The sequence below is a fragment of the Oncorhynchus mykiss genome, chromosome 21 (assembly GCF_013265735.2).
Source record: "Oncorhynchus mykiss isolate Arlee chromosome 21, USDA_OmykA_1.1, whole genome shotgun sequence".
In the NCBI taxonomy this organism is placed as follows: domain Eukaryota; kingdom Metazoa; phylum Chordata; class Actinopteri; order Salmoniformes; family Salmonidae; genus Oncorhynchus; species Oncorhynchus mykiss.
The window spans coordinates 26,390,139-26,461,266 of NC_048585.1; the positions used below are offsets into that span (position 1 = coordinate 26,390,139).

Below are 71,128 nucleotides of genomic sequence, written 5' to 3' on the forward strand. Positions count from 1 at the left end.
GATGTCTCAAGTTTCGAGCGAGCGTGCAATTGGCCTGCTGACTGCAGGAATGTCCACCAAAGTTGTTACCAGAGAATTGAACATTAATTTCTCGACCATAAGCTCCCGCCAACGTCGTTTCGGAGAATTTGGAAATAAGTCCAACCGGCCTGTGTGTGTGTCTCCCTACGCTCCCAGTAGGCCCAGCTATTCAGGAAAGCTTAACACGCCTCCTTTCAGATCAAAGCGGCTATTCCTCGACCTAAAGTTCAATATAGCCTAAATATTTGTCATTTTACTTTGAAAATGTACTACCTTTTGTGTGGCATAAACACAACTAGTCAAAATGTTTTCATCTGATTAGGCAACTTCAAAAGTCTTATGTAGGCTACTTGCTCACGCTCATCCACTCCACTCAAATATAATTCCATCATCCAAACTGCGCAACTGCCATTCGATTAATCTGTTACAAAACACCAACAAGTTTAATGACATTTTTTTATTTTTTTTTTATTTCACCTTTATTTAACCAGGTAGGCTAGTTGAGAACAAGTTCTCATTTGCAACTGCGACCTGGCCAAGATAAGGCATAGCAGTGTGAACAGACAACACAGAGTTACACATGGAGTAAACAATTAACAAGTCAATAACACAGTAGAAAAAAGGGGAGTCTATATATACATTGTGTGCAAAAGGCATGAGAAGGTAGGCAAATAATTACAATTATGCAGATTAACACTGGAGTGATAAATGATCAGATGGTTATGTACAGGTAGAGATTGGTGTGCAAAAGAGCAGAAAAATAAAAATAAATAAATAAAAACAGTATGGGGATGAGGTAGGTGAAAATGGGTGGGCTATTTACCAATAGACTATGTACAGCTGCAGCGATCGGTTAGCTGCTCGGATAGCAGATGTTTGAAGTTGGTGAGGGAGATAAAAGTCTCCAACTTCAGCGATTTTTGCAATTCGTTCCAGTCACAGGCAGCAGAGAACTGGAACGAAAGGCGGCCAAATGAGGTGTTGGCTTTAGGGATGATCAGTGAGATACACCTGCTGGAGCGCGTGCTACGGATGGGTGTTGCCATCGTAACCAGTGAACTGAGATAAGGCGGAGCTTTACCTAGCATGGACTTGTAGATGACCTGGAGCCAGTGGGTCTGGCGACGAATATGTAGCGAGGGCCAGCCGACTAGAGCATACAAGTCGCAGTGGTGGGTGGTATAAGGTGCTTTAGTGACAAAACGGATGGCACTGTGATAAACTGCATCCAGTTTGCTGAGTAGAGTGTTGGAAGCAATTTTGTAGATGACGTCGCCGAAGTCGAGGATCGGTAAGATAGTCAGTTTTACTAGGGTAAGTTTGGCGGCGTGAGTGAAGGAGGCTTTGTTGCGGAATAGAAAGCCGACTCTGAGACTGTCAAACCAAGCCTTTAATACGGAGTAGGGAGGGATGCATTTTCTGTTGGTCGAGAATGACATACAGTGGGGTTAAAAAGTATTGTCAGCCACCAATTGTGCAAGTTCTCCCACTTAAAAAGATGAGAGGGGCCTCTAATTTTCATCATAGGTACACTTCAACTATGACAGACAAAATGAGAAAAAAAAAAATCCAGAAAAATCACATTGTAGCATTTTTAATGAATATACAGGCCTCTCGTCTTTTTAAGTGGGGGAACTTGCACAATTGGTGGCTGACTAAATACTTTTTTGCCCCACTGTACTCAATTGTGGGATTGACATACTTGATTGTGATGTTGAAACCGCAAACCATAATGAAAGTTCAAAGTCGGTAATTGGTATGCATTGCTTATTGGTTGTGTGGTGCATTGGCACATAAACCTGCTGGAGGAAAATGTGTTGTATTTATTATATAAATATAGCCCATGGTTGTCTGCAGCTGGCTCTGATGTAATGTAATGATACAGGCAGGGAGAGAGAGAGTAAGCAAGTAAGTCCGTGGTGATCGGCGATCCCTCAACCTTCTGTTAGCCCTGTGTGGCATCAACAGTCTAAACATACTGAAATGGTAAAGTCGATATCCACAATTATAAACTCAGGGTTGCTACAATTGTTATTTATGGTGGTATTATGTTAATTCATATACTGAATGGGCCACAACACTCCTCACAAAGGCACTATAGACAAAATTGTAGTAACCTGCTCATGCTGCTTTGTGACAACAGCAGCAAAAACATCTTCCATTATTCAACACTCCCATCTAACAACTCCCCTGCAGAGAGTTACCCAACATCCCTCCTCCTGTTCAGTCTAAACTGATGAAAAAGTCAAAGGCAAAATGCTTGGCTGGAGTGATGTCAGTGTGCAGCGTTCCAAAGAGCATTCGGGAATGTCTTAGACACAGTTGATCCCTGGCCTGGAAGGTCCCCGTGGCTTTGTCTCAGCCAACCAGGAGAGGGATTTACGCTCAGGCCATGTGGTTCACAGCCTGTGATCCTCTCAGGGGGTCGTGATGGTGACAGCGGACAGGCTGAGAGGGGTCTCTGACCTTTTCCTCCAAAGCCACCACTCACCAACAGATAGCAGAGACTGTGAAAGAGAAGGACTGCCACGCAACTGGGTTGTAGTCATTAGATACCAAAAAACAAGTATTTATTATTAGACAAGTTCAGGGGAGGTAGTCCCTCCCACTTTCAGTCTGATGCCTAATAAATACAAAGGCAGAGGTAGATAGTCTTTCCTCTCCCCCTCTAGCCTTGCCCAGTGACTAGTGTTTTGTAAAAAGTCAGAGTACATCAAGTTTGATTGATTTGACTGCTGCCAAGTTGCAGTCACTGCACCCTACCTGTGCTAGCCAATGTTTCCCTTGAAAAATCCTGGAGAGCGCTTGTTGGGCATGCAGCCTTGACCTTGTTGAGGCATTTCACTTCTCTAAAAACCGAGTGCAGCGGTGCTCAACTATTGTTGCTGGCCATAAATGTCACTGATTCATTGTGATGTAATGTTACAACAATATGTTGTGAAAATAAGACTAGATAGTTACGTAATTCCATGGTCCACTTAATGGACATGAAAGAAGAAAAAAAATACTATCAGAGAATTTGTTTTCCACAGAGTGAATGACGCAACGTCATGTTTGTTGACTTTTCAGGGTCTGAGTCACTGAGTTTCCAGGAGTGTGTGTAGGCCTATGTGTTTTCGAAATCGGCTTATTCTAATCTTACAGTAACAAATCAGTGTCCTCGGTCCTCCAGCCTGGCGTCAATCACTATCAAGATCAACAGTTACGAGAACAATTCATAACACAGACCATCAAGCAGAAAGAGTTTCCCAAATGAACACTGGAAATCACATGTATTACAGAACGAGAAAACAGAAATATGCTCAGCATTGTGTTAATTACTCTTACCTGAATATTAACTTTATTCATCTTAAATTTCCCCATTTCAACACACACAAAACAGGGCCAGGCCAATGACGCATTGCGCTCAGGGTTTCCGTTAGCCGGTAATGGACGGCTTTTGGCCTATATTTTTTTGTTGATAAATAAAACATTAGCCCTGGCCAATTGTTCTGGAAAAGAAAAAAATCCCATTGCGAAATATTGCCTTTTAGCCTCTTCATTGATGGAAATACATTTGACTGGTCATATTTAGCATTCTATTAGGTTATTTTACATAATTTTGTTAAATTGGCAAATGTGTATGCTACAGTGTATTTGTTATGGATCTTATTTATCACACCCGTACAGCATAGAGCCTTTGAGCAGATAATCTGTCAAAGAATGAGAGCTGCTGTTGTGTCACACACCACTTTGCAATGAGCTGGAGGCAGTAGGCTATGCATTTCCTTTTAATACATGAGGCATGTTTTACCTTTCTGCAAAGTAGCCGATTAGATCTCTAAATTTCTAATGGACATTTTCATCTCCGTCGCATGAAACCTCTCAAGTGTGTGGTGCCCTTTTGACAACTGCGCTTTCCCGCTAATTGCATTATGGAAGGAACATTTGTGAGTAGCCTACTGCCTGCGCTTAGGTGAATAAATAGTTTATTAACATTTGAAACTAAACGTTCTGTTGCGTCAGACTCATTGCTTTTTAATGTTTTTATTTCATGTAGCCTAAGCCTACTGCATGTATGAATTTGGGCTCCATCGTCCCACGACTGTCCTAGAGTCGGTTTGGAATAGAATTTTTCAAGTTGACCAATAGAAGGGGTAAACTTTTGTACTATGGGGGAATAGTAGATTGACAGGCTAGTGATTCTGCTGTTAGTTACTTGTCTAGCTGGCTGAGGAAAAGTAAACTATAGACAGTTATTCTAGCTTTATCGTTGCATCCTCGACTTGCATTTTCTGTTACTATGAATTACCATAATCTGAATGTGATTTGTCATTCTGAGCACCGTGGGTGGACACTAATCAGGTTACGCACCCAATGCACATGGGATCGGCAGATTACACAAATGTCTGGTAAAAAAATGTTGCTGGTCACATTTTCCTAACGGAAACCCTGGTCTGGCTGAGCTAACGACTGTCATCCATTCAGCATGTCACCCACGATCCAGTGTCTGCTCCCCTCACTGGAACACCTCGTCCAGGGTAGAGGGGTGGACGTCAGTGGCCTGCAGGCTCTGGAGGAGCCTGTGGACTGTAGCACTCCTCCCCTGGCTCTGCCTCCACTGGATCAGCCCTGCTAGCACCTGTCCGTGCAAGCTCAGAGGGTGGTCGGCACGGCAACGGTACAGCGCCCCCGTGGAGAGGCCCAGGTCGAGGAGAACCGACTCCCACTCCGACCCGATACGGGATGCCAGCCGGGACAACTGTCTGTCGGACGGGACTGCTCGGAGCGTCACCTCTGGAATGTTCCACTCATCTTTGGAAGGGAAGGAGGGAAAGGTGGTGGGTATGCATGGAAAGAGGGAAACGAAGAGAAAAGAGATGGGAGGAAGAGAGGTGGAGTAAGGAAAAGGTGGAGAGAGAGAGAGAGAGAGTTTATCAATATCCATTTAAGAAAAACATGTTGCAGGTTCATTGTGATGTAATGCTACAACAATTTGTTGTGAAAATAAGACTAGATGTTACGTAAATCCGTGTCCATTTATTGGACATGAAAGGAGGAGGAAAAATACTTCCACAGAGAGTGAACGTCACAATGCCATCGTGTTTGTTTACTTTTCAGGGTCGAGAGAAACGGCGGTGACGGAGAAAAGGCGTGTTTAGGAGTGCGTGTAGGCCTGCATGTTTTCAAAATCAGCTTGTCTGATAATGACCTCCGTTTAGGAGAGAGGGAACGAGAGTGAGATAGGCCTAGAAAACAGAGCGATAGTGAGATCTTGTTATTTATCTGAACGTGTTGCATAACAGAGGTGGGCAGACCAGGAACACTGTTCCTGGAAACCACTTTTTTTTATAATAGTCAGACCAAAACCACATCAAATACCAGGTCACCGTCCCCTGGCTGAGAGGGGGTGGGGGGATGGAGAGCAGAGCAGGCAGGTTTTCAATTGTCCTCCAGTTCTGTAGACCTAGGCTACACACTTCCCCTCCCCCCCTTTTAAAATGTATTTCTCCCCCTTCTTTCAACACCAATCTTATCTCCACAAGATCACAAATTTCCATCCAACCTTTTTATGCGAGTAAAGTACATGTCGGGGAAAAAAATGCAACGACAGGTTTGATGAATACAGAAAATGTCGGTAAACTTCCCGAATGTCGACAAAACAAAATGTGCTAGACAAGGTGGGATCATTTTGTGCCTAAAATTAATTATGTGAGAAACGGGGGTGGAAACACAGGTGCATGCAAATATTGCTATATATAACCATCATATCGAAGTAAACTTGGAGTGACGTGGTATGTTCTGTGCTCCTCCCACTACAACTCAGGAAAGCCTACAGATGAAATAAGTGATGAACTTCACAGGGTGATGAAAGTGCACGGTGATGATCTTGACGGTCCTTTCCAATCAATATCTAGGTTCTTATTCTGGGGACATGAGTATCGATGATTGGCTGCCGTTTGACAAATACAAATAAATCTCATCGTGTAGGCTGGTCTGCCCACACTGAGCGATGTTGACTAGCACACTTGCCAAAACCAGAATGGTCACATTAGCTTATTGTGCCACATCTATTAGAGATGAAAACCCATTTAAACTTGTATTTATTTGTCATATGGGAATTTAACCGCATTTAAAAAAAATGTGCACTGGGCTATGTCATCACGCACAACCTTCTTTCTGCTGGAAACAAGTCAATCTGCTGGGAAAATGTGCATATTGGTTTTTATGCAGATTTTAGAATATTTGCATGAAACTGTCGTCAATTGGATGGAAACCAAGCTTGGAAAGAACGGTTTTGAATATCCATTACCAATCTCGCCCCCCCCTCTGGCTGAAGGGAATGGGATATCGTAGATGTGGCTTGAGTGCCGCAGTCGCCTCAAATTACAGTCAGTTGTTTGTCACCTATGGATGGTCTTCTTGCCCAGCCGGTAAGGGGCTGAGGGTAGTAGAGCAACTGTCCTTGGAGAGGGTATCAAAAAGGGTGCACACATGGAGGTGACAGGGTTTGCATGGTAAACAAACATGCTTTGGGGACAGCTGTATATCATGCATTGTATGTATAGAGCAGGTCAAGGTCCAGCCACGTTCAGTTCAGTAGGTATGGTGGAACCAAGGACACAGATGGATGTGAGGCTGTTATGAGACGGTATAAGGAGGTGTACGGTCAGTTCAGTAGGTATGGTGGAACCAAGGACACAGATGGATGTGAGGCTGTTATGAGACGGTATAAGGAGGTGTACGATCAGTGAGTTCGGGGGCAGTATGGTGAGTAAATGGCCTAACAGTGGTCTCTCCTCCGCACCCTATTCCTTTCCCCAGCTCTCCTCCCTGTTTAGGCCTATATCCCCAATTATCTCCCTCCCGCTAGTCCCTCTGCCTTGCTCTCTCCTTCCCTTCCACAATTCAATCTATCCTCCGTGCCTCCCGCTCTAGTTTAAGGTAATCTTTCACTCTCATCCCTCTCCCTCCACTCGGTGCTGATAGTGCCAGTTGCTCTCTTGAACCCTCAGACAAAAGAGATCACTGTGCCAGCCTGTTACTGCACTCCGAGCCCCCATACAAGACAAAGAGGATTTCATAACCCTGCCCAACTCACAGATTACGCATGTACACACACACGTAATAGGGATGTTCCAGATGAATAAAAGAAGTAACAAAGTAAATCAATGTGGTTTAATACAAGTTGCAACAGGGAGACACCGCCAGTACAGAAGCAGGCCCTTTATATTCTCGTCTCACTCCACCAATGTTCTGTAAAAACCCGCTGAGAGGCTTGTAGGAAGTCACAACATCAGCTGCTACAGAATCACACTGCCCCAGAATACAACAACAATCAGTGTCCTCGGTCCTTGTACCGCCAGTCTGGCGTCAATCACTATCAACAGACATGAACAATACATAACATTCAGTATCAAGTCCAGTGACCATCAACTACTACACAAATGAGTGTCAAATAAAACACTGGACATCATGTGTATTACACTAAAGGAAAACATAAATAAGCATTGTGTCAATTTTATTAATGAGAAAATTCCCCACACACACACACAGCCCAGCGCGTGTTTACACACACACACACACGTCTGGAGAGCTAATGGTTGGCATCCAATTAAGTGACCGTTTTGAACTCACTGAGGCGCGATGAGGGCAACACTCAAACTGCCCCCCCCCCCCGCCATCATCTGCTTTGGGAATCCAACATACTGAGAGAAAAACAACTGTTTGAGCTAATACTGAGAGACGTGAGGGGCGGGGGGAGTAATTGAGAGAGTCTAACTCCTATAAGCTGGAGGAGGGAGTTCTGGGTCCAAAAGGTCATGTGTCGAGTTCCCAAACGAGTCGCTGACAGAGAACTGCCAAACATGACACTGCCGTTCACTGATTCAAAGTTAATGAGAGTAGGCGCTCTAATGCTCCCGTGACATAGCTCATTAATTTATGAATGCATGGCACCTGATAGTGTGTGAGCCACTTTCTTTTTCAAAGAGCTTTCATTGGTCAACATTTCTTACTATTGAACAAGACCCATTATGGGATAGCTAGCAGCTGACACATTAGGCTAAGCAACACAAACCTGGGTAACAACTCCCAGAAACAGTGTCATAAATAAACCCCCCACAGAGGAGGCAGTAGGACTCTGAAGTACATCATGTTCCCTAATGCATGCCAAGAACGGTTCGGCCCAACCAAGCCAGGCCTTCATCTGTTCGCTAACAAAGGGGACACACACAGAAACTCAGAGGGAGGGCACACTGGGACAGAGTGACAGGGCTGTGTGAGAGTAAACAAATCCTTTTTCCTTGAAAAACCCATTTGCTGAAAAGGTGCATAGGCTAATCGTTAAGATTCTGGGAGCTTTTGACAAATAGGCCTTCACTGGAGAAAGGGTGGGTCGAGCGAAAGAGGGTGGGTCGAGCGAAAGAGGGTGGGTCGAGCGAAAGAGCGCGCGAGAGGGATAGTAACCAAATAAGGAGCTGTGGGAGACAAAATAAACTGAGGAAACTGAATACTTTCTTAGGAATTGCCTCTTTATGAGAAAAGCAGGCGTCAATCTAACCTTCTCTCACACTGATGAGGGGGGCAGGGCATGCTGACATGTCACTGAAATAAACCAGAGTATTTAGAAGTGTGAGGCCATTGGACAGTAGTCCCGGTAGGTAAAGGCTGTGTAGCGATGCCTAGTTTATTCTAAATAGCAAAACCCGAAAGAAGAAACCAACATCACCATGCTGCTTCCATATTTTAATAACCAACTCATTCAGATCCATTCATCTAAGTTCCAACAGTTCCATTAATTTCTGTTCAATTCCACTTCTCAGTTATTAGCGCTTACACTGCAATGTAATAACGAAGGGATGAACGATGACTAAAAGCCTGAACCCAAACCCTGAGTAGGCAAAGAAAACAATCCAAAAAGGTAGAGGACTCTCGCCAAACTACCTTGTTCATGGCTAAACAGACCGACAGAGACAAAGTGAATGGGAGTAATGTGTTAGTGTGTGTGTGTGTAACCCCTGTATGGAGGCCTAAAATAAATCATGATTTTTCTCCTCTTGCGCCGAGGGCTTTTTCCAGGAAAGTTTCCCGTGTCCTCATGGGACTCTGGTGTCTTGTCGGAACACAAACGTTTGTTTCTGACTTTGTAAAAATGTTTAACTCGAGTACTTAAAATGACTTCATGGAAGCCAGTTGGGCACAGTTGGCCATTTAAAACTAGCTCTGGCCGTACAAGCAGCTTCTTAAAACAATTCAGCACAATGTACTGTATGCTTGTACCAACTGCACTTAAACGTAGCCTCCACAATAATGTAAAAAAAAAAAAAAAATCACATTTTTAATAAAACATTTCAACTGGTCCTGGCTAGGGCTGTTGTGGTGACCGTATTACCGCCACACTGGCAGTCATGAGTCATCATGACCGCAGTGACATTTCCATAATTCATTGAGTGACATTACCTTCAGCTAAACAGAATCTCTCACCACCATGCATTTACATCTCCTCCTCTCTCCTTTATTCCTTTCTTGAGCACCGCAGTATGTTTCGCTGCGAAAACATCTTACTATTGATGTTCCCGAACAGATTTAAGAACTGGGTAGCAGCAGGAACAAAGTTGGAGAGCCCATGACGTACAGAGTTTGGGTGGAATTTCACCAGTTGGGCAGCGAGAGCATGCTCCTCAAACAGTGGTTGGTGCGTGGAGTGAAATAAATGTTTTATATTTATTTCTCAGCTGCTCACATTAAGCACATGCTCTGCTATAAAACTGAAGAAGCCTACAGAATGGTCCATCCGGAAAGAGCAGAGCCTCCATTTACTATTTGAGTGCATACAGATGACACCGTACAACTGGCAACCGTGTCAGCGTGCATGCGCCAGGCGCAACACAGGAGTCACTAGAGAGTGATGGGACAAAGACTGCCCGGCTGTCAAAACCCTCCCCTAACCCAGATGACGATGGGCCAACTGTGCGCCGCCAAATGGGTCTCCCAGTCACAGCCTGCTGCGACACAGCCCGGGATCGAACATGGGTCTGTAGTGGCGCCTCAAACACGGCAATGCTGCGCCACTCGGGAGGCCAAATGATCACTTTCACACTCAGGGGGATACCTAGTCAGTTGTACAACTGAATGCATTCAACTGAAATATGTCTTCTGCATTTAACCCAACCCCTCTGAATCAGAGAGGCGCAGGGGGCAGCCTTAAAATCAACATCATCGGCGCCCAGTGAACAGTGGAACGACAGATTTTTACCTCGTCAGCTCGTCAATTCGATCAAACAACCTTTCGGTTACTGGCCAAACGCTCCTACCCGCCCCACAGCCACTTCATATGCGCACTCGCTCTGTAATGGGAAAAAGATCATCCCTATTTAAGTCACCTCATTCTGTTCACCTGAAATACATCTTCATTACATCATTTCTCTTTAGACCCGACTAAAATAATGGATTTATTGTGACGGTGACTTGAAAAAAAAGTAGATGTACCAAAGGCAGCTTTTATGAGTGGAGGCCTGGCAACACTAAACCTGTTTATGTTAACTAACAGTCAATTAACCTCGAGACAGGAAGTCTTTTGCAGGACAATAACCGTCTGACAAAAATGTCATGACCGCCACAGCCCCAGTCCTGGCTGGCCGTGCGATTGGTCGCCTGGCTACCTGTGAGCAGAGCAGCCGGCCTCTGACTCGAATGCTTCACCGTTCGAACGGGAAGACTCCTCCTGCCAAGATTCCTGGAAAGCAGACGGCAGGCACTACCCTTGGCAGCGCACGGACAAGGAAAACAAGGCAGCAGCACACGGCACTCTCCCTCTCGGTCTGTCCCAGCATGAATTTACTGCTCTTTATCAGGACACAGCCGCACCGCTACTCCCAGTCAGGGAAGCCTCAGACTACGGCCTCAGGGTTAACTCACTATGCAATGCCTTACAAGTTTACAGCTTTAACTCACACTATCCCCTCCATGAGACAAATAAATACGCACCTAAGAACAAGCTGCAATGAAGAATACAGTTAAACTCACTTAATCATGCCCTGGCTAAACGTGCCAAATAACCTAGATACGGTCCTTTTAAGAACAAGCTACGACTTAGCAAGAACATATTTTTTACTCTCACTTTACAATGCTCTAAACATGCCAAATAGATAAGCTCCTTCTACGAACAGACTACAATCTGTTTGCTGGCCAGGGTTGTACCACTGTAGGTTGTCATCTTGATAAAATCGGTGTATGATATTAACATGTTTTCAACTGCACAGGAGATTTAACAATGGACCATCTAGATTAGATAATGTTCCTGACGGTCATATCTGATCACCATGGCAACAGATGACTTTGTAACCGTGTGAGAAGTTTTAGTCTTCAAATCTGCTCCCATTTCAGCTATAGCCTCCTGTACATGATAGGGTAGGCGGCAAGGTATCCGTTAGCCGGTAAATGCTGGATTTTGGCAGATAAAAATAAATAAATGAAAAGCCGATAATGTTGCCGGCCAAATTGTCCGGGACAAGACAAAATCCATAGCAAAATAATGCTTTTCATTCATTGTTGGAAATACCAGTCCATTTACCCCAACTTCAAAGGCAAGTAAACTAATAGGCTAATAATTCCTGAAGCTTCTTGGAAATTAGTGTCGTGAGTGTGTGCTTCTATTTTTACTCGGGCAAAAAAGACACAAGGTCCTCATTAGGGACTTCTGCTAAGTGTACCCTGACTGGATAACAATGTGAATGTGTTGATTACCCCTGTTTCCAGTATACCCGCCGAGGGGATTCTTTCTCCAAAAAAAAACAAAAAACAAATGTAAAGATTACCTCAAGAAGGCGCCTTCTGAGAACAAAGTAACGAGGCTGATGCACATCGCAAGCTGCTCCAAGGAGTTGGACAGTGTTGACTTACCAACTGCAGCAGCTCACTTTGAGCAGGACAAGGTTTGGCACAAATGCAAGTAAATTTGAGGCAAATTTTGTTTGGCCGGCCCTATCCTAGCAGTTCTGCTGCCGCCCTAGGCAAAATCATCAAATGCCGCCCGAGTGTCAAGTATAGTGTACAGATTTGGAATGTATTGAGACTAGAATAATGACGTGCGTCATGCGCAATTGGTGCACTCCAGTTGAGCTTATTCAGTAGCACTTGGTAACAAAACATTGTTGCCAACTATTCACGTCGGAGAGTTGCAATTACTAGGCAGCCGACATTAGGAAACAGATATCATTAAGCCACGTACACAGAGTATACCAAACACTAGGGACCAAGGTGTGAAAGGTGTTCCAAGGGGATGCTGGCCCATGTTGACTCCAATGCTCCCCACAGTTGTGTCAAGTTGGCTGGTGGTGGACCATTTTTGATACACATGGGAAACTGTTGAGCGTGAAATACCCAGCATGGGCCAACATACCTCATTCAAAAGCACATCAATCTTTTGTCTTGCCCATTCACCCTCTGAATGGCACACACAATCTATGTCTCAATTATCTTGAGACTTAAAAATCCTTCTTTAGCCAGTCTCCTCTTCATCTACAATGATTCAAAGTGGATTTAACAAGTGACATCAATAAGGGATCATAGCTTTCACTTGGATTCTCTTGGTCTGTCTATGTCATGGAAAGAGCATGTTTTGTATACTCGGTGAATATCACACATGACATGAGTATTTTACCACAATATTTAAAATTATAATAACATTACATTTATCATCATCCAGAAGCACTGTAAAAAGAGAATGAGCTTTAGAAACAAGTGCTTGCATAAATGCATGGCATGGGCCTCATTTCACAGGAGCGTCGTAAAATAAGCGTTCTCTCAATGAACCAGTTAGTCTGAACTAATTCGATTGCCGGTTTTATAATTTCTTGACTTTGTTTATTAGGCCTAATTAAAATGTTCATGCCTGGGCTAAATTAAATGAGGCCTAGATTGTAATTGAAAACAGCTGTGTTTTGGTATTTATTAATTAAAATGTTAATGCAAATAACCATCAGGACAGGTCTTTCGCAAGTTATATTATGCAAATGTTGAAGCTGTATATTATGCAAATTTTGAAGCTGTATTACTGTGTAGGTGACATGTTCTTCTTGGCTAAACGTTTTCTTTCTTTTAAACAATATACATTTATGATTAATAGCAGGGATGAAGATGCCAAAGCCAATGTTTTATTTTCAATAAATCATGTTGGTATAAGAACATTGTTTATACTTCACAGGCTAATTTCTATTCTGTTATGATTTACGATAAACAAAATGTAGATTTTGAGCACCTTGGCTGGACGCCCTAATGCGTTGCGCACCCAACACATATGGATGTCCGGTAAATTAAAATCTTGCCGGTCACGTTGTCCGGCGCCAAAGTTTCCTGACGGATACCCTGGTAGGCAGCTGGTCTAATTCGCCTGTCCTCCGGTTAGATGCTGTTCTGTGTAAAAGATAGTCTGAAGAGGACTGGCTCTTTGCATGCAGTGCAGGAAGAGGTAAAGCTCTAACGAAATGTTGTCATGGTGAGAGGACATATTGTACCAGCATCTATCCAATCAGGTGCTGACAGGAATCCCTTACTGGTGGAGACCAGAAACCATGGTAACCTGTAAACTGATTGAGAGATGCATGTTTTCTGTGCCAATCTGCATGAGCAGAGGGAACAGGGAGTGACAGCATATGTTCCAAACAAATACAGTGGTGGCAATAAAACTTATTTAAGACACCCGTGTGTGTGTGTGTGTGTGTGTGTGTATACGTACACTGGGCAGCGAGTGAAGCAGGGACGAGGTAAGGGTTATTGAAAAACAGATAATACCATCACATGGTTTCCAAGGCAACCCACCAATGTCATCTGTTGCCATCATAACAGGAGTGGGGGAAGCAGGGGATAAAATCACAAAGCACATCCATACATTTGTGAGTTAAGCCAAATGATTCAGTGAGAGGCCTGTATAAAATAATACATAAAATCCTTTTCAAGGCTAAATGATCATTTTCAGACCGCCAGACTCTCCCCACTGTGTTCAATCAAGTAGAATAAAAGCCTTTAGAAAGTGAAGGCTCTCGTCCTCTCCTCCACCTGAAACACTCTTCTCGCACTCAGTTCTCTACGCTGCTGCTTCTAGGAAATGTGAGAGCAGATTCTTTTCACCCTCCCCGTCCATCCCCCCACATCTATTTATTACAATCTGTACAGTGAGTGGGGGGCGGGGGGGTCCAGCACAGGAGGGCGAGAGAGAGCGAAATAGAGAACAGACAAATGGCTTTGATTAAATATTTTTCCTAGAAAGGAGGATGCAGTGTGTGCCTGACCTCAGTGCTGCAAATGAAAACAGCTGTCAGGGAAACCAGGCCTTTGAGACTCGACACTCATAACCTAGACAGTCCTAAAACAGACTTCTCCCCTCTCCATTTCCCCCTTTCCTTTACGGATACTGTACATTCAAAATAAATATTAAGGCTTCCAGTTACACTGTATATGCTTAGGCCTACATGTGTTCTACATCACATGTTGAAATGTCTAAATGTTTAGTATCTGCCAAAGATAAAGTTACGTTTTGTCCCAAAAAATTCAAAAATACAAAAGTATAGATGGGCGAAATGGCCCAAAAAAACATCTCAATTTTTATATGTATGTCGATTTTGTAAATGTTCTGGCTAAATAAGCTTTGTTGCACAATTAAAAGATCAATACACTTTTTCAAACTGTCAGGAATAATCTAATTAATTCAGTGCTTGTGAAAGTATACCTAGGCTAACTATAAGCCTTCCACAACCATAAGACCTACTAATAACCTGCTTATTTTTCAGGCTTTCATGAAAATGCAATTTTTGTAACAAATTTGACCAGAACCATGCACATCCACTAATAATTTCTTGTAGCAGGCATTATAAAAAAAAAATAACTCTCTCAAGCACAAGCCCACGTGCTTTATACCTCAAGTCTAGCCAACTTTAATCTATACTGCTCAAAAAAATAAAGGGAACACTAAAATAACATCCTAGATCTGAATGAATGAAACGTTCTTAAATACTTTCTTCTTTAAATAGTTGAATGTGCTGACAACAAAATCACACAAAAATTATCAATGGAAATCAAATTTATCAACCCATGGATGTCTAGATTTGGAGTCACACTCAAAATTAAAGTGGAAAACCACACTACAGGCTGATCCAACTTTGCTGTAATGTCCTTAAAACAAGTCAAAATGGGGCTCAGTAGTGTGTGTGGCCTCCACGTGCCTGCCTGTATGACCTCCCTACAACTCCTGGGCATGCTCCTGAGATGGCGGATGGTCTCCTGAGGGATCTCCTCCCAGACCTGGACTAAAGCATCCGCCAACTCCTGGACAGTCTGTGGTGCAACGTGGCATTGGTGGATGGAGCGAAACATGACGTCCCAGATGTGCTCAATTGGATTCAGGTCTGGGGAACGGGCGGGCCAGTCCATAGCATCAATGCCTTCCTCTTGCAGGAACTGCTGACACACTCCAGCCACATGAGGGCTAGCATTGTCTTGCATTAGGAGGAACCCAGGGCCAACCGCACCAGCATATGGTCTCACAAGGGGTCTGAGGATCTCATCTCCGTACCTAATGGCAGTCAGGCTACCTCTGTCGAGCACATGGAGGACTGTGCGGCCCCCCAAAGAAATGCCACCCCACACCATGACTGATCCACCGCCAAACCGGTCATGCTGGAGGATGCTGCAGGCAGCAGAACATTCTCCACGGCGTCTCCAGATTCTGTCACGTCTGTCACATGTGCTCAGTGGTGAATTTGCCAATCTTGGTGTTCTCTGGCAAATGCCAAACGTCCTGCACGGTGTTGGGCTGTAAGCACAACCCCCACCTGTGGACGTTGGGCCCTCATACCACCCTCATGGAGTCTGTTTCTGACCGTTTGAGCAGACACATGCACATTTGTGGCCTGCTGAAGGTCATTTTGCAGGGCTCTGGCAGTGCTCCTCCTGCTCCTCCTTGCACAAAGGCGGAGGTAGCGGTCCTGCTGCTGGGTTGTTGCCCTCCTACGGCCTCCTCCATGTACTGGCCTGTCTCCTGGTAGCGCCTCTATGCTCTGGACACTACGCTGACAGACACAGCAAACCTTCTTGTCACAGCTCACATTGATGTGCCATCCTGGATGAGCTGCACTACCTGAGCCACTTGTGTGGATTGTAGACTCCGTCTCATGACGCCACTAGAGTGAAAGCACCGCCAGCATTCAAAAGTGACCAAAACATCAGCCAGTTAGCATAGGAACTGAGAAGTGGTCTGTCTGTGGTCACCACCTGCAGAACCACTCCTTTATTGGGGGTGTCTTGCTAATTGCCTATAATTTCCACCTATCGTCTATTCCATTTGCACAAAAGCATGTGAAATGTATTGTCAATCAGTGTTGCTTCCTAAGTAGACAGTTTAATTTCACAGAAGTGTGATTGACTTGGAGTTACATTGTGTTGTTTAAGTGTTCCCTTTATTTTTTTGAGCAGTGTTTTTGCTTTCTAACAAGGAAGAAGAACAGTTGAACTGTTATGAATACACCCTCTGGTCCGTCTCCAACTGTTTGAACAACAGCGCATGTTCACTTTGTTTAGATGTTGAAATCAAGTGTCTTAACTGGATAAGAATATGCTTATTTCTCAGAATGATGCCAATTCCTTATATAAATGTGTATTTTGCTCGCTGCACATTTATAAAAACACTAGACAGTTAGCACATAAAAGTTTGTGGCTATAAAGCTCCTAGCGGTACATGGTACCAGAATATCACACACAGCAGAAATTGAACATACATTTCCCATAACATGTTCATTGATACTCTCGTTTTAGTAGGGTCTGCTCTGTTCTACATTTTGGTAGTTGAGACATAAAAAGGGTATCATTAGAAAGGTAATCTATTACAGTCAAATAATGACAGAGTTTCAGTGTCGATATGACCGATTCTGTTGGACCAAACCTCAAATGCAAAAAGCGAGTTGATACTGCTTGTTGTGAGAGAGGAATTTGTTATCTTCGTATTTGTTGTGAGTGGCAGGGGGAGGGGCTTGGTGTCTGAGAGTGGGAAGGTACACAGTGCACACAGCACAGAAGGAGCCAAAAAGACAGAACGCTCATAAAAAATAAAAACCTAGATTCTTGTGATACAATTAGAACGTCGCACTAAAACAAATTAATTTGATACGTCGCCCAGCCCTACAAAAAAGTAGTAGGGGCCCTCAGTCCTCTGATCCTCATTACTGATGGGGTGAGTAGTCTGCAGGCATTACAACACAGTCGACTAACGTCATTAATGGCAGTAACTAGCTGCTACTGGAAACCACGTAGTTTAATTCCATGAAATCGAATTCGGGATTTTTTAAAAATATATTCATGAACAGAATTGATCGATTCATGAATAGTTGGGGATTCCAACAAGGCATCGTTTAAAAACAACAATATTTTACTGAATGAAACCATGGTGTTTTGGTTGAATTGGTGGCCTTCAGATAAGGACACGCACGCCAGTGACCTCCAGGATGGTTTTATAATGAGTCTACTGACTTTTTATTCACAAAAAAGTTGCATGTGAGAGGAAAAACATGATCGATTTAATAAAACAGAGCTAGAGTCACCACTTGCATCACCACTTGGTATGACAACTGCTTGGCATCCTTTCACAAGGAACTATAGGGTAGTGCGTATGGCCCAAGTACATCACTGGGGCTGAGCACCCTGCCATCCAGGACCTCTTTACCAGGCTTTGTCAGAATCCCCTAAAAATTGTCAAAGACTCCAGCCACCCAAGTCATAGACTTCTCTCTGCTATCGCACGGAAAGCAGTACAGATGCATCAAGTCTGGAACCAACAGGACCCTGAAAGGCTCTACCCCCAAGACAGAAGACTGCTAAAAAGTTAGCGCGAAAAAGGTCAATGCAGATTTAACTTTGTGACTCATCACATATGCTACTGCTTCTGTTTATTATCTGTCACTTTATTACTACTTATTACTGAACAAAAATATAAAAACGCAACATGCAACAATTTCACTGAGTTACAGTTCATATAAGGAAATTTGTCAATTGAAATAAATTCATTATGCCCCAAGCGATGGATTTCACAAGACTGGACAGGGGCTGAGCCATGGGTGGGCATAGGCCCACCCAATGGTCTGCGGTTGTAAGGCCGGTTGGACGTACTGCTAAATTCTCTAAAACAATGTTGGAGGCAGCTTATGGTAGAGAAAGGGACATTCAATTATCTGGTAACAGCTATGGTGGAGATTCCTGCAGTCAGCATGCAAATTGCACACTCAAAACTTGAGACATCTGTGGCATTGTGTGTGACAAAACTGCACATTTTATAGTGGTCTTGTAATGTCTCCAGCACAAGGTGCACCGGTGTAATGATCGTGCTGTTAATTCAGCTTCTTGATATGCCACACCTGTCAGGTGGATATGGATTATCTTGGCAAAGGAGAAATGCTCACTAACTGGGATGTAAACAAATTTGTGCACAACATTTTAGAGAAATAAGCTTTGTGCATATGGAACATTTTTGGGATCTTTAATTTCAGCTCATGAAACATTGAAACACCACTTTACATGTTGTGTTTATATTTTTGTTCAGTATAGTTATATTTATACATCTCATTGTTGGGAAGGGCCCATAAGTAGGCCTAAGAATTTCATTGTTAGTCTTAGGGCTGTGACGGTCTTGGATTTTTAGGTTAAGGTAAAAAAAGGGGGGGGGGGTAAAAAAGGGAGATGACAATTGTTTGTCCTCTTGTTTACATAGATATGCATCTTAATAAAACCTTATTTGTAACAAGGCATTACACTTCATTATTATGATTCAGGATATTAAGCATAAATATTAGCAAATTAAGAAATGCCAGATTGGCGAGGAAGTCGCATTTTCGTATTGAAACGACATTTCATATTGACACTACAATAAAGATGTGCCTACCTTGTCAGCATATAATTTATTTAAATACAGTCCTATTTCATTCAAACCAAGTCTGATGGATTCTCCCACTTTTCCAGAATTATTTGCATAATGTCACAAACCCTGATGCTGCAGTCATTCGAAGGCCGTGGCATTTGCTCTTCAAAGAGAAGACGCCGTAATGAGAGAACTAATATAGCCTAAGCTACTGAAAATCAGCTTTTTACAAGATTAAATCATGACAGGAGAATTTGATTGCTATTTACATTTCTATATGTAACCTTTATTTAACTAGGCAAGTCAGTTATGAACAAATTCTTACTTACAATGACGGCCTACACCGGAAAAACCCAGACGACGCTGGGCCAAATGTGCGCCGCCCTATGGGACTCCCAATCACAGACAGTTGTGATAAAGCCAGGATTCAAACCAGGGTGTCTGTAGTGACGCCTCTAGCACTGAGATGCAGTGCCTTAGACCGCTGCACCACTCTATAGGCCTAAATTAAAGAGATGGAGTCCAGACAGGTTACTTTAGGAAACTTTCTGAATGGACATAGGCCTATAGAGAGAATCAGTGAACTCTCACATACACACCCCCTAAAAGCACCCGTCAATCAAAGACAACAGCATGTGTTAGACGCAAGAGCAAACATGACTAATTTCCTTCAAACTTAAAAAAATAAACGAGGCCTACCTTAGGCTTCCTGAAAGCAGGCTAATGAGTTGACAAGGAAAATATGAAGGGGACGAGCTATGCTATAGTATAAAGATGAAATTGACCATCATTCAAATAGAAACAAGTCAACGACCATAGCCTATTTATCAGCGACAATGATTATCAAGGGGGAATGTGTTGGAAAGATTTTTCAAAATACTGTGAGGAACTGTTATAATTTGAATGGTTGTAAAAAAATAAAATGTTTTTAAAGACTGAGAAGCCCAACTTTTTAGTGGTGGTGAGTTAAGACAATGGGCACCTTCCTACATTTGCAGGCTAGGTACTTCTATACATGCTCAGGCGCACACGCTCCATCAAAATGAAGAGGACAGAGAAACCAGACATATGCTCATTGCTCACGCCGAGCACATAACTGATGGAATGAAATAAACCCAAACTTGTTTCTCACAAGCGTAGCAGGTTGTGAACTCTACAAACAATGCTTCCACTCGGAGAATGATAACAGTAAATGACGAATTAATACGTGCATAAAAAGAAAAGGTAACCAAATTACAGGGATTTAACAGTAAATCGCCTGATTTACAAACAGTAGGCTACCAAAATGGGCATTCATTGGGGGCCCGACACTGTATAGCCTAGGCTAATATTCTACTTTGTAGGAGGGCGGAAATTCAGCCAGGACCGGGCCTGATCCGCGTTGATTAGTCTATAAATTAAGAAAAGATTCTGTATCAAATTATCCCATGCCAGGTTGGAGAGAATTGGCGCATTGTCCATTTGACACAACATGAGCGCATTATCGGCCTCAGACCCAGAACAACCTTGTCGACTGCAGACGAATCCAACCTTTTTTAAAAGAATACCAATTTATTTACTTACTAGCAAGCAATGAAAATGTGCATTGTATAAAATAGTGCTATAGCCTATTGCCCTCTACACCCCCCTGCACATCTAGCAGATTAGCTGCTGGAGCACCAAAGCACTGTTGGAAAGAGGAGATGTAGAACTTTTAAAGAGTAACTTAATTATGAGCAATTATTTAGCTATCAGTGAAAACTGCTATTAGGTCAAATGCATCTACATGAAAATAAAATGTAACTTTTTGGGGGTTTATCCTAAAATGAATGTGGGCCTATTTAAAACAGTAATTGTACTCAATTAGTGTCACAGCCCTAGTTAGCCTACACCTGTTTACAAAGCATGTGACAGATAGAAATGAGATTTGGAGCGGCATTCAATTTCAAAGCTATTTTGTATAGTTTCTCAGAATACAATGGATTTCTACGTTTTTAAGAGTTAGAATTTCGGAAGGACGCCACGTTGACACCAAACCAGAATGGTATTGTTATGGAATGTTTGTGCAAAGGAACGCCACATTTTGTGTGTGTACTATGCAGACATATTGCAGTTATTGTGCAGATATATTGCAGGGCAATAGGCATAAAACTGCCAACAAATGTTAGAACCATAGAATTGTTGGAATTAAGGGCCTTTTCCACCCACGCACTACGCCTTTGAAACTCCCTTCCTGACAATCTCAGGGCTGGTCAACATGTTGGTGCATTTAAAACAGGACTTTAAGACTAATCTCTTTCTGGCCTACCTTTCCTCCCATCTAATTGTTGCTTTCTTTATATGGTTAAATATTTGAACATTTCTGTTCTTTATATTATCAAGTTGACTTATTACATTTTTTTTGTAATTGACCTTTAATTTTATACACTTTTAGATTGTATAGTAAAAAGTTCATTATTAATATTAATTCTTTAGAGTAATTATATTTCTATGGTTACAACCATGTTCTCCTGCTAGAGTTCCTGCACGTCTTATAGAATATTATCACTAAAGTATTGCAGAGTACAAAAATAAACAGTACCTACACTCAAAAATAAGTACCAGCACTGGTTTGAACTTTTTACTGTACAAATGAAGAGCCACTGACAATCTAGCCTATAACGTTAGTTTGACGTCAAACACTTGGCATCAGACTCACCTGTTGGACTTTGCACAGGTACATTGGGTTGCTCCAAATCCTGGAGTAACTTGTCTCTCACCCAAGTAAACTCTTCCTCCAGGGAATTCAGAAATGTATCAAACGCCCGCGGACCTCGGGTGGGGAGGATATCCAGCAGTCTCAACGTCTTCTTCTTGTTGCTTATTTGGGACTGAATCTCGTCCACCTGGCTCTCTGTTAAAATGTTCTCCTGGTACAGGAATTGAACTATGGTGTCCTCAATTAAAATTTGGTCGGACAGGTCCAGCCGGTGTTTCCTGAGTATTTCTTTGTGCCTCGGGTCCATAGTTGTCGTGAAATAACTAGCTAGTCGTACATAATGTCTATAAACATTTCTCGTTTAAATATTATTGAATATGGCGGGTTAGTTTTTGGCTAACGTTAGCCATTTTGCATTAGCTTGCCAGCTAGGTCGCCTTCATGTGACGTTTGGTTTGCTGCTAACGTTAACTGCAGCATATACGCAAACGTCTTGTTGTCTCAACGTGGACAAAAACTAACCTTATTACATGATTCTTGTCAACTGTCATTCCTCTTGTTTTTACAATTACTTTCGGCACGCGCATCTGCTTACTTCCTCTTCTTTGGGGTTGGGTTGGCGGCTCACACCCAACTTTTAAGGCGCATACATCGCCACCTATTGTAATGGAGTGTGAGGCCAGTCACGTCCTAACTACATAAAATGATCTTAATTTGTCCTGACATAGAGCCCTAGACACCACTTTCCTCCCCCCACTGCACCACTCAAACCCCAACACCGTCCAGCCTCTAACCATTTCACAATCTCTCACTATCTACATCATACAATTCACAAAATAAACACATACTCTACATTTCCTCCACTAAACACTCATCACACAGGCCTGTTCCGTGTCTCCCTATCATCCACAACATGGCATTCAAATCTGTGTCCAGACTGTAATCTACTCCACACATCATCCTCCTACATCCTCTCTCTCCATCTCTTCCTTTACTGACCCATGCACAAGATACAATTGCCTCCCATTACTACTAGAATCCCACCCCCTTTGCCAAAAATTGAGCCCTTTTGCCCGGAACAAGGACTTCACTTCCCTGCGGCCCAACGGGACCTGAATATTTACAGATACTGAATAGATACTTTTGTACCGGTTTCTTATAGTATCTTCACAAGGTCCTTTGCTTTTGATTGATTTGCATTAATCGCACCAAAGAATGTTCATCTCTAGGAGACAGAACTCATCTCCTTCCTGAGTAGTATGATGGCTGGGTGGTCCCATGGTGTTTATACTTGCATAGTATTGTTTGTACAGATGAACATGGTACCTTCAGGCGCTTGGAAATTGCTCCCAGGGATGAAACAGACTTGTGGAGGTCTACAATTGTTTTCTGAGGTCTTGGCTGATTGATTTTAATTTTCCCATAGTGTCAAGCAGAGGCACTAAGTTTGAAGGTAAACCTTGAAATACATCCACAGGTACACCACCAATTGACTCAAATGATGTCAATTAGCCTATCAGAAGCTTCTAAAGCCATGACATCATTTTCTGGAATTTTTCAAGCTGTTTAAAGGCACAGTCAACTTAGTGTATGTTAACTTCTGACCCACTGGAATTGTGATAGTGAATTATAAGTGAAATAATCTGTCTGTTGGAAAATTGACTTGTGTCATGCACAAAGTAGATGTTCTAACCAACTTACCAAAACTATAGTTTGTTAACAAGAAATTTGTGGAGTGGTTGAAAAACAAGTTTTAATGACTCCAATCTAAGTGAATGTAAACTTCCGACTTCAACTGTAGCTGTGACCCTGATGAGGAAGTAAACGGGCCTGCAATTGCACTGGGGAACGTTTCCTCTGATGACTCTTTCCAAAAATATTCTGTTTGTGGCAGAATTAGCCTGTCTCATGATTGTCTTGTAAACAATGCACCCCAGAGATTTATTTTTTATTTTTTACATTCATTTCAAACAAATGTCCACATTTTTCTTATACTTCTAAAAAATAAAATTGCTGCTGGATCTATTAGGAAATAGATGTAACTACAAGTATTTGTAGCTTTTATGGCTGCCTGTTCAATTCTAATCTTTTGCCCAATTATGGGCAAAAGATCTGACCTGATTGGTCAAATATCAGTTATTGGGCAAAAGATCAGAATTGGGTTGCCTGTGTAAATAAACAGCTTTAGACTGATTTATTTGTCAACAATAAAACAAAACAGTTTTCATTCTTATTAAACTAATAACACTGTAAGTTGTGCTTGAGAGGTATAAGGTGAGGGAGCCGAAGCCTTGAGTATAAATCCCTGATGGGATCCCATGTGACACCAGTTAATGAAATAAACCCATGTTGACAGGCAGGCCTCTATGTCATCATTGTCATGTTAATCTGACCTGCCATTTTCAATTACAGTTGCATCTGAAACCTCATGTCCCATCCACATGGCAATGTGCTGTGTCAGTGCAACTTTCAGAACAGTGTCCAGTCTAAAACCTATACGGCTGCAGAGCCAAGCCAACATAATTACATGAGAATGCGAACAGAGACGAAGGAACATCTCTGCATCTCTGGTGCTTAAGGTTGTTTACAATACTACAATAATGGAGATGAACTGCACAATTAATATAAAACGTTCAAATGTGTCTAGTTGCACCCAGTTCTGCATTACTGAACCATGTCCCCATATAAGATCAGCTCTGACTCTCATGTCCCAACTGATCTGTTGAGGCTTGTTACCAGGCTTCATATTTGCATGGTAGATTTGGATATGAATGACAAGAACAAGGATGCTGCATTTGCCTTTTAAATATCCCAATAATAATAACGGATACCAGAACAGGTTGGACCGGTGATTGATAACAGAAAGTGACTGTAAGACAGTAACACGTTTACAGTGGAGGGAAAAAAAACCCTGGTGACCCGGTGAGAGCTTTGCATCCAACGACACTAAGGCGTAAGCTCTAGTAGCTTCCCTACAGCTCAGCAGGGGAAACCCTGACCCTAACCCATGGTCATTATGACAATTGACAGCCTTGATCCTTCTTCCATGTCTTCTTCCTATTCAACCGGTCATCAACGGTCTTACCTTTTGAGTCCTGATTGATATAGTAGCTCTTCCTCTTCAGCCATTACAACAAGGGTTTGTTGAAGTCTGCAGTTGTCTCAGATTTTGAAAGGAGGAAACAACGTGGAGTGAAATTGACCATTTCTGTGAAACAGACCTGTTTTATAACCTGTTCCTCTGTCATGTAAGGAAGTGTTATGCCTCTAAGTGATCTATTATAAAATTAGTTGACAGATGTGCTTTGCAGGTGACTTGAGGAATATAACATGAAGAGACAAAGCACACACATTATTAAGATGTAATTGGATAGCAATCAGCTATGAATGCAACACATAGCAGCCTCTCCAATAGCAATACTTGGCCATTAACAAGGTTTGTTCTTGAACCCGGTGGATTTCTCAGAAAAACGCTTTCTGATACACTATCTGCACACAAAAATCAGACCATATTGAGTGTTCAGGTGGTGTTACCAAATAGGTAGGTTTTCCAGCCTGCTAAATTTAAACCTTTCTCCTCGCTTACTGGGGGTAATGGTGTTTGGACTGAGGAAGGTGAGAACCTGCAGGTACAGCAGAACACATCCCTACACTACCGGCCTTTCCATCATGCGACCGCTACAGAATGAACAGTCCCTATAGAAAGTGTAAGCATGGGCACTGGGATTTAAGTCTCATTCTGCTCCACAAGCAGAATACAATCTAATACCCAGCCTGATCTCATCAAACCAGCGCTAGCCAGGATGGCCCAGAGATACGCAGGCTGCAGCCGCTGTGCCCCAAACATAGTGTGTTTTCTCAGTGGGTAAGCCACTGTACTGTGAGCAAGGATGGATCCAACAAACACTACATAAAACTGAACAATGCTGCAGGTGGAATTTGAACATATAGCCTACTGAGGCACTCAGTTCTTTGCTTCATAGGAAATTGCTTCAAGTCAGTCTACTCCAAGCTGCACCTTTGAACAGTGTTCTGCATCTGTTGCTAACAAGGGGCATTTTATACAGGACAACATTACAGAACACTCATTTACAGAAATATATTCTGCAGGACATGATTACTGATTCTCTGCATCAAATTGTCTGCCCTGGCCTAGTCTAAACGTCCCATCCTGCTTTAGAAGCTGCAGGAATGCAGCCAACTAACCCAGAGAGACCAGAGCTGTGTGTGTGCTGGCGTTGTTGCTCGCCAAGCCAGGTCTCAGTAGCAGGAATTGATTGTTTTAGTGGTCGGTGGGTGGGTTCTATTATGTTTAATTTCAAACAAAAACAATATTGACTGGTGCCTCATCCCTGTGCCCCCTCGACATCGACCAAACCTATTGCCCAGAGCCTACAGCTAAACGTAAACTGAAAACCGTCACACAGAGATAGGAACGAGTCTTCGATTCCATTCTTTTGTTTTATTTTTCTGGTTTCCTCACAGAGAAAACACTAGACACTTGTATTTAAGCACCATATGAAAACAGTAAATGTCATGATCATGTATCAAGAGTGAATTCTGGAATATTCTGCGAGAATTGTTCACACTGAACCCTATGTACTGAAAGTGGAGAATGAGTCAAACAATACACATGAGCACCATGACACACCTGCATCACATTCATTATTGCCTCCCAAATTGCAGAATAGAGGCGATGATAAAGCATGCTTTCAGGTTTTATTTTTGTAACTTTTATTTTTCTAGGAAATACAGTAGCACAATCAATAAATACTTAAAATATTGATTAAAATAAGATTCACGTCGATCCAATGAAAACCCCTGGCCGAACATCTAATATGCTCTTGGAAATGTAATTCCTTCTTTTAGTAGTAGCTGGATGTTAGATGCAGCCTGTCTGTCTGTCTAACCAAGGTCTAGTTCTGAGGTGTGAGCAGCGACTTGCTCAAGGGCATTTTCTATCGAAGGAAAATGCAGTGATGAAGTATTGAGGTGTCGCACAAAAGTGATGCGTAGTGGGAGGAACATCCAGGATTAAGAAGTTCAGAAAATCTATTACTTTTAACCTCTTAGCAGGAGGCAGAGCGAGACAGTGTGAGAGAAACCAACGCAAGATTTGAAGCCTGTATATTGCTTGTGCTTTATCACAACAAAAAAAAAAACAAAAAAAAAATCAGAAGAGTGAAAATAAATAATAATCCTCCCTTCTCAGTGTTGGGGAAACAACACTGAAAATAGTTTACCAATTACTTTGCACTGGAAGAAAATAAGCTACACTTATAGCTTACTTAACTTTAGTTATTTTGAAAAATGTGTTAACTACATCCAGACTACGACGTGAAAAATTCTTATATCTAAATCTGAAATGTCAGACTACAAATTGCAAGTTAGATCACCCTGGCCCTATTAAAACAACAAAACACTTTCAAGTAGAGGTTGACCAATTATGAATGTTAAACCCGATACCGATTATTGGAGGACCAAAAAAGCCGATACCGATTTAAATCGGCCTATTTTTCAAAATGTATTTGTAATAATGACAATTACAACAATACTGAATGAACATTTATTTTAACTTAATATAATACCTCAATAAAATCAATTTAGCCTCAAGTAAATAATGAAACATGTTCAATTTGGTTTAAATAATGCAAAAACTAAGTGTTGTAGAAGAAAGTAAAAGTGCAATATGTGCAATGTAAGAAAGCTAACGTTTCAGTTCCTTGCTCAGAACATATGAGAGCTGGTGGTTCCTTTTAAGATGAGTCTTCAATATTCCCAGGTAATAAGTTTTAGGTTGTAGTTATAGGAATTATAGGACTATTTCCCTCTATACCATTTGTATTTCATTAACCTTTGACTATTAGGTGTTCTTATAGGCACTTTAGTATTGCCAGTGTAACAGTATAGTTTCCGTCCCTCTCCTCGCTCCTCCCTGGGCTCGAACCAGCAACACAACGACAACAGCCACCCTCGAAGCAGCGTTACCCATGCAGAGCAAGGGGAACAACTACTAGAAGGCTCAGAGCTAGTGATGTTTGAAACGCTATTAGCGCACGCTAACTAGCCAGCCATTTCACGTCGGTTACACCAGCCTCATCTCGAGAGTTGATAGGCTTGAAGTCATAAACAGCGCAGAGCTGCTGGCAAAACGCACAAAAGTGCTGTTTGAATGAACGCGCCTGCTTCTGCCTACCACCGCTCAGTCAGATACTTGTATGCTCAGTCAGATTATATGCAACGCAGGACACGCTAGATAATATCCAGTAGTAATATCAACCATGTGCAGTTAACTAGTGATTATGATTGATTGTTTTTTATAAGATAAGTTTAATGCTAGCTAGCAAATTACCTTGGTTTACTGCATTCGCGTAACAGGCAGTCTCCTTGTGGAGTGCAACGAGAGAGGCAGGTCGTTATTGCGTTGGACTAGTTAACTGTAAGGTTGCAAGATTGGATCCCCCGAGCTGACAAGGTGAAAATCTGTCGTTCTGCCCCTGAACGAGGCAGTTAACCCACCGTTCCTAGGTCATCATTGAAAATAAGAATGTGTTCTTAACTGAATTGCCTAGTTAAATAAAAAGGTATTAAAATTATTATTTTTTAAATAGTAAAAAAATAAAAAAATAATTAAATCGGCACCCAAAAACACCGATTTCCGATTGTTATGAAAACTTGAAATCGGCCCTAATTAAAGTCGACCTCTACTTTCAAGTGATAATTAAGTAAGTGAGGTTGAAAAATAAGTTGCAAACTTGACAATTAAAAAAAAAAAAAAAAAAGTAATGTTGTAGTTCGCTACACAGCAAAAAAAGTAATTAACTGAAAACACTACCAATATTTGAATTTAGTTCAACTACCTCCAAGCTACTGAAAAAGGTAGTTAAATGACTAGTTGCACTACATGTAGTTCACGACACCCCAGCACTGCCCCTTCTTATGATTACAGTACAAAAAAAAGAAAATATAGAATATGAACAAACTCAAACATAAATCAGAACAAAAAGTGGACACCGTGTCAGATGCTCATTTCTCAGACATGAGGCAGAGTATGTAAAGCAACAAAGAGCTTGAAATGAGAAGCAAAAAAAAAAAAAAAGAGTGCCAACTGCCATCCCTCCTGGGTCTCGTTCAGAAGGTTCCGAAACCCTGTTTACCTGAGCTGGTCTGCAGGCAGGGTATACCACTTCGGCTTGAAAACATTTGCACCCGTTTCAGAGATTATGTACATGACCCAGGTCTGAAATCAACCCTTAGCTCCAACTCCTAAGCCCTTTTTGATGAACAACTGTAGCACTAAAGGAACTGGAAGGGTGTAGTAATATGGGAGAAATTCCACCTAGCTTCCTGAGGATTAGATGACTGACTTGGCTCTATAAGCATATTGCTCAACAGCAATCCTTCCAGAAGTACGGGGGCCGTCAAGCCGTGTCTAGTGGTTGGGGCTAAAGACTGACTTCGGACTGGGTGATAGTCTGACTGCCACTGCATGGCAGGTGCACTGCTCTCTATCCCAAACCACATCTGGGATTTGCAGTCCTACTATACATTGTAGCTGTAGTCCGTCAGGTAGTTCTTTAGCCTGTTGGGTAAAGGCAGCTCCTGCACCTGCCTGGTGGCGTTGTTGATGGCGATCCGGGACAGGTGCTGTAGAGAGGGCGTGGCAGTGTACACAGGCTTAGTCAGTAGCAGCTGAACCGTGCCGTTGGGTGGGGCCAGGGACTGCGACGCCCCTGACGACGCACCTTTACTGGTAGTCCTGGACAGCTGCACGTAGTGTTCCACCAGGTGCACCACACTGTCAAACTGCTTGAGCTTGGGCTTGATCAGCACCACCGAGTCTAGTTTAAACTTCCCCTCCTTGTACTCGATGCGCAAGTTAGTTGGGCCGGCGGAGGTCATGGCAGAGATGGTGAACAGGTAGTCCCTCTGGGAGCTGTCTCGCACCAGGAAGGTGCCCTCTGATGCATCCTGGAGAATCTCTTTGGCTTCGTTGGCGGTCAGGCTGCCCCAGTACCAGCCTGTTAGGAGAGAGAAACACACTCACGCATTAGCACAAGGAGACAGAACACACAACATTGGGTTATTCAAAGAAAACAAGATCGCTTTATGAGAAAAGACAGTAATCCAAATCAAAATCTCATGCACAAACGCACACAGTCAGAAATGATGAACATGAAACATGAACATAAACCTGAATTTAAGCCTTAACCCTAAAAAAAAAAAGCCCTTCATACTGTCCACAGGAATTTTAAAACAAATTGCACTTGGTCTTAGAGAGTGGGTTAATAACATTCTCACAATTTTTATAGTGCTTTTTCAGTGAAATGAATGAGAGGGATCTCTGCAGTTAATGTACACTGCAGCAGCGACTGTCTACCTCCACCCCATATATATATATATATATATATATATATATATATATATATATATATATATATGGAAAGTTAATTTAGGTCAACATTGGATCAGTTCAAGGGGGCCGAATACTTTCGCAAGGCACTGTGTATATATATATATATATATATATATATCAGTGCCTTGCGAAAGTATTCGGCCCCCTTGAACTTTGCGACCTTTTGCCACATTTCAGGCTTCAAACATAAAGATATAAAACTGTATTTTTTTGTGAAGAATCAAAAACAAGTGGGACACAATCATGAAGTGGAACGACATTTATTGGATATTTCAAACTTTTTTAACAAATCAAAAACAGAAAAATTGGGCGTGCAAAATTATTCAGCCCCTTTACTTTCAGTGCAGCAAACTCTCTCCAGAAGTTCAGTGAGGATCTCTGAATGATCCAATGTTGACCTAAATGACTAATGATGATAAATACAATCCACCTGTGTGTAATCAAGTCTCCGTATAAATGCACCTGCACCTGCTTTTTTTCAGCAGGGACAGGGAAGACGGTTAAAATTGATGGGAAGATGGATGGAGCCAAATACAGGACCATTCTGGAAGAACCTGATGGAGTCTGCAAAAGACCTGAGACTGGGACGGAGATTTGTCTTCCAACAAGTCAATGATCCAAAACATAAAGCAAAATCTACAATGCAATGGTTCAAAAATAAACATATCCAGGTGTTAGAATGGCCAAGTCAAAGTCCAGACCTGAATCCAATCAAGAATCTGTGGAAAGAACTGAAAACTGCTGTTCACAAATGCTCTCCATCCAACCTCACTGAGCTCGAGCTGTTTTGCAAGGAGGAATGGGAAAAAATGTCAGTCTCTCGATGTGCAAAACTGATAGAGACATACCCCAAGCGACTTACAGCTGTAATCACAGCAAAAGGTGGCGCTACAAAGTATTAACTTAAGGGGGCTGAATAATTTTGCACGCCCAATTTTTCAGTTTTTGATTTGTTAAAAAAGTTTGAAATATCCAATAAATGTCGTTCCACTTCATGAGTTCATTGTGTCCCACTTGTTGTTGATTCTTCACAAAAAAATACAGTTTTATATCTTTATGTTTGAAGCCTGAAATGTGGCAAAAGGTCGCAAAGTTCAAGGGGGCCGAATACTTTCGCAAGGCACTGTATATATATATATATATATATATATATATATCTCCCTCTCACACTGCATTCGGAAAGTATTCAGACCCTGTCCCCTTTCCCACATTCTGCTAAGTTACAGCCTTATTTACATAAGTATTTAGACCCTTGGCTACAAGACTCAAAATTGAGCTCAGATGCATCCTGATCCCATTGATCATCCTTGATTGGACATGATTTGGAAAGGCACCACCTGTCTATATAAAAGGTCCCCAGTTCACAGTGCATGTCAGAGCAAAAACCAAGCCATGAGGTCAAAGGAATTGTCCGTAGAGCTCCGAAACAGGATTGTGTTGAGGCACAGATCTGGGAAAGGGTACCAAAATATACCTGCAGCATTGAAGGTTCCCAAGAACAGTGGCTTCAATCATTCTTAAATTGAAGAAGTTTGGAACCACCAAGACTCTTCCTAGAGCTGGCCGCCCAACCAAACTGAACAATCGGGGGAGAAGGGCCTTGGTCAGGGAGGTTACCAATAACCTGATGGTCACATTGACAGAGCTCTATAGTTCCTGTGGATATGGGAGAACCTTCCAGAAGGACAATCATCTCTGCAGCACTATACCAATCAGGCCTTTATGGTGGAGTGGCCAGACGGAAGCCACGCCTAGGGAAAAGGCACGACAGCCAGCTTGGAGTTTGCCAAAACTCTCAGACCATGAGAAACAAGATTCTCTGGTCTGATGAAACCAAGATTGAACTCTTTGGCCTGAATGCCAACCATCACATCTGGAAGAAACCTGGCACCATCCCTACAGTGAAGCATGGTGATGGCAGCACAAGGCTGTGGGGATGTTTATGAGCAGCAGGGACTGGGAGACTAGTCAGGAGAGGAAAAGATTAACGTTCGCAAAGTACAGAGAGATCCTTGATGAAAACCTGCTCCAGAGCGCTCAGGACCTCAGACTAGGGCAACAGTTCACCTTCAACAGGACAACAACCCTAAGCACACAACCATGACAACACAGGAGTGGCTTCGGGACAAGTCTCTGAATGTCCTTGAGCGACCCATTAGGAGTCCGAATTTGAATCCGATCGAACATCTCTGGAGAGAGCTGAAAATAGCTGTGCTGCGTTGCTCCCCATCCAACTTGACAGAGCTTGAGAGGATATGCAGAGAATAATGGGAGAAACTCCCCAAATACAGGTGTGCCAAGCTTGTAGCGTCATACAAGAAGACTTGAGGCTGTAATCGCTGCCAAAGGTGCTTTAAAGTACTGCATAAAGGGTCTGATTACTTATGCAAATATAATGGCTACGCCCCTGCCCATTCATGTGAAATCGATCGATTAGGGCCTAATGAATGTATCTCTATTGACTGATTTCCTTAACTGTAACTCAGCAAAATCTTTGAAATCGTTGCATTTATATTTTTGGTTCAGTGTGTGCGATAGATAGATAGAGATATATAGATAGAGATAGAGATATATATATATATCTCTATCTCTATATATATATATATATATATATATATATATATATATATATATATATAGATAGAGATATATAGAGATATATATAGATATATACACACACACACACACACACACACACACACATATATATAAATAATAGATCAAAAACGGGAAATCAGCAAGTGATTTATTCCCATGTATAATAATGAAACTTGATCACGATTACAAATGTAAGCAAGGTTTGAAATTATTATGTTTTAGTCAAATATCTGTTTGGGCTTCTTGAGGTCAATTTGCAGTAAACTAATATGTAATTGTGTTCCGGCCCCCGACCATCCGCTCAAGAAAAGAAAAACAAATTACATCGGCTTGCAGCTGAATCTAGTTGATGATCCCTGCTTTAGTGGGTGTACTTTACTGCATTTATACTTGAGATATCGCTTTTCAACAGTAAAAGTTGGCACAGCTTCCCCACGAAGTTGAGAGTTATGAGCTTTGCTTAGAAACAATGTGCTTTTCTGGGAAATTAGAAGGGGAAAAAAATGTAACTTCATTTTCATCATCTCCAACACCAGCCCAAAATCAACATGTGAAAATTGCACATCTATGTTTTGTAGTAAATAAAGATAATTGTTTCCAATTACATCAACCAGTTAGTAAGCAATGCCTACTAATAATTGGTGATGTGAGTAGAAACACTTATCTCCCATATACATTTTTACATATGTTGATGTTGGCGATGTTGCTAGAGAGGATGAATAAGAAGTTACATTTTTTATTTCCCTGATAATTACATGCCTCTTAAAATACATTAAAGACGCTTGATCTTTGAATAGCCCACAAATGTTTACCTAACAAAATGACCACCTCCATTTTAAGATCACAACATTGGACAAGCTCTCCATGATCCCACCTCTCCACAGCATTCCAATAATGGCAATCCTATACATAAATTCACTCTAACAGCATTTGAAGTGAAACATACATTTCATTAGAACTGTAAATTAACACAGGTCTTGTGAAAAATGTACATCATTGCCAAACATGTGATTGAAGGCACATTGTATAAATTCATAGACATGTTCTGAACATGTTTTCATTTGAATGCGTCTAATTGTAAAACAAATAAATAATAATTATCTTCCAACAAACTCACAATAACCTATAACAAAACTTCCTTATACATTCTGCGACTTAAAAACAGTAACTCATGCACGAATTACTTCGAAATTCAAGAGAACAAACCCGTTACTGTTCAGGATAAATATGGGTGAAATGCATTCATTGAACGATGAAATACCAAGTGTGCTTTGTTTAGTTGTCATTTTCAACCATGCATAATGAGTACAGAAAGTGCGTACTGCATGACCGCATGCATATCGCGCTAGATAGGGGCACGAGCATGTAGATAAGGTTACTTTCAAACTAGTTTGCTTTACAATCACTCGTTTTTTCAGGGCCATAGAGATATATGGTCTTGTTTGGAGTTTTTATTGCAAACAAATATTTAGAAAGTTAGGCTATATCGTTTATTTGTAATTCAGAAATGCGTTGACATTCTAAGTCATGCTCGTATGTATATAACAGTACTGGGTACTGGTAAAACTAATAGAACGCTGAAAATAGGAACATTTAGTAATCATGTCGAAATGTGTGTGTAGAGGAAATCTAAAACTATAAAATGAGGACATGCACTGACCTGTATTTTTAAGGTCTTTCATGGCTTGACCGATGCGAGTCTCATCGGAGTCTACAACTCGCGACTCGGTATCCGTTCTCCTCTCATTTTCGATGGTCTCGGTGGATTCGGGTGAGTGGCAGGTCATTGGGGAACAACCCGAAATTGCCCAAAAGACATCCGACAAATGCAAAAATATTCCCCAAAAGACAGGCAGTTGCACCACAGTCGCAAAACCAGTTTCTTCTGCAGGTTTCTTCTCGAATTTGATAAATGAATCGTCCTGTAAATTAATAAATAAAACACACGTAAATTAATGAAGTTTAACCACGGGCATTCGTGCTAGATACCAGCTAACGTTACATTGTGACATATGTTATGTGCTTGACTCCAGCTACCCGAGTCATAGACTGTTCGCTCTGCTGCCGCACCGCAAGCGGTAGCGATGCACCATCAGGACCCCGAAGAGCCCCCCCCCCCCCCCCCCCAGCCATAAGCCTTCTAAATAGTTAACCGGACAATCTGCATTGAACCACCTTTGCACTAACTTCCGACAAATCACAAAAACTGCTGCTAACTGTTGCCTAGTCATTTTACCCCTACCCTTAAGTACACATCTACCTCAATTACCTCGTACCCCCTGCACATCAACTCGGTACTGGTACCCCTGTAACATGGAAATATAGCCGTGTGACAACCCTAACACTATAAATGCGTGTAGTCATTTAATTTCTCGCTGATATGAAATATTTTTCCAAAATCGTATCGCAAGTGATGCGTTTTAATGTTCAGCACGAGCGTCGGGGTTCTAACTCCCCTGCCAGAAGATACTTCAATAGGCGCTAAAGGTAGTTGATGTATATGAATGGGGTTACCTTTGCGCAACATGGCAAGTAAGAGGGCACGAAACAAGGTGAACACTGAAAAGCCTAATTAATTCGCTTGATGAATCTCCAATAAAAAAATAAAAAAATAACTTAAATGCTCGAGGTATTACAATTGATGAGTGGAGATTAAAGATTATGAAACGTTTACGTCTGCATTAAAAAATAACTAAACAACAGATTAAGGCACGATCTGCGAAATCGACTACTTCTCGGAAATTGCAATGGCAGTTTAAACTCACTATATGCAGGGCGGGGGATACTGAAAACATAAATCACCATCAGCCCTGTTCGGTGTTTGCAACTTGTCTATTGTAGCTATGTTTGATTATTTTGTGTAGGTTACATTAAAGCCTACATTGAGGTCGTGTAAACGTTTTTAAATAACCACTGTTCCAAAGCCAATAAAGCACGTGCCATCGACTATCGCTTATGTTCACAACACATTTCGAACATTGCAGTTTAGCTATCTAATGCTGACTAGTTAGTTTACAAAGTAAATATACTATGAACAGATAGTTAGTTATATGAATGAAATATCACCTATTTGCGAGTGGATCCTGCACCAAACGACTCAACCGATGACCATTCAAATACACACTTCTCCCTAAAGAAAAGGGGACTAATATGAATAAATAAACAAAGCACAAAACCGCTCGTTAGCTACACACTTCCAGGGAACGGCTAGCCAGTGTAACCATGTCGATCACATTGAAAGATGACAGATTACATAGCTAGAGTTTTCCATGTCGTATTATTTATCTTCTGGCGGGCTAATCAATCAGTTGTCATTTTGGCGAGGTGGAAAACAAACTAAGAATATTTTTCCAACCCGTGGTGCAAAACAAGCGATGACAACGTCTCGCGACCGAGGCAAGTCGACTCCGCACGACTCGCTTGCTGCTGGTAATGTTAAGATTTAAAATATCATGCAGAAAGTCACCAAACCACGCTTGTCTTGTTTTTGGTACAGATCCCAATGACAGTCTTTTCCGCGACGTTGAATCCCCTTCCTTCGGTATGTGTTTTGACTAACCAAATCCCCATTAAACCCACAGCTATACACAAAAGACCGATTTCCAAGAACTTTCCAGGAATCGCGTCACGTGGTGTAGAGCGCAACCATTTTTAAGGTAGTGCCAAGCCAGCTGCATCTCGTATGTTTGCGTGCTCATAATGTATATGCGTGTGCGTGATAGAGAATGGAAGAGAGAGCGATTTTTTTTACAAAATTCCAAGAAAATACTTTCGACGAAACCTGCATTTTCATGGAAACCGTGAAGTGTCTAGTTCCCTGAGCGCTGCTAAACCCTAACCGGCCTGCTGCTATAGAATACAATAAACACACGAATCCCATTTTATTAAATGCGATTGTGCCCGTAGAATTAGTCTAACTCACTTCTTAATTAACCACCTTATTTGTTTGGCTTTGAATATACTGAGTCTTTGTTGGGGACTCACACGTGCTGTTATGTAGGCCTAAAATGTATTAATGATGGTCATTAAATATCTAGGGTCCAAGTCAAAACGGGCGCGCTGTCCGCTGGGGCTACGGCCCCAGAGAGAGAGATGGTTGGGGTGCGGACGCAGCGGGAAAGAAGAGCTGGTCCAGGGCCTCAAATCAATTTACACAACAAACAGCATGCTATTTGACAAATGTATGATCTTACTTAACAATTAGACCTGGATCATTGATAGACTTTGGCAAATTAGTCTACTGCTGGCTTCATATGCAAGGGTCAAATATGCAATAGGCCTAGGGAAGCCACAGAGTGTCAAGGGTCAAGCCTGAAAGGAGAATTTCACCCACATGTGTGTCGGAAAAGGTATTATGGTTATTTGGACAATGTTTGAGAATCATAGGCTAGTCTAGACTATCACTATCACCTGGGGGTATGCTGGCGGTGCCTATAGCAAGTAGTTGAAAAAGGTTATGAGTGGTATTATCCACTCTCTGTGCTATGTACAGAAGTACGGGTTCAAACACTAATTTCTGCCTGACGCAGAATTCAAAGCAATTCAACATCGGGTTTCCAGGCAAGGGTTAACAGTGTTGGGGAGTAGCAAAGCAACTCAACATCGGGTTTCCAGGCAAGGGTTAACAGTGTTGGGGAGTAGCAAAGCAACTCAACATCGGGTTTCCAGGCAAGGGTTAACAGTGTTGGGGAGTAGCAAAGCAACTCAACATCGGGTTTCCAGGCAAGGGTTAACAGTGTTGGGGAGTAGCAAAGCAACTCAACATCGGGTTTCCAGGCAAGGGTTAACAGTGTTGGGGAGTAGCAAAGCAACTCAACATCGGGTTTCCAGGCAAGGGTTAACAGTGTTGGGGAGTAGCAAAGCAACTCAACATCGGGTTTCCAGGCAAGGGTTAACAGTGCTGGGGAGTGGCGATTAGCGAACTACATGTAGACTAGTTCAACGAGTAATTTCACTACATTTTGCAGTCGCTTGGTGCTATTGAACTAAATTCAAATCGTAGTATTTTTTTCAGTAGTTAATTTGCCTACCTTGTTTGCCGTGTTGCGGTGTAGCTAACTTATGGAACTACACAATACTTTTTTTTGCAAAAATAAAATATGAGTGAAGAAGCAAGAATTGTCATACTTTTTTGGCATCAAACCTGCCAAATTCTCACTTGAAACATGTTTTGCAATAGGCAAACATAGGTGAACAGCTGACTGAATTATCTGTTCTTGTAATTTGTAGTCTATGACATTGCATGTTTAGAAAACATCATTTTTCATGAAGTAGTTTGAATGTAGTGACTTTAGGTAACTTCTTGTAGTGTGAAGTAGGCCTAATTGGTAGCTTGGTAAACTATATTTTCAGAATAGTTTCCCCACCACTGGTTAAAAACTAAACCACATTAAATGCGTTTGATATATGGCTTACAGGGAATGTAAACTAGAGGCAAAGTCAAATAACATTGTGCGAATTAGGCCTATATGCAATAAAAGTAGAACATGTGTTCAGCAACTGGAAAAGTTTAGCATAAAACGAAATGTTGCATTGCTGATATTGGTTGATGTTTTGGTATTTCGATAAAACATCAGAAGTGGTTAATATGACACACATATGCTCATTTGATTTCTAAATGATAACTAAGGCTGCGTTTACACAGGCAGCCAAATTCTGATATAAACATGTTCAAATTATTGACAAGACTTGATCTGATTAGGAATAATATCCGATTGGAGCTGTCTGTGTAAATGCAGCCTAACCTGGCCACAAGCATCGAACATCATCACACTTATTCAAGGATGCCTTGTAAATATAAATTCCAAGTGCTCCATCTTTCGGTGGGTGAGATGGGTACAGGTTGTTTTTTAGTGGTACACCCGCCAGTAGATGGCAGCAAAGCGCATAAGCCCTGGCTCTGTTGACGTCAGAGCGGAAACAGTCGGCGAATAAGAACATCTCGCGCGAATATAACATAAAATAATAAAATGGTGGACGCGCGGTTCTTTTGAAAGTGCTCCAAAGTTTATCATCACATATTAAATATTTGGCTCACCTTCGTATTTTGTGAATCAACGCCTACGGTGATTGGAAATCATTTGGTGAGTGTAATAGCATTTCACGAAGGTCTGTATAAAAAATTTTTGGTAGCTGGCTAGCTAGCTAACGTTACAGGAATGGTGTAACAATACGTCAGTACTACTAGTTGGTCAGTACGTTAGCGACTATATTAACCAAATATACTTTTCTGTGAACTTAAACGTTCGCTAGCTAGATAGCTAAATGTCAACGAATCTATTTTGTAGATAGCTACTGAATAAAGTGTTATCTTTTCTAAAAATCACACCAATTCAAATCTGACATGATTTCATCTCATTTTAAGGGGAGCCATGGTCATGGACACAGTGGAGACTCGATTCGCCCATTTGTTGCAGCCTATCCGGGAGCTCACGAAAAACTGGGACATTGATGTGGCCTCGGAGTTGGCAGATTATCTAGAGGAGGTGGGAATGAGCCCGTGACATGCATTATGGGGAAAATCATGTCAACAAAATAGACTTAAAGTACTGTATTAAAAACATTGTTGTGTGTCAACACACACAGCCTTGTATTAATCAATGGAGTCACCAACAGGGTTGAAAATCACACAGACCAAGGCTGGAGTAGACTGTTAAGAAAGCTTGTCCTCTCACAAGTTTGTATACACTTACCACTCTCATATTGTCTCTATGTTCTGGCAGTTGGATGAGATGTGCATCTCGTTCGATGGGGGCAAAACCACTCTGAACTTTGCAGAGGCAGCGCTGCTCATCCAAGGCTCAGCCTGCATTTACAGCAAGAAGGTGAGACGTTGTTTGGTAGAAAATAACATTAGGCTGGTTTCATATAATATTCCTGACTTGTTGTCCAAAAGTAACTGTGATCCACCACAATTAATTTGATCACAACTGTGGTATAACTATGATATTGTTAGCAGCTTGAGTTTTTGAAATGCGTGTTAGAGATCAAATGTATTATTATTAGAGTTTCCCTTAGGATTTGTTTCAGCAAAGTTGTGTGTGTAATGTCTCTGACCAACATTATTTAGAGGCCCTCGAAACGGGGCGGAGGGAATTTTAGTTTTAAAACGAGTTTCCTGCATTTTGTCAAGGGGCTCACTGGCTGAGAGAGATTACATTCAGTTTAAAGCTAATTTCCTTAAATTCTTCTACACATTTTCCCATGGGGCTGAGAGAAATTGCCATTTTAAAGCTAATTTCCTACAATTCTACAAAAGTTTCCATGGCTGGAAATGTTCTTATGCTATCTGAGTGACTCAAACATTATAACAAAATCCATGCCATGACTGTCTAGTTTTTATTTTGGTGATTGTTAGTTCTCAATAATCTTATTTAAAAAATATATAGGTCCATTATCATTTCTACACACTTTATATCTAGCTTAAGTGTTTTAAGTTTACACTGAAAATTTCAATGCCTCAAAATATTTTCAAAACAAAATCATATCATACTTTTATCATGTTTTTTTTGGTGGTGGCAATGATTTAGCAGCCCACCGCTGCTAAATGAATGTAGGGGAAACACTTTACTAAAATGTATTATTTTGTTATTGTTTGATTCAGGTGGAGCATTTGTACAACCTGGTGTACCAAACTCTGGACTACATCAATGACAGAAACAAGAAGTAAGTGCAGTACCTTCAGAAAGTATTCACACCCCTTGACTTTTTCCACATTTTGTTGTTTTACAGCCTGAATTTCAAATGGATTCAATTGAGATTTTGTGTCACTGGCCTACACACACAATACTCCATAATGTCAAAGTGCAATTGTGTTTTTAGGAATTTTTACAAATGAATAAGAAAAGAAAAGCTGAAATGTCTTGAGTCGATAAGTATTCAACCCATTTGTTATGGCAAGCCTAAGTTACTGAGTAAAAATGTGCATAACATGAGTTTTTTTAAATGACTACCTCATCTCTGTACCACACACATACAATTATCTGTAAGGTCCCTCAGTCGAGCAGTGACTTTCAAACACAGAAAGACAGTGAAAAGAAGGAAGCCTGTACAAAATCTAAATATTCCAAAACATGGAATATCCTGTTTGCAATAAGGCACTAAAGTATAACTGCAAAAAAATGTCAAATAAATGAACTTTATGTCCTGAATATAAAGCGTTGGCCTATAGTAGACTTAAATTGGCTTGAAAATTTATGGCAAGACCTGAAAATGACTGTTAAAAAAAGTATAATGTGAAAATATTGTACAATCCAGGTGTGCAAAGCTCTTAGATACTTACCCAGAAAGACTCACAGCTGTAATCACTGACAAAGGTGATTCTAACATGTATTGACTCCGGGGTGTGAATATTTACATAAATTAGTATTTCTGTATTTAATTTTCTATACATTTTCAAAAGTGTCTAAAAACATGTTTTCACTTTGTCATTGTGTGTAGATGGGTGGGGGGGATGGGACAATTTAATACATTTTGAATTCCCGGCTGTAGCACAACACAGTGGAATAAGTCAAGGGGTATGAATACTTCAGCAAGGCACTGTCCCTGCCTCGCTCCCTGTGAACACACACAGCTCCACTCAAACCGCCAGTCTTCATGGTGCTCTGCTTCTTCACCTCCTTTCCCATTGAGTTTAAGGGATTTGTACCTGTCATTTTCAGGAAAGATAAACAAGCATTGACTTCTGGAGAGGATGGAACAGATGGGGCCTCATCCAACAATGCTAATGATGACGACAGGGTAAGAGTGTGAAGCTGGGTGGGGGGGGGGGGTGACAGTTGGGCTAGGAGACATTGACCAAAGAGAGCCATAGGGGGTTTGTAGCAGGCTTTAGTTCCGGCCCAACACTGTTATCACCTGATTTTACTGATGTTTGTTGTTCCCCCAGTTTGACTCCTTAGACCAGGATACAACAGATGTCTCCCTGCAGTCAGAGATGAAGAATGAGGCCAACACGGTGAGTGTCCACCTCTGGAAACATTTAACCCTTTATAAATGCCCCTCTGAAACACCAATCAATATATTGTACATTCTAATCAGACTAACTGATTTGTGTGTGTGTGTGTATCCATGATTCTGTGTAAATGATTGTCCTGTGTGTTCCTTAGAATGTGGACGTGGCCCCTCTTCCCCCCGAGTCTCTGATTCCTCCCGAGGCATTTGAGAAACAGAAGCTGCTTCTCGTCAGGTGGGTGCCAAGTCCACGGCCTAAACCGCCCTCAACATGATGAACTCTTCTGTAGAATAACTATGGAACATTGTCAGCCTTGCAATATGTAGATGCCTTACTTTCTGGTGGAACAAATTTCTGTAGAGGGCTGTCATATCAATGTTTGTGTGTGCCCTGCAGTCTGAAAGGAGAGGTGCTGGGCAGCTGTAAGGACTTTAAGATGAACACGTTCATTCCGGACTCCCTGGGTATCATCCGCCTCTTCCTGGCCTCCTCTCAGTCCCACTTCCTCAGGGATGCCCTGTCTGATGCACCCCTGGTCCCCGTCACCCTGTTCGGGCACCAAGGTAGAGAGGCATTTAGAGATCGATACTGTATATTGACAGTTGTACATTACTGTGTCTTGCTCTATACACTGTACACAAGCGTTTTGGCTTGACTTTATCTCAGCATTCAACACCATAGTACCCTCCAAGCTCACCATCAAGCTCGAGGCCCTGGGTCTGAACACCGCCCTGTGTAACTGGGTCCTGGACCCAGAGTTCCTCTGTCTGTTTTTTTTTTTTACCCATCTTAATCTTTTTATTTTATTTGCCAGTCTGACATATGGCTTTTTCTGTGCAACTCTGCCTAGAAGGCCAGCATCCTGCAGTCGCCTCTTCACTGTTGACGTTGAGACTGCTGTTTTGTGGTTACTATTTAATGAAGCTGCGGGTACTATTTAATTTGACCCTGTAATCGAACCCACAAATGCTGATGCTCCAGATACTCAACTTGTCTAAAGAAGGCCAGTTTCATTGCATCTTTAATCAGGATTTCAGCTGTGCTAACATAATTGCAAAGGGGTTTTCTAATGATCAATTAGCCTTTTAAAATGATCAACTTGGATTAGCTAACACAATGTGCCATTGGAACACAGGAGTGATGGTTGCTGATAATGGGCCTCCGTACGCCTATGTTGATATTCCATAAAAAATCTGCCGTTCCCAGCAACAATAGTCATTTACAAAAAAAAAAATGCATTTCTTTCATAAACAAGGACATTTCTAAGTGACCCCAAACTTTTGAACAGTGCGTTTGTGTATTTTCTTAATCCATTCCTTACTTAGATTTATGTGTATTTTGGTAATATATTGTGAAACTGTTAGATATTACTACACTGTCGGAGCTTGAAGCACAAGCATTTCGCTACACCCGCAATAACATCTGCTAAACATGTGTATGTGACCAATAAAATTTGATTTGAGCCACAAAGATTTGATTTCTCTGTGAGCGGGTTGGGAGCGTTTGATGTGTTTTGCCTCCAACAGAGCACTACATAAAGGTTAAATAAAATGCATTTAAAAAAATCCCATACCATGTTGCCAGGACCAGCTCCAATGGAATATACGGTTCTTTTATGTGTATTTCTAAGCTAAGGCCGGGTGCTGACATCCTTATTGTTGTTGTGTGTCCAGATGACGCAGAGTTTGCAGCAGGGGATGTCGTGGCGGGCGTTACCGGGGACGATGGTGGTGATGCCGGTGCGGACAACTTTCTGCCCCTGGAGGACAACGAGATGGACCATGGACCTGAGGAACATATTGACAGACACCAGGTAGGAATGTAGAAATCTCTTCTCTTACACACACGCACATACTCATGCGCATGTAAACTCAGCAAAAAAAGAAACGTCCTCTTACTGTCAACTGCGTTTATTTTCAGTAAACTTAACATCTGTAAATATTTGTATGAACATAAGATACAACAACTGAGACATAAACTGAACAAGTTCCACAGACATGTGACTAACAGAAATTGAATAATGTGTCCCTGAACAAACGGGTGGGGGTCAAAATCAAAAGTAACAGTATCTGGTGTCGCCACCAGCTGCATTTAGTACTGCAGTGCATCTCCTCCTCATGGACTGCACCAGATTTGCCAGTTCTTACTGTGAGCTGTTACCCCACTCTTCCACCAAGGCACCTGCAAGTTCCTGGATATTTCTGGGGGGAATGGCCCTAGCCCTCACCCTCCGATCCAACAGGTCCCAGACGTGCTCAATGGGATTGAGATCCGGGCTCTTCGCTGGCCATGGCAGAACACTGACATTCCTGTCTTGCAGGAATTGACGCACAGAACATGCAGTATGGCTGGTGGCATTGGCATACTGGAGGGTCATGTCAGGATGAACCTGCAGGAAGGGTACCACATGAGGGAGGAGGATGTCTTCCCTGTAACGCACAGCGTTGAGATTTCCTGCAATGATGACAAGCTCAGTCCTATGATGCTGTGACACACCGCCCCAGACCATGACGGACCCGCCACCTCCAAATCGATCCCGCTCCAGAGTACAGGCCGCGATGTGACGTTCATTCCTTCAACGATAAACGCGAATCCGACCATCACCCCTGGTGAGACAAAACCGCGAATCATCAGTTGAAGAGCGCTTTTTGCCAGTCCTGTCTGGTCCAGTGACAGTGGGTTTGTGCCCATAGGCGACGTTGTTGCCGGTGATGTCTGGTGAGGATCTGCCTTACAACAGGCCTACAAGTCCTCAGTCCAGCCTCTCACTGCCTATTGCGGACAGTCTGAGCACTGATGGAGGGATTGTGCATTCCTGGTGTAACTCGGACAGTTGTTGTTGCCATCCTGTACCTGTCCCGCAGGTGTGATGTTCGGATGTACCGATCCTGTGCAGGTGTTATTACACGTGGTCTGCCACTGCGAGGACGATCAGCTGTCCGTCCTGTCTCTCTGTAGCGCTGTCTTAGGCTTCTCACAGTACGGACATTGCAATTTATTGCCCTGGCCACATCTGCAGTCCTCGTGCCTCCTTGCAGCATGCCTAAGGCACATTCACACTAATGAGCAGGGACCCTGGGCATCTTTATTTTGGTGTTTTTCAGAGTAAGAAGAAAGGCCTCTTCAGTGTCCTAAGTTTTCATAACTGTGACCTTAATTGACTACCGTCTGTAAGCTGTAAATCTTAATGACCGTTCCACAGGTGCATGTTAATTAATTGTTTTGATTCATTGAACACGCATGGGAAACAGCGGTTAAACCCTTTACAATGAAGATCTATGAAGTTATTTAGATTTTTTTTTTGAAAGACAGTGTCCTGGAAAAGGGACATGTATTTTTTTGCTGAGTTTATATAGATAGATATACATTGTCTTCAGAAAGTATTCACACCCATTGACTTTTTCCACATTTTGTTGTCACAGCCTGAATTTAAAACGCACAATACCCCATAATGTCAAAGTGGAAGAATGTTTTTTTTGAAATGTTAACAAATGTATAAATAATGAAAAACTAAAATGTCTTGAGTCAATAAGTTTTCAACCCCATTGTTATGGTTAAGCCTAAATAAGATCAGGAGTAGAAATCTGCTTGTCAAGTCACATAATAAGTTGCATGGACTCAGTCTGTGAGTTTGTTTTTAACGTGATTTTGGATTGACTACCTCATCTTTGTACCCCGCAATTAACTACAAGGTCCCTCAGTCGAGCAGTGAATTTCAAACGCAGAAAGACTGTGAAAAGAAGGAAGATTCAACTACAAAGACCAGGGAGGTTTTCCACTGCCTTGCAAAGAAGGGCACCCATTGGTAGATGGGTTAAAAAGCAGACATTGAATATCCCTTTGGGCATGGTGAAGTTATTAATTACACTTTGGATGGGGTATCAATACACCCAGTCACTACAAAGAAACAGGTGATCTTCCTATCTCAGTTGCTGGAGAGGAAGGAAACCGCTCAGGGATTTCACCATGAGGCTAATGGGGACTTTAAAGTAGTTTAGAGTTTAATGGCTGTGATAGGAGAACACTGAGGATGGATCAACAACATTGTAGTTACTCCACAATACTAACCTAATTGACAGAGTGAAAAGAAGGAAGCCTATAGGGGATAAATATTCCAAATCATGCATCCTGTTTGCAATAAGGCACTAAAGTAATACTGAAAAGAATGTGGCAAAGCAATTCACTTTTTGTCCTGAATACAAAGTGTTATGTGTTGTATTAGATTTGCCCCAAACATTACTCTCCATTTTTTTCACAATAGCATCAGCATCAATAGCATCAGCATCATGTTATGGGTATGCTTGTAATTGTTAAGGACTGGGGTGTTTTTGAGGATAAAAAATAAATGGATAACCTGGTTGTCTGCTTTCGACAAAAAATTGGGATATGAATTGTCCTGCTGAAAGGTGAATCTAAAACACAAGGCCAAATCTACACGAGTTGCTTATCAAAAAGACACGGAATCTTCCTAAGTGGGTGAATTACATGTTTTACTTAAATCTGCTTGAAGATCTGAGGCTAGAGTTGAAAATGGCTGTTTAGCAATGATCAACAACCAATTTGACAGAGCTCGAAGAATTTTGAAAATAATTATTGGCAAATATTGTACAATCCAGGTGTGCAAAGTTCTTAGATACTTACCCAGAAAGAAGTACATTTATAATTGCTGCCAAAGGTGATTCTAACATGTATTAACTCAAGAGTGTGAATACGTATGTAAATTTGATCTTTTAAATACATTTGAAAAAAGGAAGCATGTTTTCACTTTGTCATTATGGGGAATTTAATAGATTTTGAATTCAGGCTGAAACGCAACAAAATGTGGAATAAGTCGAGGGGTCTGAATACTTTCCAAAGGCACTGTGCGTGCATGCATGCATACGTACAGAGGAACCGTTGGTGTCACACACACCTAGTTCCATTACAGCTAGTAACCCATTTATCGTAGCCCTTTTTATGGGACCTTGTGTTGAATTGTGTATGATTTGTATTACCATGTGGTGTTTATTGGTGTGTTCTAACTTGTTCTCTCCCAGGCCCCCAGTGAAAGGAGGGTGTTGAGGGAGAGGGAAGGAGTCCAGCAGCTCTCTGAGGAGGAGCAGAAGAAACAGAGGGTGGAGGAGGAGAGGGCTCAGATGGTACGGTTATCCGTCACAACCACCGACACATTTAGAGACGGAAAATAACCTTTCTAGTATGCACGTTGTTTTTTTTTTTGTCTTTGTGATGTGAGGATTGTTGTGATGCAGGCAAACATGTGGAGATTACATGACCTTTATGATACAGTCGGCGAGGACAAGCCTCTGAAAACAGGTGAGGAAACATTTTCCTATCGATGACATGCAGTCCAACTGACTCTTACTCACTGAGAGGGTATCGCAGTATGTTTTCTGCGAGGGGGCCTGTTTGTGTTAAATGTGTGTTCTTTCGCCATAGGAAAATGTTATAAGGTTCCTCCGGGTCTTGATGATTCTGGGAAGCGGAAAAGGAAAGGCCCCGCTGCGCTGCAAGACTTCTGGACCTGGTACACTGGCACCTGTAAGTTGTGCGTAAACGCGTGTTGGTGTGTCTGAAGACTGTGAATAGGATGGAATATACCTGACAAATGCCGTCTCTTGTTGCAGATGACCCCCCTGAACCCAGGCTAAAGAATGGACCTACGTATACGGGTAAGGGTGGATCTCACCTCCTCTATCGCATCATTTAGTTTTCTTTTGGACCCTCTACTATTTGGCGCTTACAGCAAATGGTGTTTCTGTTACAGACTTGAACTACATCTATATGAGTAAAATGAAAGACAAGCTGAAGACCCGGAAAAGGATTCTTAGAAACACGGTATGTGTTTGTACTTCTATAGGTCATGCTGCAAAGAGCATTTGTTGCTGTTTTTACTGTTGAGTGTATGAGTATGTACTGAACATACAGCCTTGTGCCCTTACAGGGTGTGTTTGTGTCTGACGAGGAGCTGAAAAGGACGTACTTGCAGCTGGACGAGAGGGAGGAGGAGTTAGAGGGCCTCAGACACCACGACCCCCTAGGCCTGCACGATGACCTCTCTGACAACGAACATGACCCTTTGACTGATGAAGCCCCGGCTGACTTCCTGAATGGACAGGCTTTCATACCTGGTAGACACCGTCCTGGCTGTCAGGTCTCCACTGTGTGACTGTAGAGTTAGACTAATGTATTAGTGTCACTCCACAATGATGTGTTACTTGACAATACAAAACACAGATAAAAAATAAATAAAACACATTGTTGACCACTCAAAGTTTTAAGACACTGTAGGCAATCCTAGGCAAAGATAGTATGTTTACAACTTTTCTGTTGCTGCCAGGGGCAGACATGGACGGGCTGAGTTACGAAGACCTGGTGAAGAAGAGTGTGGTACGTATACACAGGCCGGTCTCAATAGCCAGTTTTTCTGGGTCATGTTCCAGCAATAAATACTACAGGGTTCTGTGTAGCTAGTCACTGATGTCCCACCCCACCCCACTTCCTTCATATTTCAGGAGCAGTTCTTGGTGAACTCCCAGGGTTATGCCCAGGAGACAGCGCTGTCGAAAAGAGTGAAGGAATGGGAGGACAAAATACGACCGGAGCTCACCTATCAGGTAAGACTCAATAACATACTTTCCAGACCTTTTTGCTGTAGATCAAGTATTTATTCTAATAAAAATATATCCTTGTTCAGCCTGTTGATTTCTAGTTTGGCGTCATGTGATCTGTTGGCTAAACTTCCAGACACTCCTGACCCCATGTCTATGCAGGAGGAGCGTGCTACCTTTGACATCCATGACTATGGGGACAGGATCGTAGCCGCGTTGTGCAGTGTGGGCCAGAGGAGGACCTTCGCCTCTGTAGTCCACGGCATGGACAACTTCGAGGCCTGCAAGTACATGCTGGCTTCCCTTCAACTGGTGTGTGTGTGTGATTTTAATACATCACAATCTAATCAAGTGTAATGAGCCACTGTCTGGAGTTCAGTCTTGACACTGAACACTTGATATTTAGAGATGCTTGATTTTATTGTATGACAAATTAATTTAATAGCTCCTAGTTCAAGGTATATTTGTCTACAGTAACTCCATTACTCAACCATCAGGACACTGTGCCATCAGGTTATTATCATTATCTCTCCTCTTCAGGCCAACGATTACACAGTGGAGGTGGACAGGAGTGAGGGTCTCGAGGAAAGCATCGACACCATGGGACTCACTCTGCTCAGCAAACACCGGGCCAACCAACGATTCAAGAAAGCCCCCGCATCAACCTCCGACCCAAAAATCTCCTCAACCTGATCCAGTGGGTGTGTGAGCTCTTGCCTCCTACAGACTCAGTGGGGACTAGAGACCCATTACTCTGAAATGTGGTACACACTCCTGTGTGTGTGGCGCCACTTGTGCCTACCGGACCACTAGTACTAACCTGCTATATCAACAGGACCTGGCTGCACCCATTAACTCGCTCATGTACTTGCTCTTATTTAATTTCAATCTCCTCTCTATGGTTTTGATCTTTTGTGTCTGTGTATTCCTCTGGTTATGTCAGAGAAATAAGCTATTTTCCACCCCTTTTTTTTCTTCCATTCACCTGCATTTACACTATATTTACCAGATGTCACACTTGGGGTATGTTGTGGTGTGTTGACTGACACACATCTAAAAAAGATCACCCTTTTCACAATTTTTGGCTTTGTATCCATGACAATTGTATATGTAGCTTTTTATTTGCATGTTTGTCCAAGTAGTGTAGAACTTGTACATTTTCTATATAAAATGAGAGGACTTTTTAAGAAAAACTTGATCATTTTTCTACTTTCATTTTAAGAGAATAACCTAAATTGGGAAATTATGTTTCATTGGTTTGTAAGGAAAAATGTTTTTTACTATGGCCAAAAATGTGTATAAAATAAAACATGAGCATGTGGATTTTACTAAGATCATGTGAAGCCACTTTCAATATTGCAACACCTGTGACTGTACACTAGTGATTGTCGTGCCCTTGACTAAAGACTAGTATAAAGACAATTTCATATCCATATCATTATTGTTGGACAAAAACAACTTATTGCACACACAGAATCAGTATAGCCTCGATGAAGTGTCCATATTGTTGTGGTTCAGTCGGGTCTGGGAATAATTTAACACAGGGCCTAATTTCTGATGGAGATTATCTGGACTGGGTTCAGTTTAAGTGTGACATACCATGGGTCTTTGATACAGTCTTGTTGGTGTGGTTACCGTCATTCACTCAGAGTTTGACGTAGCTCTTCATATGGTTCCTGACGCTCTCAGCAATCTGCACGTCGTCCTTCATCCTGTTGTAATAGTCCAGGAACAGTCCATCGGGGTTGACCAGGTAGATGAGGATGGTGTGGTCCACTATATAGTCCCCGTCCTCATCCTTCGGTCCAGGGCTGGCATACACCCTGTAGTCCTTCCCCGCCACCTTCACCTCCTCTGGGGTACCCGTCAGGCCGATCAGCCGGGGGTGGAAGTCCTTCACGTACCTCTCCAGGGCCGCCACGTTGTCTCGTTCCGGGTCGACCGTCACAAACAGCGGTTGGACCGCGGGGAGAGACCGGTCCTTGTCCAGGGAGCTGACCACAGCAGATACCTTATCCAGCTCTTCGGGGCAGATGTCAGGGCAGTGGGTGAACCCAAAGTAGAGGAGCACCCAGCTACCCAGGAAGTCTCTCTTGGTCCTGCGGTGCCCCCTGTGGTCGAGGAGGCTGAAGTCTCCCTGGCCCAGGGCCACCTTTTTCAACTGCTCTATACGCTGCATTCTATGATTTTGCCGCTTCTCGTTTCGCACGTACCACCAGGTGCCAAGCAGACCCCCGCCGAACAGCAGGGTGACTACCAGACGCGTTCGCAACCTGATCTTGGCTGTGGAGGTGTTGGGTCCCTGGGAGAGGGTGACCCTCTGGGTGAAAAGGGGGAGGGAGAGAAGGCCACGGGAACTCCCCAGTGTAAAAGGCCCATACAGGCCTGTCCTATGTTTAGGGGTATGGTGGCCACAGAGTGGTACCTGTGAGGAGAGCCACACCCTCTGGGGGTGGTGTGTGGAGCCAGAAGTCTTTTGGACTGCTGAAGACCTCACCGGGCATCTCAGGAGTCTCCCAAACGTAGCATGGAGGTCACCCCCTATGAAGCCTACAAGTCCCAGCATCCTTCTCTCCAGACACAGCATACTTCCCACAGAAAACCTTGAGGGGTTGAGAATAAAGGGTTGTCACTAGTCACCACAGCCACAAAGTCATAAACTCTGTCTATTTCTACAATTTATCTTCTTGAAATGTGAGTGTTAAACCTAACCACATTTTGAATGCATTTTTTAAGATGGAGCCAATTTGGACTTTGTGGCCGTGGTAACTAGGGGAAACCAGAAAATTTAGAATGTAAGCAAGCTGTGTTCCAAAGGCATACCAGCCCATTCAGTCTAATAACACCACAGGATGTAGCTTTGTAATTGTCCTGACCCTGTCAAACCATACCACAATCATCAGCAACACAGCACTACCACAAAGACAATACAGGTTTAGAAACTGTGACTAGTAGGCGACTCAAGCTAAACTGCACCACTCTTATAACCAGCTTGAGTAGCTAGCTATCTGGCTAAGCCTACAAGCTACCTGATTTAGATGCAGACGTTTTTATGAGCATTGACTGAGCTCTTTAAATTAGTCATGCTTTCATACAACATGCACGTTATCTTATAATATCCCATTATGATGGCAAAATGGATAACATAGCTAGGCTAGCTACCTCAACTTCCTGGCTGGTCGACCTTTACATGCACACACTGCTCGTGTGATGCTGCTGTTACATGACTACCTTCTTTTCAGATATCTATATTCGACAATACCGATATGTAATAAATAACAAAACAAAAACCACTATTATGAACAAGGCAACAATTGTTAAATGTGTTTGACAATTGTGTTGTTACAAAAGAGTTAAAACAATTGTCGTTTACATGTTGAAGTCACATCGGCAGATTCGTGTATATCTCTGTGTCCTAGACTTTCCAATAGGTGGTGCTGTTGTCTCTCCTACATGCTGCGGAGTTCACCAGAGTTCAAATTTATATGAATTCCTTCAGTTTAGCTTCTTTCTTTTACGTGTAGGTAATTTGTTGGTGCTGGATATCAAATGATTTCATCAGACATTTCTGCATGGTTAGATACTTCCATGGTTCAAGAGATCATGGGAAAAGGGAACAGATAAAAGCAACAAAAAAAAATAGAGATAAAAAAATCAAACATAGGCTCTAAAAAGGTAGGATCCATTATATTTATCTTGCAACCTGCTCCCTCTCTCCAATCTTACTCCATTATTGATCTGATAATGAAGACCTACACAGCTATTTGGGTTTGGGGTAAATCCATCCCAATCAATGAAAGACAGAATCTTTCTTTTTTCTTTTTACCAGGCCACAGATTATAGACTTGATCTCTATGCACTGGTGTAGCTTGTGATTTTGATAGGGAAATCATTGATTCACTTCAGTCACTTCCAGTGTTTTCCATTCTAATAGTAATGGTGTGTTTTTATACCACGTTTGTGCGTGCGTGTACCAGTGGATGAGTCATATTATATATACTGTCCATCATATACATATACTGTATATTTTAATTTCCGGACTCCGACATTGCTCTTTCGAATATTTACATATTTCTTAATTCCTTTATTTTTCCTTTGGGGTTTTGTGTTGTTAGGTATTACTGCACTGTTGGAGAACGGAACATAATAATTTCGTTTCACCCGCGATAACATCTGCAAAATACAATTTGACCAATAACATTTTATTATTATAGAGTTACTCTCTCACCCCCCCACTGACCTCTGGCCCATATATATTCTCTCTCTCGAAATCAACAACGCATGAGAAAACTTTGCGTTTTGTTTAGTTTGTTTGTCAAGTAGGGTGTGCAGGGTGAACGCGCGGTCTATCGTACTGTCATTTGGTAAAAAGCTTTGCTCAGTGCATTGTTTTCACTGAGGAAATGTGCAAGTCTGCCTTTAATGATAACGCAGAGGATTTTCCCAAGGCTGCCGTTGACACATATCCCATGGTAGTTATCTCTGTCACTCCATCTCACCAGTTGTCATAATCTGTTCCCCTCTCTCTCTCTCTCCTCATCTTCTTCACTGGAGTTGTAATATATGACTAAGGCTGTTTTTCATCTCTTTCTCATGAGATATGTTTGCCTTTCAAATTGAAACAAATTTGGATATTTTTTTACCAATGTAGTAGTGCATAATACAATGTAGGCCTTATAGTAAGAGGTATTGTTTTGTTCTACTGTAATAAGTGCAAATGTAAATGATCCCCAAGCAGTACCCAAGCTATAATAACTAGATATGTTTGATGTAAATTGTGTCTGAGTCTGCTGATGAATAAAAACTTGTGTGGTAGGGTTAATTTGAGTTAAGCAAAGCTGGGTTGTGTGGTCTCTCTAATGTTTAGTGTTTCGATATTATGATTTTAGGTAATTATTTGGGCTAATTAGGTCATTATTTGTGCTTTTGTTATGAAGCCATTTCTTCTTATAAGAGGTCGGCAGGCAATATGTGGTATAGCTGCACAGTTGTAAGGCAATGAATGTGGTGATTATTATGTTGCACTGTTGTTAGTGTGCTGCTTTAAATGTTAATGTTATTCAGGGAGCTCTGCCTTGGTCTCTGGGGCAGAAACACATACACACACTCACACAATGAACAAAAGCAGCCCAGACTCCCTACTAGAGCATCAACCACCCAAACTATAGATGAGACAAACTACAGCCGTGAGGACCAGTGTTAGCCCAGACCCAAAAACATGTGTGTGTGTGTGTGTGTATCTGCTGTCTCCTAGCCAAAGGTGAAAACAGCTTAGATAAATCCCTTCACCCTAATCTCCTGCCCACCCATGTCCCTCCCACTACAGCTCTGCACTCAACAGACATCTCTTATCTAACTGTCTCCAGTTGTTTTCAACAGCTCAGATCATTTACATGTTATTGTATTTAAAGTGATATTACAGTGCTTTGGAGACTTTTTGTGACATTCAAGGGAAAAATGTACCTCTTAATGTCCTGTGAGCTCACCATCAGGAAACAGGGGGTGTGGCGGTATTGTATGTAAACACAACTGGACTAGTCTGTTCTGTTTTAGTTTGGAAAATGAAGTCAGATCTGGTATTGTCCGCGTGTGTGTCTGTGTGTGCGTGCGTGCGTGCTGTGCATGTGCGTGTGTGTGTTCTGGCCCTGCTGTGTTGACAGTAATAGGCAGGCTCCCTATTCCAGACCACTGTGGTCACTGTGGAACAAGAACAGTAATTACATCTCTCTTCCTCTTCAATCCTTTTCCTCTCCTCTCAATCTCTCTCTCCCTCAACACTATCCCTGACTCAACCACCTCATCTCACTTTCTTGCTCCTTCTCTCTTTCTATCAGTAAATACTCCTTGCCTCCCCATTTTTCTTTCATTGACTCTCTCTCTCTCTCTCTCTCTGTGTAAAACATACGTTTCTCCCTGTCTATGGTTTCCATGTTTAATTAATATGCTGAACAGACTACAGGGCTGCAGTATCCAGGTCATTTCAGTCTGTTTCGCACTCCCCTTGCGCTAAACTTGCTAACCATATTAGCATATTCTCGCCAGAGAAGCCAAGCCGCATCACCTTCGCTCCCCCTATGCCTCTCAACATGGCTGGACCTGGAGGAGCAGCTGTAGGGGTCAGGGCGCCTCTCCTTTCTCCAGATCTGGGTGTGGCCAGGTCCGCTGCTTCTCTCTCTGGGAGAAGAGGAGGAGGCAGAAAGGGGGACGCTGCCATTCTGAGGGGCCTCCATGTTGGGCTCCCGCACGTCCACTAGCACGTAATACTGGATGTCCTTCAGCTCCAGGCAGTCTTTGGCAGACTGGTCCCTTGGTCTGGAGAGGACAGAGGGAGGACATCCAGGCTTCAGGCACCTCCCCACACCTGAAGGCCCAAATGACCTCTCGTTCTTCACAACGTGGACAGCTGAGGGCAGCAAGCCAGGGCGAAGCGGGATGTTTTCAGTTTTTTCCCTGATAAACATGCAGAAACCTTTTGTTTAGTTTGCCAGTGTTTTCCTTCCCCTTAAGTGCACTAGATGTTCTGTAAATTGATTTGGGCTGAAAAGGCCCACGCCATAAATAAATCAGAAGAGAAAATGCATTTCTGGGCTAGTTGATATTATTATTGTGTTATGAACAACAATGCTTTAATCAACAACAGCAGGCAGCACAGCAGGCCTTGGCTAGGCTACTACCCTCTCTTTCTGTGGCACTAAAGTTTGCATACACAGTTTTGACTGTTTTTTTTATCAACGGGAAAGGAAAAAATAGAGGTCTGGGTTAAATTTCCACTACAAATAAATTAATATAAAGATGAACATTTGTTTGGGTTACCTTGCCTGATCACTCTGCAAGTATAGGGAGAAAATCGGCACAGCTGTGCTAAAAGCCTACCACACCTGAATAAATTAACCTTCTGAATACAGCAAATACATGATCAATATCTTTTGGTCTTTATACGCAAGTGTGACTCCAAAAGTGGGCACAGTTGAGAAGTTAAATATACCCTAAGCAGGAATTGTGTTGAAACAAAACGAATAGGTTAGGCTACTGTCCCACCTTTTGACGCATAAGAACAAGTTGTAGGCAGAGCCATGTATTTAGAAAGTAAGGGCCAATGCAGTTTCTGCCTCATTTTTCTACGAAAATAGATTGTTATACATTTTTTTCCAGATTTTTCAGGCCAGCACCCCTACATCCTACTATGTATCCAGGTACTTTTTGTTGTTGCAGGTGCTGGAGTGATAGGTGAAATCATCTGGAGGAAGAAAGGGGGACACTAGCATTCTGAGGGGCCTCCATGTTGGGCTCCCGCATGTCCACTAGCACGTAATACTGGATGTCCTTCAGCTCCAGGCAGTCTTTGGCAGACTGGTCCCTTGGTCTGGAGAGGACAGAGGGAGGACATCCAGGCTTCAGGCACCTCCCCACACCTGAAGGCACAAATGACCTCCTCTCGTTCTTCACAACGTGGACAGCTGAGGGCAGCAAGCCAGGGCGAAGCGGGATGTTTTCTGTGTTTTCAAAATAAGACAGACTAAAACTATTATATATATATATATATATATATATTTTTTTTTTTATATTGACTTCCATTTTTTCACAGACAAACTTTACTTTTTTAAGTAAAAAAGCCTTATCTATCTCGCCCAGCATTTTCTGGATCCTAGTCAAATGCTGGGAAGATTTCTTAAGAGACATTGTAATACACATGTTTACTCTATGATTTCAGTTTGTGTTATGAAGTTCGGGGTGTCTTTTTTGGTGAAAAGCGCATTTGAGCGTTCTGTTACCCGGCATATACACTGTCAAAATTCTAGAATATCACAGGACTTTATTTATGATGTTATCGCCATTTTCAGCAGAAATACAATGGTTTCTAGATGTAACAATTAATGACGATTATGATGCTTTAGCTTACAGCAGGTATCAGGTAGCCTAGCGGATAGAAGCATTGGGCCAGTAACCGAAAGGTTGATGGGTTCAAATCCCTGCGCCGGCTAATTGAAAAATCTGTTGACGTGCCCTTGAGCAAGGCACTTAACTCTAATTGCTCCAGGGATGCTGTCGATAATGGTGGATCTCTGACCCCACTCTTCGAGGGTGTCTCAGGAGGAGTAGGGATATGCAAAAAAAACATTGCACTTGTACATGTGTGAAATATAACTATTTTCAGGCTTAGGCCTATAATGTAATGCAGTTAAGTTGTTTGCGCTTTCAAATAATATTACACAATGGACATTCATGCTAATGCGGTGTAGCCAATAGGACAGGGTTGCTCTGCTCTGTAAAAAGTGTGTGTAGTTTGGTTTGTGTTGACTCTCTTACCCTCAATAAGGAGAGTGAGCTAATACTCTTTGGGGGGGGGGGGGGGGACATGGGAAGGGAACACCACTCTCTAGCCACACGCACTCACACATATTTGGTAACATTCTATGACAAGATTTATAGTGTGTTATGACACTAACTATAAGCGTCCATAATTCTCCATTCTCATAAGTTGTTACATTAGGGCTCCCGAGTGGCGCAGCAGTCTAAGGCACTGCATCGCTAGAGGCGTCACTACAGACCCTGGTTTGATTCCAGGCTGTATCACAACCGCCCGTGATTGGGAGTCCCATAGGGCGGTGCACAACTAGCCAAGCGTCGTCCGGGTTAGGATTTGGTCGGGGTAGGCCGACATTATAAATAAGAATTTGTTCTTAACTGACTTGCCTGGTTAAATAAATAAAATAAAAACATAATACTCTGTATATACTAAAATTACTTATAAGACTATAGTGCATAATGTATTATAGCCATGCTGGTTTAAAACACAGAACATCTACTTATAACACACATTAGGACAACCAAATATTTTTCCATGTTTTTTCACTGCAAGAACCTCCTTAGGTACAATAATATTCCTTCACCTCACTATGGTACTAAGGCATATTAATATGGATATATAGTATGGAAACTGTGTTGCAATGACACTTCTGTTGATCCCAACTCTGGCCCAGCTGTGTCTTAACAAGATCACAATGTCTTTCCGACAGAGTGCTCTGCCTTGCGCCCAGGGCAACCACGCTCCATCTGGGAATACCCAGTTTCACTCTCTCCCATGCTAACTGGGGCACCTGACTGTAAACTGTTGCATGTGTTTTGAGATGTAGCAAATCTGTCAGCTGCTCTGATGGCTGGTTGGAAAGAGGAAACAAAAAACAATTAGGGGATATGCCTTTTTCATGGTGTTGATGTTTTCTCCTTTTTACCAAATGGACTTGCACATTGTGTACGCCCAGAGTGTTTGTGTGTGTGTGTTATCTACACCCTGGCTTAACGGCAATGAACACACTCAATTTTCCTGCCTGTTTAAATGTGAATGCCTGTGTCACCCAGAGAAGTGATGACAGGAGAGACTGGGAGATCCAGTCTTAGCCCATGGCGAGGTTAGGGGCTGTGATGAGAGGAGAGACGGGCAGATCCTGTCTTAGCCCACAGCAAGGTTAGGCTAGTTTTCACAGCCTGCTTGTCTTCTTGTCTTTATACCAGTGTGTGTTTATGTTAGTTTGTGTGTGTGTGTGTGTGTATCCATGTGTGTTAATAGACTGTACGTCCCCACTTACCTCCTGATGATGGTAGCATGGCATTCATAGCATCTCCCATATGATAGCACACAGCAGAAACCTCCACTCCTTGCGCCACGGTGGTGGGAGCAAAACCTATATGTGTTGCTAGCTTATTCAATTCTACTTATGCAATTTGTCATAATTCTGGGTATACTCCCTTCCCTCTTCCTTTCAGACAGTAGTGTTCTTTCTCTCTCTGGTCCTCAGAAAGCCTGCCTTATATAACTTCTGCTGCAGTGTTGCACAGCGATGCACAGAGGATCAGTCACACTCACTCACTGTAGTCAGGTTTACTGATTCGCCGTCTGATCGAGAGAACCCACAGGGCAGAGGATACCAGGGTGTTCTGGTAAAGATGAAAAATCCTTCAAAGTCAACTTTGAACTTTTGTAGTCTTTCCTGAAACTTTCATCATTGGCTAGTAAGGACCATCTATTACAACTAATTTAGATATTGAGGTGTGACTGTTAAGAATGTTTCACTTATCTCGGTAGTTTTGTTTTCAGCTTGAACAATTTGCATCTAGCCTATTTCATGTGATGCGGTCCAGTGGACTCGGTTGCCTAGCAACCCATACGCCTCGAGTTTGTGTGATGCTCTGATCTCGTCGCAGTTCCATTTTTATAACGAGAGGCCTGCTTGTTGTGAGTCATTGTGTATTGTGAAGTGTTACTCAGTTTGTTACTTCATGGCCTTTGTGCTCACAATGACAACATGTCAAAGCTGAGAGGCCATAATAAAGAGTTACATCGATTGACAACAATCAGCACTGACAAATAGACTACTTTAGTTCCATTTGATGCCATTCTGATAGTCATGCATGTTAACGGGTCTTGCAACACAAAGGAGAAAACCATTCCATGGCTTGCAGAACGACAGATACCATAATTATTTCAATTTCATTTTTTTTTGTTATCGTATTGTTTTGACAATATCGCAATATTATTTTTGCGCTAGTTGGCTTTACCTTCACCAAAACTTCAGTAATTTTCCTTCATAGCTTGTTCTCCAGCTTCTTTTTAAAAAGGGAGCCAATGTGTTTTCAGCTATTTTATTTCCATGACTGATCAAAATTCGTAATGAATAGTTTGAGAATAATCAGCATTTCACAAGTAGCCTATTTTAGTTCCATTTGATGCCATTCTGATAGTCATGAATATTAAAGGTTATTGGTTATATTATATAAGGTTATATTACAAAATGCTCGCAGAATGACAGATACCATAAACCTGTACATATTCCCCCCGCAGCGTTTCATGTCCCTCTGAAGGTACACGGCAGCTGTGAGAAGCCACAAGAATCCTCCCTCATCAGTCTCTCCCCCAGTACCTGTCCTCAGTGCAGCGACGGGTTAAATCACTCACGTCATAAGTTCATTGTGTATTCATGACATACAATCTGGGCTCTCTCGTCAGGTTCGATGGCTGGATGAAACTAGGAGTGTTCGTTGATCACAGCTGACGGGTCAACAGCAGGTAAGGGAAGGGTTAAGCTGTTTTAATCTGTAAGGAAAGATATATGGGGAGGATAGAAGGAGACGGAATTAATCAGACAGCGGTATTTAGTATGAGAACCTTTACTAATGAGGCCTGCGTCTGCGTAGTTAACACAACGAGAAAAGAGAATCGGAGGGAGAGAGAGAGAGTGTGTGTGTGTGTGTGTGAGAGAGGGGATGGAGGGAGGGAGGAGTGAACGACAGACGGGAAATGAATCGCAAGCTGCAGGAGAATAGGTTGTCAGCATCCAGAGCTCCAAGGTCTGACTCTCATTAAAGGTAAATACAGTGTGTGTGTGTGTGTCTATATTTACCTGATATTTGCACTTACAGATACGTGTGCTAGATGGAGAAAGGAATGCCTTGGATTTGACCCGTGTGGTTAAATCAGCAGAAAGAGCAGGTAGAGGGAAAGAGAAAGGGAGAGGTAAAACGAGAGAAGGGATACAAAGCATTAGCATCAAACGTGCTTCATACCCAGACCGAGACGGGAGAGAAACCAGTAGAGGGACCAACCGTGCAAATGAGAGTGAGTGAATTGGTCAGTGGTAGAGAGAGAGAGAGAGAGAGAGAGAGAGAGAGAGAGAGAGAGAGAGAGAGAGAGAGAGAGAGAGAGAGAGAGAGAGAGAGAGAGAGAGAGAGAGAGAGAGAGAGAGAGAGAGAGAGAGAGAGAGAGAGAGAGAGAGAGAGAGAGAGAGAGAGAGAGAGAGAGAAGAGAGAGAGAGAGAGAGAGAGAGAGAGAGAGAGAGAGAGAGAGAGAGAGAGAGAGAGAGAGAGAGAGAGAGAGAGAGAGAGAGAGAGAGAGAGAGAGAGAGAGAGAGAGAGAGAGAGAGAGAGAGAGAGAGAGAGAGAGAGAGAGAGAGAGAGAGAGAGAGAGAGAGAGAGAGAGAGAGAGAGAGAGAGAGAGAGAGAGAGAGAGAGAGAGAGAGAGAGAGAGAGAGAGAGAGAGAGAGAGAGAGAGAGAGAGAGAGAGAGAGAGAGAGAGAGAGAGAGAGAGAGAGAGAGAGAGAGAGAGAGAGAGAGAGAGAGAGAGAGAGAGAGAGAGAGAGAGAGAGAGAGAGAGAGAGAGAGAGAGAGAGAGAGAGAGAGAGAGAGAGAGAGAGAGAGAGAGAGAGAGAGAGAGAGAGAGAGAGAGAGAGAGAGAGAGAGAGAGAGAGAGAGAGATAATTGTGTAGTATCTGAGTGAGTTTGAGAGAGAGAGCTGTAGTGTCTGTCTCTTTGTTGCATGCATCTCAGACTGCGGTCCCTCGCTCAGTTTGTCTCTTTGCTCTCCAGCGTCTGTGCGTCTCGCTCACCTCCAGGATGGAGGGGCTGCTGCGGCTGAGTCTACCCGGAGCTTGAGGAGCCTTCCTGGGCTTCGTCTGCGTCATCTTCCCCCTGTCTCTCTCTGCCCTGGTCCCCCGATACTCATCCATCACTCGACCTCTGCAGTGCAAGAGAGCATCTGGACCCACACGACACCTCCCCCTAATCCCCCACACTGAGTTGCCAGGGCAACCATGGACGGACTACGCCTGCCACCGGTCACCGAGGAGGTCATTGACCCTGCAGGTTAGTGTGTGTGTGTTTGTTTGTGTGTATGTTTGTTTGTGTGTATGTTTGTGTGTGTGCTTATCACACAATCATGTGTGCGTTGTTTATATGCCTTCGTGTGTGCATTGCATACCAATGACTCCATGGATGTCTACACAAAATGTTGTGTTCGTGAGTGTGTGAGCCATAAATGGTCTACCAGTGTATGTGTGTGTGTGTGTCTGTTTGTGTGTCTGGGTGTTTGTGTTAGCCAGTCAGCGAGGCCTGTGTTTACCAGAACAGATGGATTAACAGAGAGATCCAGGCAGGCTTCATCTCAGAGGGAGGGAGAGACAGCCTGCCAGCCTTCCATAGTGACACTACTCAGGGACGTCATCCAGCAGAGACTGGAAGCTAGCTGGATCACAGAGCTCTGTGAATATTACATTCATAAACTCTTAATATGAATCAAATATTGGATTTACACATCCAAATATAAACGCTGATGCTGGGTAAATAGTCAATCATCAGAACAATAGGAATTCTGTATACATTCTTTCAGCGATCAGATCCCCAGTGGTTTTCCTGGCATTAATGATGTCGGACATTCAGCCTATGTATTTGTTTTGTAACCTATGACCTCTGCTGTGAATCCTTTATGATAACTAGCCTATGTCCGGTGTATGACTGACCGTTGGTCCACAGTTTGGCCATTGAGCCGATTACTACAAGCTCTATGCAGACGCAAGATTTGGAGTGTTGCAATGTTTTTCGTTACAAAAGGGGCCTTGTAATACACTCCGACATTCAACATACATTTTTACTACCTGAAAAGTTTTGCCGCTTGGTTTCTTGATCTGATCTATATGCTACGTATGCTATTCATCAAAGTAGCGTATTTTGCATTGATAACCAAATATAATCTCAGTAACTGTTCAGACAGTAAACCAAACAACAAGAATCCCCCAAACAAGGTATTTTGTTTAGAACTAGTGATATAGGCTATTGTGAAATGGTAGAATCTGCTGTAGGCAAGAGGCTAGCCATGTGCTTTTTTTCTCCATGACTAAAACATGATAACGTTGTGTTTTTAGCTGATGGAAATCAATACACAAGCAGCCTATCAAACTGGAATAATGTTTTAGGTTACACCAGCAAGTATACAAATATTTATAAAATTATAAATTATAAAATCATTGTTACAAAGATTATTTCACATGGAGATGTGGGAAGCTGAAAAGGCTAGCCTGCTCGCTAGGTTTTTAGCCAGGCTGCCACATAACTACTACTAACAAGGAAAAGTGACTCTTCCTTGCTTTAACTAAATGAAAAGACAAAAATGAAAAACGTTGCTATCGCCGACTTGCAAATGGGAGAGGGACCATGGACCATATCATGTTACCAAAAGGTATCCTCTACTCCAGAAATCCCACTCCAACGATGCACACACACATGCACGTAGGTCAACGGAGGGAAGCTTGTAGTAACCTTAATATAAGCCATGGTCTGATCACACGTATGGTTCCTTATGTTAATTATCCAGGACATACTGTATTTGAGGGGAGAGTGTGAGGTGTGCAGTGGGTGGTTAAAGCAGGTATAATGTTGTAGTTTTAACAGGTGTAGGTGAGACGGTGTTGTAGTTTTAACATGTGTAGGTGAGACGGTGTTGTAGTTTTAACAGGTGTAGGTGAGACAGTGTTGTAGTTTTAACAGGTGTAGGAGATACAGTGTTGTAGTTTTAACAGGTGTAGGTGAGACAGTGTTGTAGTTTTAACAGGTGTAGGTGATACAGTGTTGTAGGTTTTACAGGTGTACATAAGACAGTGTTGTAGTTTTAACAGGTGTAGGTGAGACAGTGTTGTAGTTTTAACAGGTGTAGGAGAGACAGTGTTGTAGGTTTTACAGGTGTACATAAGACAGTGTTGTAGTTTTAACAGGTGTAGGTGAGACAGTGTTGTAGTTTTAACAGGTGTAGGAGAGACAGTGTTGTAGTTGACAGGTGTAGGTGAGACAGTGTTGTAGTTTTAACAGGTGTAGGTGATACAGTGTTGTAGTTTTAACAGGTGTAGGTGATACAGTGTTGTAGGTTTTACAGGTGTACATAAGACAGTGTTGTAGTTTTAACAGGTGTAGGTGAGACAGTGTTGTAGTTTTAACAGGTGTAGGAGAGACAGTGTTGTAGTTGACAGGTGTAGGTGAGACAGTGTTGTAGTTTTAACAGGTGTAGGTGATACAGTGTTGTAGTTTTAACAGGTGTAGGTGATACAGTGTTGTAGGTTTTACAGGTGTACATAAGACAGTGTTGTAGTTTGAACAGGTGTAGGTGATACAGTGTTGTAGTTTTAACAGGTGTAGGTGATACAGTGTTGTAGGTTTTACAGGTGTACATAAGACAGTGTTGTAGTTTTAACAGGTGTAGGTGAGACAGTGTTGTAGTTTTAACAGGTGTAGGAGAGACAGTGTTGTAGTTGACAGGTGTAGGTGAGACAGTGTTGTAGTTTTAACAGGTGTAGGTGATACAGTGTTGTAGTTTTAACAGGTGTAGGTGATACAGTGTTGTAGGTTTTACAGGTGTACATAAGACAGTGTTGTAGTTTTAACAGGTGTAGGTGAGACAGTGTTGTAGTTTTAACAGGTGTAGGAGAGACAGTGTTGTAGTTGACAGGTGTAGGTGAGACAGTGTTGTAGTTTTAACAGGTGTAGGTGATACAGTGTTGTAGTTTTAACAGGTGTAGGTGAGACAGTGTTGTAGTTTTAACAGGTGTAGGTGATACAGTGTTGTAGTTTTAACAGGTGTAGGTGATACAGTGTTGTAGTTTTAACAGGTGTAGGTGATACAGTGTTGTAGTTTTAACAGGTGTAGGTGAGACAGTGTTGTAGTTTTAACAGGTGTAGGAGAGACAGTGTTGTAGTTTTAACAGGTGTAGGTGAGACAGTGTTGTAGTTTTAACAGGTGTAGGTGATACAGTGTTGTAGGTTTTACAGGTGTAGGTGATACAGTGTTGTAGGTTTTACAGGTGTACGTGAGACAGTGTTGTAGTTTTAACAGGTGTAGGTGAGACAGTGTTGTAGGTTTTACAGGTGTAGGTGATACAGTGTTGTAGGTTTTACAGGTGTACGTGAGACAGTGTTGTAGTTTGAACAGGTGTAGGTGATACAGTGTTGTAGTTTTAACAGGTGTAGGTGATACAGTGTTGTAGTTTTAACAGGTGTAGGTGATACAGTGTTGTAGGTTTTACAGGTGTACGTGAGACAGTGTTGTAGTTTTAACAGGTGTAGGTGATACAGTGTTGTAGGTTTTACAGGTGTACGTGAGACAGTGTTGTAGTTTGAACAGGTGTAGGTGATACAGTGTTGTAGTTTTAACAGGTGTAGGTGATACAGTGTTGTAGTTTTAACAGGTGTAGGTGATACAGTGTTGTAGGTTTTACAGGTGTACGTGAGACAGTGTTGTAGTTTTAACAGGTGTACGTGAGACAGTGTTGTAGTTTGAACAGGTGTAGGTGATACAGTGTTGTAGTTTTAACAGGTGTAGGTGATACAGTGTTGTAGTTTTAACAGGTGTAGGTGATACAGTGTTGTAGGTTTTACAGGTGTACGTGAGACAGTGTTGTAGTTTTAACAGGTGTAGGTGAGACAGTGTTGTAGGTTTTACAGGTGTAGGTGAGACAGTGTTGTAGTTTTAACAGGTGTACGTGAGACAGTGTTGTAGTTTGAACAGGTGTAGGTGATACAGTGTTGTAGTTTTAACAGGTGTAGGTGATACAGTGTTGTAGTTTTAACAGGTGTAGGTGAGACAGTGTTGTAGTTTTAACAGGTGTAGTTGAGACAATGTTGTAGTTTTAACATGTGTTAGGAGAGACAGTGTTGTAGTTTTGACAGGTCTAAGTGAGACAGTGTTGTAGTTTTAACAGGTGTAGGTGAGACAGTGTTCTAGTTTTAACAGGTGTAGGTGAGACAGTGTTGTAGTTTTAACAGGTGTAGGTGAGACAGTGTTGTAGTTTACACAGGTGTAGGAGAGAGTAGATAGAAAGAAAGAAAAAGTAGAGCTGGTATATGGCTCATATCTTTTTTGGTAAAGGCTAGAATCAAGCCGTTTTCTCTGAGGAAACGAGGGAGACTTGGTTATAGTAGCTACAGAACCTGGCTATGAAACGCAGTGGGGAAAGTGAGAGGGTTGAACGAGACCACACATTCAAAGATGGCCTACTTTTCTATAGTAGAGGGTTAGAAAAACATAGCTTGACTGTTGTGTCACTATTAAACTCAATGCTGCTGTTGTTTTTCATTTAGTAAAGAAGCTTATTTCTTAACCAGGCAAAGGGTAGCTAACTAGAAGGCTGGTGGTGACTGGTTATCCACGGGAAAGCAAGAGAGTCGGCTTCACGATGTGTATAATCGGAGGCAGGCTGTGTGTGCCTGGGGGTGGTGTGTCCTTTAGACTGCTGAACAGAACTGCTCTGTGCATCTAATATTCATTGTGCTTATCACCTAAAAACTCTTATCCAGTCCTTTGGGCTCCCGAGTGGTGCAGCGGTCTAAGGCACTTAGTGCAAGAGGCGTCACTGTGGTCCCTGGTTCAAATCCAGGCTGCATCACATCCAGTCGTGATTGGGAGTCCCATAGGGTGGCGCATAATAGGCCCAGGTTTGGGTAGGCTGTCATTGTAAATGAGAATTTGTTCTTAACTGACTTGCCTAGTTAAATAAAGGTTCAATGAGAAAACATTAGTAGTCAAATTTTAGACACAGAGATAACTGAAATTAGCCACAGGTGTCTGAGTTGAGTTTCTGTTCAAGATAAATTTAGTTAGCCAAAGCTGCTCTGGCAGAGTGGATGGGGCTAGTTAGCTGTTGTAGCTTAGAGTTAGCCATAGCTTCTCTAGTTAATGGGGTTTGTTAGCTAGTCTGAAGGACTTGAGCTAGGTATAGCTAGCTATACCCAGATGAAATAGAGAGTCCCGGGAGTTCTCCCTGTAAAATGCTGTCTCTGATCAAACCCAAAATCCGTTGTGATCTTCAGAGCTGCTTTGTAATGGCTCGGAGGGTGTAGGTCTATGCTGTGTGGTTCATTCTCTGTGTGTATGTGTGTGGTTCATTTTGTGTTTGTCTGCTGATGGCCCAGTTTATTCTGCTACTGTAATGACTACAGTGTTTCTCCACTCTCACTACAAGGTAGTGACAAACACACAGCATCTCTCTCCTTCTCTCTCCCCCTCTCACCTGATTTGACTCTAAGGAGTTTGATAGAGAGGTAGAGGATAATGATGGACACACTGTGGGAGAGGGGCGGAGGTCTCCACCCACTGCATCTCAATCTCCTTTGTTCTGACTGCGACATTCTAGAACACCCCATCCATGTTGTCACACACACACACACACACACACACACACACACACACACACACACACGCCTTTGAAGAACCATTGACTCCCATAGCTCTTCCTTCCCTCAATACCCACTGGTTTTACCAATCCGTGTCTCTACTTGTCCACCCCCAGCAGCTGCACCCCTCCTCTCCCTCTCTTCACATATGCCATGTATAGCACCCACAGAGCCCAGCGCGTGCCAACCTCATCCTCCCACCATCACGCCTCCATGGCCCACTAACACACCACTCTACTGCAGTCTCTCTCCCTGCTCTCTCTCTCTCACACACAGGGAGACAGCTGCAGCCATAGGTCTGCCTCTGCATCCTCCTATTAGAGCCTGTCTCCTCTCCTCTGTCATCTGTAATTGGATGTGACTGGCGATGAAAAGTTCAGGATCGTGACCCATTGCCTGGGTTTACCCTCTCTGTCTCTCTCTCCAGCAAAAACGAGGCCCCTTGAGCCTTCCCTTCCTTCCTGCCAGTAACCAGTCCCCCCCCCAATCCCCATGTCCTCCTCCTGAACTACCTCAACTCTGCAACCCATCCTCTCCTAGTACACAGAGCTAATCGTAGGAGTGTGTCTGTAACAGAGGTCAACAACAAGTACAGTCATGAGAGCTGATTGTCTAGTTACAGTATAACCTTCTTTAAACTCTGTGTTTACTCTCTCGCTCTCTCTCTCTCTCGCTCTCTCTGGTGTGTGTGGGCCGCTGTCTACCAGGATTATTATCAGTGTAGCTGAGTACTGAACTCATACACTGTCTCTGTATTACGACCCACTTAAAGGCAATAACTGTCAAACTAACAGTTCATCACTATACCCCCATCAAGTCACTAGATGTCTGACTGGAACAGGACTGTAGACTGGGAATTTGCTTCTACTGCTTTGAGCCAAGTCTGGGAATGTCTTGAGGTCTGTGGATGTGTATCCTGGCTGGCAATCCCTATGAAATATCCTGTTTCGAATGACAATCTGCGTCCCAAATGTCACCTTGTTCCCTATATAGTGCACTACTTTTGACCAGAGCTCTATGGTCTATCTAAAGTAGTGAACTACAGTATATAGGGAATAGTGCCATTTGGGATGCTATCTAACGTTAGCTATGGACACTGCACTAACTCTGCAGTTAACACAGGCAGCTGTTTCAGGTAAACTAGCTAGTCTAGCTAATTGGGATTTAATTATAATGTCAATACTAGATACAGTGGTTAGCTAGCTTGGAGGAAGTATTTAGTGTTGTGTGTACTGTGTTTGTGCACTGAGCTAGCTACCATCCCATATGCTCATCCGTGGATGTTTGGAGAAAATGCACTATTTTACAAAGTCACGATTTTGGCCGCTAATGAGCATTGTGATTCTACAAGTAGAATGGGTAGGTTCGTCGCTACCAAGGCCTCACGCAGCTGGTAACGCTTTTGTTCTACTAAGAGAAGGAACGGCTTCCCACTGTGATAAGTACATATCGGCAGTCTATTGGCAGTGAGATTCAGTTAGTGGGCCATGTGATTCATGCTTTAGAAGTAAGCTATGTTATTAGACTAGTAACCTTCTCTGTTACAGTACAGACTTAGTGAGACGTGTGTGTCTGTGTTAGGCTGTGTGTGAAGTGGTGTGTTGGTGGGGTGTTGAGAAGTGTGTGTCTGTGTTAGCCTGTGTGTATGCAGGTGGCACATGGGCACAGGGTTGGGTGTATTATTTGGTACTTGAGGCCTAATCAGTTGGTCTACTGAATACAATATAACTGTGATATACACAACCCAACAGTTACTAATTGGTAAAGAGAAACCCTGCTTTTTGTTCATTATTATGGAATCCCAATTATATGTACTTTGTTACAATCCCTGGTAACACACATATAGTTACAACATGCACCTTACTTCGACAATATATGTTAACAATATGAACACCTTACTTTAAATGAATGGGTTTAACGTGTTGTAATTATTGCATTCTGTACAGACTAATTAGCATGTTAGGTATCTAATTTTCATAACATAGTATAAAAGTTGTATTATAATTTCAGGAATTGTTACGTAGTCTCAGTTTTGCATAAAGCATGAAGATTTGCAAATAATATGACCACCATATGTTAAATTATTGGGCTTAAATTACTGTAATTATGTATTCTGTACTGCCTAATGTGCATATTAAGTATCTGATTTGCATAATAATTACATTTTCATTGAGTACATTTTACTTTAAATTGAATCATCTCTGTGTTCTACATCAGCCTTGAAAGTGTCATAACAATATGACCACCCTATCTTGAGATATTGGACAAAACGTGTTGATTCCAGGCGGGTGATATGGTGCCATTATTGACCAGGGATTAACATTGTCCGTGAACTTTTTCAATCACTTGAAAATATCATTCTTAGCAATGGTAAGTCCTATCCTCATGAAATAGTGTTCCTGAGAAGCTTCTCTATAACCTGGAATACAAAGTATGTCACCAGAGCTAAAGTTTAACACCATTCTGTAAAGCAATACAGCCCACTACAAGAAAAAAAAACAGTCTGAACTGCTTGTCTGGAGAGTGCCACAGAAGTGTGAACACACACACACAATGCAAACAATGGGAGCACAGGTAACTTTGGAGACAATGGGGAATTGCAATGTGGCCATTCGTCTCCAAAATAAAAAATGCAAATGTATCCACATTTTAACAGCAAACAATATAAAACTACTATCTTGTTTATATCCAATATTAGCTATAACCTAAATCTCTGGAACTGAGCATGGGCCCTAGACTGTATACCTCAGCTACTGTATCCCAAACACAACTAGGCAGACCACAACTACATAATACAGAATACATGGCTAGCTAGCTACTGAAACCAGCTAACGTTAGCTTAGCTAGCTATTCATGCATGTATTTTTACTGACCGATCCGATGTTTTTACTGACCGATCCGTCTGTTCTTCTCCCGAGCCAGATCACTTCCTGTCGAGCCATATTCAGTCTCACTTTCTCTTTCAACCTCCTCAAAAACATATTTTGTGGGGATTTGTTATGCTCAAAGCAATTAAATTAATCTGTTCTCCAGAAGCAGGTAATGCACTCGTCCAAGCTGCAATGGCTCTTCTTCTTCCTCCTCGTGAGGTCGTAAATCCCATCCAGGTCATTTGCATATCCCTGGCAAGTTTATCTAATTGGCTACACACCAGTGTAATGACAGGAACACAGCAGTGAAGTGAGACACAAATTATTTTTTTGCACGCAATGACCAGTGGGTTTCTATCCAGCCTTTTTATGCAAGTAAAGTACATGTTGGATAAAAAATGTCACGACAGGCCTGATGGAAACAACTAATTTGTTAGTAAACTTTCAAAATGTCGACAAAACAAGGTGAGATCTTTTTGTGTCAGTAAAATGGATTATGCGAGAAATGGTGTTGGAAACGTTTTTATGCGCAAATATTAATAAAATAACTAAAGGAAATATCGAAAGTGAACTTGGAGTCATGACATGTTCTGTGGTCCTCCCACTTCAACTTGTCAGGAAAGCCTGCAGTTTATTAGGCTACAGATGAAATAAGTTATGATGAACTTCACAGGGTGGTGAATGTACAAGATGATGATCTTGATGCTCCTTTCTAATAAATATCTAGGGTCTTATTCTAGTGACATGGTTATCGATGCTTGGCTGCTGTTTAACAAATAATCTCGCTCTTTTGTTCATAATAATCTCATCATGTGTAGGCTATACCTGTAACCGTACTGTATCTGAGAGCTGTTGGCTAGAGCGCACGTACCAATACCAGAGTGGGCACATTCGCTATATAACGCCTTTTTTTAATGTGACAAAACCATCAGTAGAGTGGAAAATGCAACGGAAACCTATTTAACTTGTAGATTTTATTCAGTACATGGGAATTTAATTGTAAGCGTTTTTTGTACGTGCACTAAATCATCCTTTTTATCTGCAACAAGTCAATTTGACGAAAACACATCTCTGGTGGGAAAATGCGCATATTGTTTTTATGCAATGTTTTAATTCAATATTTGCATGAAAATCTGTCGCCAATTGGACGGAAACCTAGCTAATGATAAAAAGGGTGGACATTAGATGTGGTCATAAACTCAGCAAAAAAAGAAACGTCCTCTCACAGTGAACTGCGTTTATTTTCAGCAAACTTAACATGTGTAAATATTTGTATGAACATAACAAGATTCAACAACTGAGAAGTAAACTGAACAAGTTCCACAGACATGTGACTAACAGAAATGGAATAATGTGTCCCTGAACAAATGGGGGGTCAAAATCAAAAGTAACAGTCAGTATCTGGTGTGGCCACCAGCTGTATATTACTGCAGTGCATCTCCTCCTCATGGACTGCACCAGATTTGCTAGTTCTTGCTGTGGGATGTTACCCCACTCTTGCACCAAGGCACCTGCAAGTTCCAGGACATTTCTGGGGGGAATGGCTATCGCCCTCACCCTCCGATCCAACAGGTCCCAGACGTGCTCAATGGGATTGAGATCCTGGCTCTTCGCTGGCCATGGCACAACACTGACATTCCTGTCTTGCAGGAAATCACGCACAGAACGAGCAGTATGGCTGGTGGCATTGTCATGCTGGAGGGTCATGTCAGGATAAGCCTGCAGGAAGGGTACCACGTGAGGGAAGAGGGTGTCTTCCCTGTAACGCACTGCATTGAGATTCCCTGCAATGATGACAAGCTCAGTCCGATGATGCTGTGACACACCGCCCCAGACCATGACGGACCCTCCACCTCCAAATCGATCCCTCTCCAAAATACAGGCCTCGGTGTAACGCTCATTCCTTCAACTATAAACGTGAATCCGACCATCACCCCTGGTGAGACAAAACCATGAAGAGCACTTTTTGCCAGTCCTGTCTGGTCCAGTGACAGTGGGTTTGTGCCCATAGGCAACATTGTTGCCGGTGAAGTCTGGTGAGGACCTGCCTTACAGCAGGGTTACAAGCCCTCAGTCCAGCCTCTCTCAGCCTATTGCGGACAGTCTGAGCATTGATGGAG

The 71,128-nt window shown here is 42.3% G+C and overlaps 5 protein-coding genes across 16 annotated transcripts in view; 2 read left to right on the plus strand and 3 right to left on the minus strand.

Moving 5' to 3' along the window:
* Positions 1–1,393: 1,393 nt before the first annotated feature.
* cradd (CASP2 and RIPK1 domain containing adaptor with death domain) lies at positions 1,394–22,861 on the minus strand. The gene is made up of 2 exons (XM_021577342.2): positions 21,579–22,861; positions 1,394–4,815 (listed from the first exon to the last, which is right to left on the minus strand). Exons 1-2 carry the CDS (start codon positions 21,883–21,885, stop codon positions 4,520–4,522), a joined length of 603 nt encoding a protein of 200 aa, XP_021433017.1. The 5' UTR covers positions 21,886–22,861; the 3' UTR covers positions 1,394–4,519.
* Positions 22,862–28,146: 5,285 nt separating this feature from the next.
* socs2 (suppressor of cytokine signaling 2) lies at positions 28,147–36,251 on the minus strand. Of its 7 annotated transcripts, none has more exons than XM_036957482.1 (4): positions 36,059–36,251; positions 35,659–35,722; positions 34,253–34,514; positions 28,147–29,599 (listed from the first exon to the last, which is right to left on the minus strand). In XM_036957482.1, exons 3-4 carry the CDS (start codon positions 34,377–34,379, stop codon positions 29,121–29,123), a joined length of 606 nt encoding a protein of 201 aa, XP_036813377.1. In that variant the 5' UTR covers positions 34,380–34,514; positions 35,659–35,722; positions 36,059–36,251; the 3' UTR covers positions 28,147–29,120. The 7 variants fall into 7 exon arrangements, with proteins under 7 accessions (XP_036813377.1, XP_036813376.1, XP_036813375.1 ...); XM_036957481.1 differs by having other exon boundaries at positions 35,659–35,737; XM_036957480.1 differs by having other exon boundaries at positions 35,948–36,251.
* A 2,266-nt stretch (positions 36,252–38,517) lies between these two features.
* ncaph2 (non-SMC condensin II complex, subunit H2) lies at positions 38,518–49,481 on the plus strand. 2 transcript variants are annotated; one of them, XM_021577346.2, is made up of 19 exons: positions 38,518–38,675; positions 38,957–39,077; positions 39,315–39,416; positions 40,196–40,257; positions 41,253–41,331; positions 41,480–41,548; positions 41,700–41,779; positions 41,942–42,108; positions 43,219–43,358; positions 46,582–46,683; positions 46,795–46,858; positions 46,982–47,083; positions 47,170–47,214; positions 47,310–47,380; positions 47,487–47,673; positions 47,883–47,932; positions 48,058–48,159; positions 48,316–48,465; positions 48,694–49,481. In XM_021577346.2, exons 2-19 carry the CDS (start codon positions 38,964–38,966, stop codon positions 48,844–48,846), a joined length of 1,839 nt encoding a protein of 612 aa, XP_021433021.2. In that variant the 5' UTR covers positions 38,518–38,675; positions 38,957–38,963; the 3' UTR covers positions 48,847–49,481. The 2 variants fall into 2 exon arrangements, with proteins under 2 accessions (XP_021433021.2, XP_021433022.2); XM_021577347.2 differs by having other exon boundaries at positions 47,889–47,932.
* On the minus strand, positions 49,252–51,377 carry LOC110500155 (protein SCO2 homolog, mitochondrial). The gene is made up of 2 exons (XM_021577349.2): positions 51,316–51,377; positions 49,252–50,756 (listed from the first exon to the last, which is right to left on the minus strand). The coding sequence occupies exon 2, from the start codon at positions 50,738–50,740 to the stop codon at positions 49,799–49,801; it is 942 nt and encodes a 313-aa protein (XP_021433024.2). The 5' UTR covers positions 50,741–50,756; positions 51,316–51,377; the 3' UTR covers positions 49,252–49,798.
* A 7,741-nt stretch (positions 51,378–59,118) lies between these two features.
* Positions 59,119–71,128, plus strand: part of LOC110500156 (coiled-coil domain-containing protein 136) — a 61,912-nt gene continuing 49,902 nt past the window's right edge. For 2 of the 5 annotated variants that reach the window (XR_005038561.1, XM_036957486.1), the window contains exons 1-2: positions 59,250–59,517; positions 60,514–60,789. Coding sequence is in view for 4 of the 5 variants with exons in the window: in XM_036957486.1 (XP_036813381.1) it covers positions 60,738–60,789 (52 nt within the window). In the remaining variant the exon portion in view is untranslated. The other 3 variants (XM_036957484.1, XM_036957483.1, XM_036957485.1) reach the window with 3 other exon arrangements.

Excerpts from the sequence above, each read along its gene's own strand:
- cradd (XM_021577342.2), bottom strand. The coding sequence starts at position 21,885 with ATGGACCCGAGGCACAAAGAAATACTCAGGAAACACCGGCTGGACCTG. Across the intron at positions 4,816-21,578 it reads ACCTGTGCAAAGTCCAACAG|ATGAGTGGAACATTCCAGAG; the intron begins GTGAGTCTGATG and ends TCCCTTCCAAAG.
- socs2 (XM_036957478.1), bottom strand. The coding sequence starts at position 36,162 with ATGGGGATTTGGTTAGTCAAAACACATACCGAAGGAAGGGGATTCAAC. Across the intron at positions 34,515-36,063 it reads CCAAAAACAAGACAAGCGTG|GACGATTCATTTATCAAATT; the intron begins GTTTGGTGACTT and ends ATTAATTTACAG. Across the intron at positions 29,600-34,252 it reads GAAAGACCTTAAAAATACAG|GCTGGTACTGGGGCAGCCTG; the intron begins GTCAGTGCATGT and ends CTCTCCTAACAG.
- ncaph2 (XM_021577346.2), top strand. The coding sequence starts at position 38,964 with ATGGTCATGGACACAGTGGAGACTCGATTCGCCCATTTGTTGCAGCCT. Across the intron at positions 47,215-47,309 it reads GAATGGACCTACGTATACGG|ACTTGAACTACATCTATATG; the intron begins GTAAGGGTGGAT and ends TTTCTGTTACAG. Across the intron at positions 48,466-48,693 it reads TGCTGGCTTCCCTTCAACTG|GCCAACGATTACACAGTGGA; the intron begins GTGTGTGTGTGT and ends TCTCCTCTTCAG.
- LOC110500155 (XM_021577349.2), bottom strand. The coding sequence starts at position 50,740 with ATGCTGTGTCTGGAGAGAAGGATGCTGGGACTTGTAGGCTTCATAGGG.